At 55.6% G+C, this 60948-nt stretch overlaps 2 protein-coding genes and 3 long non-coding RNA genes across 9 annotated transcripts in view; 1 reads left to right on the top strand and 4 right to left on the bottom strand.

The window, feature by feature from the left end:
* Window positions 1-261: 261 nt before the first annotated feature.
* LOC112656992 (uncharacterized) lies at window positions 262-4814 on the bottom strand. The gene is made up of 3 exons (XR_007412522.1): window positions 4314-4814; window positions 2240-2473; window positions 262-1022 (listed from the first exon to the last, which is right to left on the bottom strand). It is a non-coding gene; the product is annotated as an uncharacterized LOC112656992 (long non-coding RNA).
* On the top strand, window positions 4341-47899 carry ASB2 (ankyrin repeat and SOCS box containing 2). 3 transcript variants are annotated; one of them, XM_035720133.2, is made up of 11 exons: window positions 4352-4699; window positions 9901-10022; window positions 16985-17278; window positions 25173-25262; window positions 28304-28470; window positions 29266-29421; window positions 31425-31670; window positions 34797-34968; window positions 43060-43624; window positions 44645-44798; window positions 47226-47899. In XM_035720133.2, the coding sequence occupies exons 3-11, from the start codon at window positions 17073-17075 to the stop codon at window positions 47360-47362; spliced, it is 1893 nt and encodes a 630-aa protein (XP_035576026.1). In that variant the 5' UTR covers window positions 4352-4699; window positions 9901-10022; window positions 16985-17072; the 3' UTR covers window positions 47363-47899. The 3 variants fall into 3 exon arrangements, with proteins under 3 accessions (XP_025298439.1, XP_025298438.1, XP_035576026.1); XM_025442654.3 differs by lacking the exon at window positions 9901-10022 and having other exon boundaries at window positions 4341-4699; window positions 44645-44794; XM_025442653.3 differs by lacking the exon at window positions 9901-10022 and having other exon boundaries at window positions 4341-4699.
* On the bottom strand, window positions 25666-26828 carry LOC112656993 (uncharacterized). Its single transcript, XR_003134780.3, has 2 exons — window positions 26411-26828; window positions 25666-25841 (listed from the first exon to the last, which is right to left on the bottom strand). It is a non-coding gene; the product is annotated as an uncharacterized LOC112656993 (long non-coding RNA).
* A 4145-nt stretch (window positions 47900-52044) lies between the features above and the next one.
* Window positions 52045-60178, bottom strand: FAM181A (family with sequence similarity 181 member A). 3 transcript variants are annotated; one of them, XM_025442655.3, is made up of 3 exons: window positions 60034-60178; window positions 58863-59016; window positions 52045-53426 (listed from the first exon to the last, which is right to left on the bottom strand). In XM_025442655.3, exons 2-3 carry the CDS (start codon window positions 58905-58907, stop codon window positions 52461-52463), a joined length of 1011 nt encoding a protein of 336 aa, XP_025298440.1. In that variant the 5' UTR covers window positions 58908-59016; window positions 60034-60178; the 3' UTR covers window positions 52045-52460. The 3 variants fall into 3 exon arrangements, with proteins under 3 accessions (XP_025298440.1, XP_025298442.1, XP_025298441.1); XM_025442657.3 differs by lacking the exons at window positions 58863-59016; window positions 60034-60178 and adding an exon at window positions 57682-58436; XM_025442656.3 differs by lacking the exons at window positions 58863-59016; window positions 60034-60178 and adding an exon at window positions 54174-55494.
* Window positions 60179-60787: 609 nt separating this feature from the next.
* The window catches only part of LOC125755608 (uncharacterized), a 3387-nt gene continuing 3226 nt past the window's right edge, over window positions 60788-60948 (bottom strand). Inside the window, exon 3 of the long non-coding RNA XR_007412521.1 lies at window positions 60788-60948. This exon is cut by the window's right edge and continues 159 nt beyond it. This is a non-coding gene — a long non-coding RNA (uncharacterized LOC125755608).

Raw genomic sequence — 60948 nt, 5'->3', positions numbered from 1 at the left:
AACTGGGATTGCATGTGGGTGGCATCTCCCAACAAGGAAGATACCATCTGCACAAGGTTGGCCAAGCAGATCCCAGCCATTTGGGACCGACCCTCTCCTACCAGGCCCGGGACACCCTCTGGGGGTCAAGACATCCACTGGAGAAAGTCAGAACCCTCACCTCGATGGTCCTGGACTCCGGGGTTTCTGCAGCCGATGGGTCTTTCCCAGGAGCTGAAAGCCAGGAGGGTGCAAGATGGCCTTACTCTGCACTTCTTTTTTTTTAAAGATTCTATTTATTTATTTATTAGACACACACACACACAGAAAGAGAGAGAGAGAGAGAGAGGCAGAGACACAGGCAGAAGGAGAAGCAGGCTCCATGCAGGGAGCCTGATATGGGACTCGATCCCGGGACTCCAGGATCACGCCCTGGGCCGAAGGCAGTGGTAAACCACTGAGCCACCCAGGGATCCCCTTACTCTGCACTTCGGAGCAGGAGTAGCTCAGCGCCGCCAGCTGGGGATGGTCGCTGGTTTGCACGAGGGGTTTAGAGCAGGGAGCGGTGAGGCTGGCTGAGCCCATGGTCCTGCCGTTTCTTTCTGTCCTGACCACTCTCGTGTGAAGGATCAGTTGTGACTCAGGTAGGCCCCAGCCGGCTTCAGGAGCACCGTGTCCCAGGCCTGGACTTGTACCACAGATCCGCTCGTTTTGATGGGAACCCTTGTAAGATCCCACGATTCCTCCCCTTACATGCATTTGGGGCATTGGAGAGAATAGGGCTGAACCAGGCAGCCGCTGACTGGTCCCTCGGGGCCCTCATCCTAGTGGGTGTCACCCCTATGTGTAGGGTGTTGATAGGGCATGAGGCTGGCCTGCCCCTTTCTCCTGAGGGGTAAGGGCTCTGTCCCGACGCCACTCTTTAGAAATGGGAAGGTGGCCTGTCTTCTCTCCCTGGAGCCCATGTACCTGGGAGGGTGAGGGGATCCGGATTGGTCCAGAGGAAAGTACAACCTGCCACACATCAGAGGACACGGTGCCCACTTTAAAGAAAGGAAGAGAAGTTGGATGTGGCTCTGCGTTCTCCTTGGTCCCTTCCTTCCCTTTCCATAGATCTGCCTTCTTCCCTCCCGGGACTTGGCCTCCGTGGGCCCCCCCACCTCACCCCCCCCCACCGCTCTCTGCCCTTTGTCCACCCCTCCCATTTAGGATGCTGTCCAGGTTGAGAACTGGACTCTTGTCTGTTCCTCATCTCTTGAAACCAAAATAAACTAATATCAAGAGGCAGCCAGGGCAGAGGTCCAGGATGCCAAGGCCACGGGGGTGTTTATTTTAGCAGGTGATATTCCATCGCTGGGTCAGAGCTGTCCCAGGACTTGGCACTGACCCACATCTCAGCTCCCTCCTCTCTACTTAGCTGACTCCTCCTCTCCCCACTCTCTCTTTCTCTCCTTCCTGGAAGAGGTGTCATTGTCATAGGGAAATGTGCTGGCATTGGCGTCCTCTCTGGGCCCTGCTAGGTGTAGGGCTCTATGAGCGGCCTCCCCATCACATGTATACGCACACGTGTGTGCATGCCCGCGAGCATACACACGTACACATACCTCTATTTATGGGAATTCAGATTAAAATAAACAAGGAGAGAAGCCTGGAAGGGATAGGCCGTGTGTGTGTGTGTGTGTTCCGTTTGCAAAATTCGACTGAGCTGTACACATAGGTACACTTTTTCTGTGTATGTAATGCTCTAATAAAAAGTTTTAAGAAATCAGTAGTGTTCAGGCCTTGACTCAGATGAATTCATAAGAATGTCTGGGGTAGAGGGGCGCCTGGGTGGCTCAGCCCGTTAAGTATCTGAGTCTTGATTTCGGTTCAGGTCACGATCTCAGGGTCGTGGGATTGAACCCCGTGCCAGGCTCTGCACTCAGAGGGAGTCTGCTTAAGATTCTCTCTCTCTCCCCTCTCCGTCCCTCCCCCCACTCTCTCTGTCTCCTCTCTAAAAAATGAAAATAATAATAATAGTAGTAAAGAATCTCCAGGGTAGACTCCAGCAGATGCAGGTTTAATAGGATTCCACTACGCAGCTCCAGGCAGGAGCTGTCGCGTCAGCCCAGGCTGTTTGTTCCGCAGAGAAGCAGCCTGTGGTGTCAACAGACAGGCCAACCTGCCTTTGGCTTGGGCTTTGTGGACTTTGACCACAGCATCAAGCCTCTCAGCTGGGATGAGTCAGGATCAGGGTAAAAGCAAATGTTCACCAACCTACCTCCGTAACGTTGTGGAGTTAGTTCCTTGTTCTGCTCCAACATGCGGATTCCCCGTTACACGGGGCAGGGTGGCCGGGGGCGGTGGGTGGCTGTGGCTAAAGGCACCGCTTTCTGTATTAGGCAGTTGCGGTTCAGACCTAAACCGTCTCTTATACATCATGAGATTACGGACAAGTTCCCCAACCCCCTGAGCCTCAGTCTCCGCATCTGTGAAATGGGGGTGATGACAGCACCTGCCAGGAAGGTTGTGTGGGTACAGAAAAATGATGCCATTTTTTTAAGAATGTATTTTTATTTAAATTTGATTAGTTAACCTCTAGTGTATCATTAGTTTCAGAGGTAGAGGTCAGTGATTCATCCATTGCTTTCAGCACCCAGTGCTCATCACATCACGTGCCCTCCTTAATGCCCGTCACCCAGTTACCCCATCCCCCCACCGAGCAGTGATGCCATTTATTCGTGGAAGCGTGCCTGGCCAGCCCCTGCCCCTGCTGGCCACACCCAATGCACTTTCTATTCCCTGTGACTCTCTACCCACAATTTAGGCTCTTGATGTTCAAAAACTGATTGAAGGCATAAGGCAACGGGATTTGGACTGTGAGTTTCTCTAGCTCTCTCGACCATAAGAGGTTTGTCTGGATTGGGAGGGAGAGGTAAGGCAAGGGGCCACCTGAGAAGGGATGCTGTGCCTGCCCACTGCCCACCCCTCCCAGGCCAAGTCTGGAGAGGGGGTCTGGATAGAGAGCAGAGGGACCTGTGCCCCACCCCCGGCGGGGAGCCCATGAAACAGCAGGACCACAGGGATGCACTCCACGGGATCCACTGGAACCTCTAGCTGCCGAGGAAAATCCCCAAATGGTAGAAAGAACTGGGTGGCCCCTCATTGCCCTTCTCTCACACCCTCACCATGGCACAGGGGTCTGGCAGGGGCTGAGCATGAGCTAACCTTGAGGGGCCACCAACCTCAGCAGCCTGGGGGGTGGGGCAGCTGGGATGATGCATAAGTTGGCAGGTGCCAGAGCAAGTAACTCTCTCCCGAGACAGCTCGGGACTGATCGTGTCCTCCAGTCCCCAGCACCAGGTCAGACGTCCAGAACCTCCACCAGAACCCAGGGTACCCTGCCTTCACTGAGATTTATTTCTAGGTGGAATATTCCAAGAGGCTGTAAAGGCATCCCGAGGCTCTCCCGAGTTGGACTTGATAAGAAATCACGCTATGGGATCATAAACCCAATACCCTCCATGGGGAATGGGCTTTTAAAATGGAAATTATTTTCCATTTGGAAGAACAGACCAGGTGGCATTCCCAGCCCCCTCCCTCACCCCAGCCTGTGGGGCTGCAAGTGTCTGGCAGCGTGCCAGGAGCATCCTGGATGCCCAGTGAGTGTGTCTGCGGGTGTTGTCTGTGCCCCATGGTGACATTTTGTGCCATTCGATCTATTCCGGAAACAGGGGCTTTCTTCCCTGGCCCTGGAGGAAGGCTTCCCTCCGCCGGTGCGGCTGCCAGGGCTTGTGCACGTGCTGGTTTGTCTGTCTGCTTATCTGTCGCCTTGCCTTTTGCAGCGCAGCCCCACCCTGGCATCCCTGGCATCCCTGAACCTCCAAGCAGGCTCTGGGGGGGGGGGGGCACACTCAGCCGGGGTCTGCCCAAGCTGCTTACCCTCAACCCAGACACGCTCCCCTCTGGCTCCTTCCCTCTCCTCCTGTCCATCCCCTGCCTCCCTGCCCCCCCCCACCTTCCCCTGGCCTCCCTCTTCTGTCTCTGCGTTCCCACGCTCCCCTTTCCATCCCGGGATAATCCCAGGGTCCCTCTCCCGTTGCTGCCCTCTTTTCCCCCATGATCTCTTCTCTCCTCTCGCATGCATGCCCGACGCCCGCCCCTCCTGCACCTCTGCCCTTCCTTCTCCCTCTCCATCACCTCTTCGCACCCTGCTTCTCCTGCGCCCCAGCATCCCCCGCTCTGTCTCCTGGGCTCCCAGCTCCGGCGGCCCACCCTCCCTCCCCCTCTCTGTGTCTCTCTCCCTCCCATCTCTCTCCTCTCTCGCTCCCTCCCGGGGAGTTCCAGAAACATACCCATATATGGCCTCCGTGTCAAGGATCACGGATGAGGACGTCACGTGAGGGCCGTGCTCCGAGATGCTCTCTGCCGCGAGGTCCCTAATTGACGCACCGTGGAGGGGCTGCGGGCGGCGGGCGGCCTCCCCCGGGCGATCTCCAAACAGGACATTCGAGATGCACAACATCTTATAGTTTGGCTTGCCATCGCGGGTCATGCGGTGGGCCCGAAATAAACTCCCTGCTTCAAAGGAAAGCATTTCAGAACTGCCTGGCAGAGGAGCCAGGAGCCTCAGGGCCAGGGCAGAAGGAAAACTCAGGGAGCATGTTCTGAGTTCAGACACCCTCAAGAAAACCCTTTTTAGTACCCCTGAACTGTGTGCCCCTGTTTCAGAGCCTAACAGGTAATGCATGCTTTCAACCTTCTTCCACGGACTTCGAGAAAGATTGTTTGGCTGGGACTTAACCACTGCACTGCTTGTCTGTGACTCCTTATCGTCAAGACTACTTGCTTGCACCTTTCTCTCTCTCTCTCTCTCTCTCTCTCTGTCTCTCCTGTCTCTTGGGTTATGAAGCATGCTGGGGGGACACTTTGGACCTGGGGGGGACAGAGAATCAGCCGGTACGCACGCACTTATGCATTCTCCTGGAGGACGCTCGCCTCAGAATATCACCCGCTGTGCACTTCTAAACATGGAAACGGGACGGGTTTAGCAGTGGAGCTCTTGTGGGTTCCGTGGGCCTTGGGCAGTATCTGAGGGGGACAGGTGAGTTTCAGGAAGGCTCTTAGGTCAGGTGAATAGGGAGCTAGGTTTATGCACGTGGGCATCAATGTGCTGCGGCGTTTCTGGAGTGCGTCTGCGTGCACAGTTTTGTGGGGCGAGAGCAGCCAGGTGCGTGGTGAGCTGTACCTGCAACTGTTTGGGGTTCAGGGGAGGAAATTAGTCTGCAGAGACTGTGACACAATGTAAAGAGTGAGAGACAATGTTATGTAACAATGCGCTTCGGGAGGGCCCGGATGGGAGACCAGCCCCTGTGCGCATGTGTGCGTGTGTGTGCATGTGCATGTGTGCATGCGTGTGTGTGTGTGTGTGTGAGAGAGACAGAGACAGAGAGACAGAGAGACAGAGAGTCCATGAGGACATATCCAGGGAGGAGATAGCTTTTGAAAAGCTGGGTGGATGTCCCCAGGCGGAGTGGCAGAGAAAGGGCCCTCCAGGTGGAAGGGCAGCTTGGACAAAAGTCAGCAAGTCAGGGTGGATCTGGGGTGACAGTGGAAAATGCACAGTGGCTATAACAAAGGGTCATGAGGCTGAGAAGTGGGGGCAAAACTGGCAGGGAGAGGAGGGAAGCCAGAGGGAGATGCAGCTCCCACCAGGCCAGGCAAGAGGATGGAACAATTTTGGATTGTTTTTGAGCAAAGGGGGTGCAGGTGGGATCTGACTTCAGGTGGCTCCTCGGAAACCAGGGGAATGGCCTGGAAGGGGGTGGGGGAAGAGAACCAGACAAAGGATGGAGACATGAGGCGTGGGGAGGCCAAGCCCCCCATCCCACCCCCACCCCCCACCCCCGCCGTGCAGGAAGGACAGCACAGCTCTCCTCACATAAGGGAAAGCTGGGGTGTGAGACAGGGGTGGAGAGAGCCCCAGGGCACAGGCAGAGGCAGCTGGGGCCAGCAGAGCAACCACACTCCCTGCCCTCTGCGGCGGAGGCCGGGGGCAGAGCACAGCCAGCAGCCAGCGGCAGATGCTCCAGTCACTTCCAAAACAGTTGGATGGGTCCCGACAGCTGGTGGCAGGCCTGTTTACAGCTCGGCCTCCCCCGGGAGCTGGCAGCGGCCCCCGCCTGGCGCTGTTCTTGTTTGCATCATCCACTCTTGCACAAACAGACCCGGCTGTGAGTCCTGGGATACTCTGCCCCCGGGGACCTTACAATTCATAACGTGGCCATCAGTCCCCGTGAGCATTCATCGGGCAGTGACTGTGAGGCAGGCACTGGCCCCGTGCTTCAGGCGGTTGCTCTCGTGGACTCTTCTCAAGGGCATCCTGAGTTAGCCGTGATCGTTACTCCCACTTTCCAGATGTGAAAACTGAGTTTCTGAGAGGTTCAGGGTCTTGCCTGGAGCCAGACAGCTAGGAGGTGTTGGGAGTTGGGGATCAGATCCTGGCCTCTTGGCCTCCAGCGTCCACACTCAAGGCCATGGCCCCCTTGGGGCCCAGCCCAGCAGTAAACAGACCTGTCCCTGGCACAGTCAGGGTATCATAAGGTCCCCGCATATTGTGGACAGGCTAGATCCATCCAAGAGAGTTTTCCCAAAGGAGGCACAAAAATATCTCTGGACCCGCCCAATGTCCTCCCACGTCTGAGCTGCAGGGGGGTCAGGCTGCCCAGAGGAGGTGGTGGTCACAGGCCTGGTTTTTCTTATTATCCTTAACCCCTTCTTTGGACTAATTAATGTCCAAATATCAGTTAATGTCCGGGAATATCAGTGAGGCCCTTACAAGTGCTGCAGCTGAGGGAAATGTTCTGGAGAAGTGGTGTTGATATAAAAGTGAACTGACTCCTAATTTGCCTGATTTTTTTAAAGAAAGGGACACAAAGGAGAGGGTTGGAAAAAGAGGGAGGAGAAAAAGATGGAAATCAAGGCAGGAGACAGGGGGAAAAAACAGAAAAGAGAAAGCTGTTGGTGTGATCCCAATTCAGAGATTTCCAGCCAGTCCTGAGGTTGGGCCCAGGTGAGAGGAGCCAGGCCGGAAGGACTCTTCTGTCCTGCTAAACCTTCCCACTTTGCAGCCTGGAGCTGGAGCTTCCAGAACCCACCTGTCCTGGTGCCCAGGGAAGGGAGTGGAGGCTCAGACCTGCACCAGACGCCCTGCCCCTCCTTACGCATCCCCCAGGCTGCCCCCACAGATGACCCCTGGCATTCAGCAAGCCCTAGGCAGAAACTGGGACCTGGAATCCGGCACCTCAACCTGTATGTGGCTGAGCCCCAAGCCCCGTTGATGGGCCTGGCTAACAGCAGGGGAAGGACAGGGAGAGAGGGTCAGGAGGGGCGTGGAGGGGCGGGCTGGGCAGGAGGTGAGAACCCTCCATTTGGGAGGCTGAGGCACCCAGACCTGGAGTTTCAATCACTTGGGGCCCAAAGCAATAAAATAGAAGTATTTGTTGATGCCTCTCGGAGCAGCTGCTCAAGGCACTGCCTCAGATCGCAGACCTTTGGGCCTGCGTGGGATTGACGTGTCTCCCTGGGAAAGAGTGTTTTTCCACATTAAAAAAAAAAAAAAACAAAAAACAGAAGAAAGATTTTTTCCCCTTGTTTTTCCTACCTCCCTCCTCCTCACCCTCTCTCCTCCTGTTTTGGGTGGCTCCTTCAGTGATGCCAACACATCAACTACCTAGAGACTCGCTGCCAGGGTCCCTGGAGCGATGCACGATTCAGAGATTCAGGTCAGCAGGGGGAACTCACCTTCACTACAGATGCAGTCCCAGGTGCCCCCAACCCATCCCATGTGCAGAGTCAGGGGGCATGGGCTGAGGGGGAGCACAGCCAGCTTTGGACAGGTTCAAATCTCCGTCCTCACCTCCCAACTAGGTGACCCTGAGCCAGTCCAGACACTTCCCTGGGGCCTCAGGTTCCCCTCCATACAATGGGGAGAGTGCCTGTATTGGGGGGTCGGGGGTGGCTGAGGACTGCTGCTTGGAGCAGTTGCCCTAACTTCCAGCAATCCTGGCCCAACCTGGGAAGCCTGAAAGTCCTGGCCTGAGGGAAGCCAAGAGCTTGTAAGCAGGCATCAAAGGGTCTGGGATTAGCAGAGCTGGGAGGGGCTTCTTCGAATCTTTAGAGCCTGAACAAAAGGGCCAGACTCCCAGCAGCTGCGGGCCTGCCAGCACTGCCCCACTGCAAAAACCTACCCTGGGGCTTTGACCTGAGCCCCCCTGGGGCCCAAGCAAGGTGGTCTGGATTCCACTCCCCATCTCCCCGAGGCTGCTCACCTCTTCTCCGGAGTAAGTGACCCCTGGCCACTGCCCTGAATATGTCCTGAATATTCATCAGAGGGTCTGATGAAAACGGGCAGAGGCCCAAGGCCCGTTCTCAACCCACCAAGCCAATTGCAACTCAGTCTTTCCATCTGCACAATGGGAAGAGTCCTACCCCAGCCCCGCCAGTACTGAGAGGGTCAAATGGTGCAGTGCAGGAAAAAGACCACAAGTGCCAGACGTTTTTATGGTTGGGATCTTAAAACAGTAAGACCCAGGAAGGGGAGAGAACATTTTAAATGGTTCACAGCCACGAGCCCTCCAGCTAGACGTGTTTCCATAGATTTTCTAAGGCCCCTCTGCAGCCTGGGGGAACGGCAGATCCGAGAGAGAAGTTTTGACAGAAACGTACTGGACTTTGCGAGGAGGAGGGTCAAGCCTTCAGTGGGACTCGGGCCCTTCCTCAGACCCACAGAACCAGCCCAGGACTCTGCTGTCGGTTACATGGTGTGAGGACGGGGATCAAGTCAGAGAGGCAGCCCCTAGTCTCCTCCTTGTCAGTTCTCCCCTGGTATGGCTCAGTTTCCTCATCTGTAGAATGAGACCAAAACCCCTACCGAAGATTTGTCTCGTGCCTCAAACTAACAACGCATGTGAGACCATAAATGCTTCACGAGGGAAGGCGGCGGTGTGTGGTGTTCGGCAAACACCCATTGGGACCTATGGTGATAGATGGGTCCGAACGGCAGTGCATCATGTAAGAGCTAAGCTGAATGGTCCACGCTCCCCTCCCACACCTGAGAGACCCACGTGGACCCTACCTGGAGTACTTCCGTGGCACCTACCGCATGCCTGGAGCTGGTAAATGAACTAAGTGTCACTGAACACCCACTACTATCATTCGTAGGCGGCCCCCCCCACGTATAATTCAAGCCCGGGACTAATCCAGACCAGGACAGTGCACGGATGGGTTGTCACTCCTTCCAAGCCCCTAGGACAGCAGGAGGCGTGAGCAGGAAGAGAGGAGGGGGAGGGAGGCCCCGGGGAGCAGAGGTGTGGCATTAGGGGGCAGAAGCCATCCTGCACCCAGGCTGCTTTGGGGAACACCTGGAGACCCCTCCCACCCTCCCCCTCCTTCACTCCCTCCTTCCCTCCCAGCGCTGACCCCATTCCTGGCCCCTGCTCAGAGGGGTCTGCGGGGTCCCAGGGCACCCCCCCAGGACAGGCTGGGGACCCCCAGCCACGGCTTCACCTCCTGAGCCCAGCCGGCAAGAGAAGGCCAGCTTGCTGTTGCTGCCTCTCTTTTCAAACGGAGGAGAACGTAGGAGAATCGGAGGAGAATGTAGGGGAATCCAAACCCGTGAGGAGGGAGCCTCCTGGGAAACCGCCGGCTGGGAGGCTGGGAGGCTGGGAGGCTGGGAGGCTGGGAGCGAGGTCCAAGGATGGTCCCAGCAGAGGTAACTCAGAGCAGAGAATCACAGTATCTTGAGAGCCGTTGCATGACATTAGCTGACTGTCATGGGCCACTGGCCACGTGCCGAGGGCTGTTCTCCACTGTGAATGTGTCACCTCATTCAGCTGGCGACAGTCCCGCGGGCTGCGTTATCTTCCCGTCCCCATTTTACAGATGCGCCAAGTGAGGCACAGCCGGTAGGGGGCAGAGCCAGGGTCAGACCCAGCCAGTGGGACACCAGAGCTACACCACCTGCCCGGCATGGTGATCTTCTCCATAACAGCTGTGCTTCCAAGGTTTGACATTCATTCATTTGCTCACTCATTCACTCATTCATTCATTCAGCATTTAATATACATCTACTGTGTAAGGGGCCTTGGGTTGTATCCTGGGCTCATGACACGGATTGTGACACAGTCCTGCAACTTAGAAGTTTCTGGATTCTGTGGGGGGGGGGATAGGCCCAGAGCAGGCCTCAGACATCAGATCAAGGAGGCTTCCTGGTGGAGGAGATGCTGGAACTGCATCTGGAAGAATGACTAGCCAGGTGACAGGCAAGAGGGATGGGAAAGCAGATGAGCAGCGCTCCGTCCACACACAGCCTGAGGACAGGAAGGGGCTCGTCCAGGCTCACTGTCTCGACCCAGGTCCCTGGCTAAGGGGGAGCCCGGTGTGCCGGAGGATGGCCGTCACTTCTCCTCCTTGCCTCCTCCATGCCCTCCCAGCCATGCCCCCACCATCAGTTTTCCCATAAGACATTCTGGGAGCCACTCGTCCCCCTACAGCCCCCAGAGAGCCCTAGAGACCCCACCCCATCCATGCACAGGAGCCTGGCCCCACTGCCGTCTTCCAGGCAGACCCTGGCTGTCAGCTGGCCAGGACTCGTGGGGAGGGAAGGAACCAGGCAATAGGGGGAGGAAGGACCACTTTTCCAGTGCTAATCCTCGGCACAGCCCTCAAAGGGCCCATGTTTCCTATGGCCATTTCACAGATGTAGAAACTGAGGCCCAGCTTAAAGGAGCATTGACTCTGGATAGACCCAGTACTGCTCTGTGTGCTTCGCCCGAGCTAACTCAAGGAACTGTCACAGTCACTGTTGTCCCATTTTACAGAGGCCCCCTGGGGGGACGATTCACTGGAGTCAATGCTTGGGACACTGCAAAGGAGGTAAGGGTGGAGCCCCCAGAGGCCCTAGGGGTGGCCCTGGTCTCCCCATTCCAAGCGGGCCTTGGACTGGCTGCCCTTGAACTCTGCTCCCTCTGCAGGCCCCCTGCTTGCCTGGGCACAGCCACCGGCCTCCTGCTTTCTCTGGGAAAGGACTATTTTTCTTTTTTATCCCATTCAGCCTCCTAAAGGGTCCCTAGGGACTGCTGGCCTCTCTCCAGGACTCTGGCCTAGAAGGTGGCCCAGCCCCAGGCAGAGGCCTCAGAAATCAAGCTGGGCAGCGTGCAGAGCGTGCAGAGGAGGGAACTGAGGCCAAAGGAAGGACAGGACATCGCCCAGGATACCGCCCCTCCCTCTGACATGACAAAGGCAACCTCACTATGTCCATTTCATAGATGGACAATCTGAGATTCTCCAGATCACAGAGTGAATAACCCGCAAAGCTGGGACTTGAACTTGGTCAAGCTGACCCCACAGGCTGCTTTAGAACTGCCCCTTGGGCTGTGACCAGACAGCCCCAGCCACCTCCACAAGAGTTGGGCCCCTGTGTCCCTGGCAGGTGTGCCCGCCTGTGAGTGTACTGGCCCAGTGATGGGGAGGCCCCTCGTATCACATACAACTGGTCAGACCTGGAGCTCACCCTGGGCACACCTGAGTCCTTGATTCTACTTACTGGTGTCTCCATTTTGCACATGTGGGAACTAAAGATTCACAACTCACCCAAGGACCCTCACCCTCAGTGGCCGAGGATCTCAGTGGGAAAAGCAAGAGATGCCTGGTCTCACAGCAGGGAGGGATAATTCGCCCTCTCCAAGGCAGAGACCCTCTCCCTCAAGGTCTCTCTAAGGTCATCTCCCTCCCTCACCTGTCTGTGTGCACCTTCCTCTGGGTAGGACTCAATGGGGACTCAGTGCACAGGTGAAGGCCAGGTGGCCGGGCTGGCTGAGGATGGCAATGGTACCCCTGCCCGCTCAGAGCCCAGGTGTGGGCCAGTTGCTTGGATTGTTTTCCTGGAATTCCCAGAAGGAGCCCTGGGGTTCCAAATCCCAGCTTTCCAGCTCTCTGTCCATGTGCAAACCTTTCCCTTCCCCTCCTCGAACCCTAACTGCCTCCTCTGTAAAATGGGAGCAATCACATAGGGGCATCAGGTCCTCTCAGAAGGAGCGGAGGTGTAGAAGAATTAATGTCAATTCAACAGAAAACAATCCTACCTTCTAGAGCTGTTGTCAGGGCCGTGCCATGAAATGACTGACAAGCAGGAAAGTCTCTGGATGCCCTCAGACCCGTGGGGCAGGGCCTGCTGAGTCTGGAATTGTAGGAGATTGACTGTTACCTAGTTCCTCCCACAGGCATCTGGTCAGGGAAGGGGCAAGGTAGCCAGTGCTGTCCTTATGCCCCTGATCAGCCCATGCCAGCCTGCAGGGCCAATGGCTTCCTGGGGGTGAGGGGCAGGAGGGGTTCCTGTCAAATGCTTGCTTTACCTCCTACCCAGCCACTGCCTCAGGGCACATATGGCTTCTGCAACCTGGTCATGTGGGTTGTCTCATTCCCATTTTTACTGATAAAGGAACTAAGGCCCAATAAGGGGAAAAGATTTAACCTAGGTCACGTAGCTAGTAAGTTGCAAATTGAAACTAGACCTTGGGCTCCTGACACCTAGATCTGAGATCCTTCTACTCCCACCTGGTTCCTTATTCTCCCATGACTAACGCTAAGTTCTCTGCATGTGGTAGACCTGTTAGGGTGGCTATAGGGCCCTCGGGAACAGAGAGTTTGAGGTTTTATAGCACAAAGATAAACCAAATGTCTCACTGAGTTACAGAAGCTAAAGAACTAGAAGAGCACTTGGAAACCCCAAATCTCTTTTTGCAATGGGACAACTGAGGCCCAGAGAGGGGTATGGACTTGACCAAGGTCACACAGCACTCTAGCATCAACGTGGACACTATAACCCAGGTCTCTGCCTCTCTCCAGTGCTCTTCCCCTTTTGCCCCCCACCCCCTGGCCTGGAACAGATGCACTCAGATGGGGGCACCATAATGCCAGGCCAGGCACTGGACACCAGCACTTCTGATAGACATGATATGCTCTCAAGATTCTTGACCAGACCTGAGAATCATGTGTTAAGATGATTTTGACCACATATGTCAGAAAACCCAACTAATACTGGCTTAAACCAGAAGGATCTTCAGTCTCTGCCTAACAAGCAGGCCAGGGTCAGTGGACCAGCTCTGGTTCAGCAGATCAACAATACCGTGAAAGACCCCGAGGACCTACCATTCACTCTGTCAGACTCATTGTACCAGCACTGTTCCCCTGCGCCAAGCATCAAGTCCTCCAAGTACAAAGCAGGGGCGTAGGCAAGGACTTATTTTCTTCACTGTTCTCTTTTATTAGGAAAAGGACAGTTGTTTCTAGGAGGCCCCAGCAGAATTTTCTTTATGTGCCTTTTGGACAAAACTAGGTTATATAACCACCCTAAACTAGTCACTGACCAAAGGGGTGAGATTGTTCCAATGGGTTTGGAACAATCATGATTCGTCCATGGGAGAGGACACAGTCTTGCCTGAACAAAGCCAGGTTCCACTGTCTTTGGCTGTTGGGTGGGGGATCCAGGGCGTGCGGTAAACTTTAACCAGGCGTTCGCCTCCCTACGCCTTAGGAAGAGGACCCAGGGTCAAGTGCACATATGAACTACTGACCACAGCCCAGAGGGAGAAGTTGTAGCAGCAGAACACTTCTTGGAAGATGTTCTGGAAGAGGATGAACTTGCTCTGGGCGTTGGGGAATGAGAAGGGATTCTGAGAGTGTCGAAAGGAAGGAGACAGGCTGGCATAGGACAAGCAAGGGCACTGAGGTGGGAGCTCCAGGTGGGTTGGGGGAAAGGTGTGTCTTCGCCTTACCTGGAAGATCAGGTGTGCGGGGGCAGAGGGTGAAGCGAGAGTGAGAACCAGATTCAAAGGGCCGGCGGGTCCAGACAATGGGCGCAGGCAGAGGAGGGGCTTGGTAAGGTCTGCGGTGTCGGGCACAGAGGGGACGGAGGTTGGATGGGGCTGGGACATCGCATGGAGGCCTCCGCTGAGGGGGGCAGGAGGAAGTTCAGGCCTGAGCCAGCCTGGGCACAGGCAGGGCACAGAATCACCAGTCCCAGACGCCCCATGCTGCTGATCCGCTGTCTTCAGACCTGCAGCCTCCTCTGGCCGTGTTTGGAAAGCCCAGATCTGCTTAATAATAACTCGGCTGGTGCCTTATGGAGCAAGAGTTGCCGCTCTTAGGGCTGTTACCAGAATTAGAAGAGTATCCACCAAGAACTTAGCCAGGTGTCAGGTCCTGCCCCTTGCCCCATCCCCACACAACAGGTGTCCCACCTCTACTCCTGCTTTATGATTGATCCTCCTCAAAGTGGTGGTTTCCAGGCACCTGCGGAGCTTTTCAAAGAGCTGTAGTAGGCTGGGCCACACTCCCAGAGACTCTGACTTCATTGGTCTGAGAGCGGGTCCAAGCACCAATGCCCTTTAGAATCTATTTTATGTAGTTTTTAATTATTATTTTTAATTTTTAAATTATTATCTCTAAGTAGGCTCCACACTGAACGTGGGGCTTGAACTCACGACCCCGAGATCAAGAGTCACTTGCTGTACTGACTGAGCCAGCCAGGCGCTCCTACTTCTTAAATAGGTGTGTTATTGCAGTATAAAGCGCTCGGGGAGGAGTGTACAAATCATACCTGACCACGTTCCTTACAAAGGGAGCCAACCAATCATGTAACCACTTAGATCAAGAAATACAGCATGACTGGCTCCCCAGAAGTCTCCCTCATGTCCCCTCCCAGTTAGCAACCACCTAAGGTCTGACTCCTACCCCCTTAGCTTCACCTGCCTGTTCTGGAACTTTATATGAATTGAATCATGTGTGTATGCTCCTTATTACCCGCCTTCTTTTGCTCACTCTGGTGTGTGAGATGCATCCTGTGAGCAGTGCTGGTTTGTCTGTTTCCCTGGTGCATACTATCTGTCATGTGACTATACCACAATGTAGGAATCCATTCAAATGTTGATAGACATGTGGGTAGTTTCCACGTGGTTTTATTATGAATAGCACTGCTATGAAATATTTTTGAACTCATCTTATGGTGAATACATGTACATGGTTCTCTTGGCCACGGGGTTGAGTGGAACTTTAGGGTCACGGGATGTGTTTGTTCAGCTCTAGCAAATGCCATCGATTTTCCAAGGTGGTTGTACCATTTGACATTCCTACCAGTGGTAGTGAGTCTTCCAGTTGTTTCACATCCTCCCCAACACTTGCTATTCCTTGTCTTTTCCACTTGAGCCATTCTTTTTTTTTTTTTTTTTCTTTTTTTCCCCCCCGAGAGCAAGTACAAATGGAGGCAGGGTCAGAAGGAGAGGGTGAGAGAGAATCTCAAGCAGGCTCTACGCCCAGCCAGGAGCCAGACTTGGGGCTCGATCTCAGGATCCCGAGACCATGACCTGAGCCGAAATCGGAGTCAGACGCTCAGCTGGCTGAGCCACGCAGGTGCCCCTCCACTTGAACCAATCTGTTGAGTGGACACACAGTGGTGTCATATTGGGATCTTAATTGGAGTGTCCTCCTAAACGGTTAAAAAGTCAAGCATCCTCACATTTGGTTGTCGGCCATTTGGGTATCCTCTGTGAAGTGCCTGGCCTAGCGTTTTGGGCACAGGTTAACTAGAGCCACAAGGGTACTGTGTAGCAAAGCACCCCCAAATAAGCATTTATTGTCATGATTTGGGTCTGCGGGTCACTGTGGGGGTGCTGACGTAGGCTTCAGCTTGCACGGTCTGCCAGGTGGGGCTCCTCTGTGCAGGTTGGGCTCAGGCTGCCCCAGGTCGGTTCACTCTGAGGCCCAGTGGTTCCAGTGGGGAGCTCTTCTCCTGGCGATGCAGAAGAGCAAGCCTCACTGCACAAGCACATATCAGGGGGCTGCTTTATCGTGCCCCCCAACCTTCACTGGCCAGAGAAAGTCACATGGCTAAGCCCAATCTCAACGGGAAAGGGAGTGGAGGATACCCTGCCTCCAAGGAATGGGGAGTGAAAATTTGCCAAACAAACCAAATTATAGCACTGGTATTTTGGGTATTTTTTTAATGGCCTCATGTGGTTCTAATGTCCTGCTAGGGCTAAGAACCATTGACCTACAGTCACAGTGCGTGTCAGCCAGTCAAAACAAAAACGAGGCTTAGTTGAGTTTACCTCATTTCCTAAAATCAGCGGATTCAACCAAAGTTCATTTCTCCCTGAGGCAAATTTTTTTTAAAGAAGGGAGTCTTTGGCATTATTAACATGGCAAATTACTTTAACAATTGATTTTAAGTAGATCGTGCAAACTGAAGCGGCTGGCTCGTGTCTGATTTATCTCTAACATTCTTAGCCCTAGCACAGCACAGAGATGAGGAGAAACGCTAGAATAGGACGTTGCTGGATAACTGGAGAAAGGAATGTAAGCATTGTTGTGTAAGCGCCACGAAGACATGGGATTTTTGTCCTTTGGCATCATTATTGTATCACCAGTGTTTAGAGGAGTGCCTGACACATAGTAGGTGTTCAGTAGGTAATCTCTCAGTTAATGAAGCGTGAACACATGTGTAGACAAGCTATCTGGAATGGCAAAAGGAATGGTGGATGAGCAGATGGTTAGTTGGGTGGTTAGAGGTATGAGTGGATGGATGGGAGGGTGGATGGATAAATGGACAGGTAAATGGGCAGATAGATCAGGGGTTGGATGGATGGATGATCAGGTCATTGGATAAATGGACAAATGTGGATGGGTGATTGAGTGGATGGGTAGACAGATGGACACAAGGGAGAATGATTAAACGGACAGATGGGTGAATAACTGGATGGAGGGTGAGAGAGATGAGTATGGATTGATGAGTAGATGAGTGGATGGATAGATGTGTAGATAAATAGGTATTTGGATGGATCAAATGACAAAAATGAATGGATAAAAATTGATTGTGAGCTTGCCAGAGGAAAGCACAGCCTTCCCTGATGGTAAACCTAACTCCCTTACAAAACTGTCAGTGACCAAGATGGTTTTGGTCTCCTCGCAGGGCCTTCTGATTTGCCGCTTCCTCGCCCCCCACCCTCCCACCCCCACAGAGTGCCTCTTCTGGTGGCCGAGGTGGGAGGCAGAAGAGGATGACCACAGAGATCAGTGCTCGGGGCAGGCAGCGTGCCATTGGGCATGAGGAATACAGCCTGTATAGCAGCCTGAGCGAGGATGAGCTGGTCCAGATGGCCATTGAGCAGAGCCTGGCTGACAAGACTTGGGGCCCGACCACAGCTGAGGCCACTGCGTCCACATGTGTCAACCGCCAACCTGCCCATTTCTACCCATGGACCAGGTGAGCAAGGAGAGGCCAACTAGGACACCTGTGAGATGTAGATCCTGAACACTGCTCATCCAAGACCAGAGTCTCCTGGTCTGTAAGGGTGCATGTTTACACCTTAATGACTTACATTTCTTATCCAAACCATCTGAGCTTTGGTGGGCCAAACACCGCGGTAGGTGCTCTACTCGCTTCATCTTGTTTAACCCTCTCGAAGACCTTCCAGGAACCTCTATGCTATATTCCCATTTTGTAGACAAGGAAACAAAAGCTCAGGGCTAGGAGCTAGTCCCAAATCGCACAGCTAGTAGATGGTGTTGCAGAGATGGAAACAATCGGGTTGCATCGCCCACGGCTTTGCTTTGTACCACTGGCTTTATGTTCGAATGCGGTGGAGCTAATGTTCTGAGTCCAAGCAGAGCTCTCAATCCTATCTAGCAGCCTCCCTGGGAAAACATGTCTGAGAAGCAGGTGACATCTGCCCAGGCAAGCCACCCTACCTCCTTGCTCTGGCTCCCCTGTCTCAGCATGACCTCATCCTCCCAGTGGCAGGACCACCTAGGGCAGCCCTGTGTTGCGCCCCTAAAGATAGGATGCGAGCCATACCTGGAGTTCCATATGTGCAAGTTTGAATATCCTAACAGCCACACTAAAAAGTAAAGACCAACAGGTGAAAGTAATTTAGGTCTCAACTATTCTCATTTTCCGCGTGTCATCAATATAAAAATTATGAATGAAGATTTTATGTTCTTTTTGTCAAATCAAGTCTTTGGAAGCCAGTGTGTATCTTGCACTCGCAGAACATCTCAATTCAGACTAGGTGCATCCCAACGGCTCTCTAGCCACACGTGGCCAGTGGCTACCACACTAGACAGCACAGATCCAGAGGGTACCTCCTTTGTAGGAGGTGGAAGCCAGAGAGGCCATTATGCATTGGATCTTAACGTGCTCTTAGAAAGGAAATATATAAATTTAAAAATGCTTTTGTTCAGCGCTAAGTCCAAGTCAGGTATGTATGTGGGGGTGGGTGGGCTAAGGGGTGGGCATTGCTGAAATGATGGTGTTGTGTGGCCATGGAACATGCCTCAAATCTCATTGTCTCCAGGGGTACCTGGCTGACTCAGCCAGCGGAGTGTGAGGTTCTTGGGGTTGTGAGTTCCAGCTCTTGGTTGGGCACTGGGGGCTGCTTAAAAAAAAAAAAAAAAAATCTCATTGTCTCCAGCAGCCAGCTGATTGCTTTGAGGCCTTGGGCAAGTCTCTTAAGCTTTCCTGGCAACAAGAGATAGACCATCTCCAATGTCCAGTCCCAGCTGGCAGGGATGAAGTGGGTGGTGGTGCATCCCAGCCCTGTCCCCTGATGATAACCACCAGGCGCTCCCCAAGTGACTTTGGCTGTCACTAAGGCTCGACCTCCTCTGCCAGGCAGATGAGGCAAATATCTGGAATGCCCCACACTGAGGAGCCCCTTCCTTTTATTTTTTTTTTTAAGATTTTATTTATTTATTCATGAGACACACACAGAGAGAGGCAGAGACACAGGCAGAGGGAGAAGCAGGCTCCCCATGGGGAGCCCGATACAGGACTCGATCCCAGGGCCCCAGGATCATAACATGAGTCGAAGGCAGATGCTCAACCACTGAGCCACCGAGGCATCCCTGAGGAGCCCCTTCTAAAGGGGAAGGCAGGCGGCCCTCGGGCGGCTGGAGGAAGTAGGAAGAATCCAGATTATGGAGTTGGCCCCAAGGGGGTCCCATTCTGGAACCCAGCCTGAGAAACAGAAGCGAGGACTCAGAGCAAGGACTCTTCGTGGCCGGTGCTCTGGGAGGCCCTGGTTCCTGTTCCGGCTGGTTCAGCCCACGCCAGACCACAAGTTCCTCTTTCTCAGGAGGGGATCAGATAGAAAGAAGGGCATCCCCCCACCCCCGGGGCATCTGCAGCCTTCTCCTTAGTGTGGGAGCTTTCTGCGGAGTTCTGGGGACACTCAAAAACGTTAGCACTGAGTTGGCTCATGGGGTCCGGGTCCTGATCTCCTCCTTCCTCCGGTGGGTAAGGAAGCAGAGACCCACCATGGGACACAAACGCTGATCCAGCCTCCTGAGAAAAAGGCTCACAGAGAAGGGAAATGACTTACCCAGGGTCATGCAATCCTCACCTAAATTCCAAGCACAAGTAATGTAGGGGACAGGGTTCAGCCTGCATCCGCTCACAGTGGATGGGAGCTAAAACCTCCCAGATTCAGTCCTTCCCTTCTGTCTCTGGAAGAAGGGCTTGGGTCCTGCTGGGGAAGCCAATCCTTCCTCCCCCAGATGCACCCTGAGTGTTTCCCATGTGGCCAGCACACAGCCATTCAGTTAATCCTTACAGAAGCCACGAAACGAGGACATTTTTGTTTTTTAGCTTTTGTTTATTTATTCATGAGAGACACAGAGAGAGAGACAGAGACACCGGCAGAGGGAGAAGCAGGCTCCTTGTGGGGAGCCCGATGCAGGACTCGATCCCAGGACCCCGGGATCATGCCCTGAGCTAAAGGCAGATGCTCAACCACTGAGCCACCCAGGCGTCCCACGAGGACATTCTGTACCCGTCTTACACACCCGCTAACTCAGCAGGGCCAGGAACAGAGCCAGGTTCAGGCACGTACCCAGCTCTGCCCATACTGCAAATGCCTCTTCTCCATCCTCCTCCACTTTGAAGTGGGGTTTGGGTCTCATTGCAGCCTCCTCGTACCCACAGACCTTCAGGGTCCCCGGGGACAAGAGACACTCCAGCTCGTGCTCACATTCCCAGTCACGGCCTTTCAGAAAGTACAGGACCCAGTAGGATCCTTTGTTTCCATCCAGAGACCCAGAGCAAGGTTTAGGAACACGACATCACACATGTCCCCAGCACTGTCGCGGATTGAAAACCACCTCCTCAGCAAATCCCGCCTGAGCACCCTCCCAGGTCACGCAGGTCGCCCCCTTCCTTGCTCTCGACGTTTCCTTCATCACCCTGACTGCTACTTGAAGTTTCTATGTATTTGTTCTAACCATGAGGACAGGGCCTCACCCATCTTCCTTCCTGTGAAGCCTCCTGTCTAGCACACAGCACTCGCCCCCCACAGACATCATCAAATCGCTGTCTGTGAGCGAATAATGAGTGAATAAAGTGAATGAAGAGGCAGCAGAGTAGAGTGGAAAGAGAAGTGGGCTTGGAGGTTCGAATCCTTCCACTGTCACCTACTGGCTGTGTGACCTCGGCAAGTTACTGAGCCTTGCTGAGCACCGCAGGCTTATCTCCACGATGAAACCTTGCCTAGCCCAGCTTGCAGTGTTGTTCTGCAAAGCAAGTAAAATGTTGGCGCCTTCCTCACCTCCCACGGCTTGAATCGGCCTCCCCCCACCTCCTCCCTGAGCCCCCGGAATGCCCACCTCATGACCGCCTGTTTCGTGGGCAAGCCTTCATGCCACTCTAAGGGAGGCATTATCTGGCCTCCTGAGACTGTCCCCAACTATACTATATGACCTCTTCGGGGACAGAGAGCACATGTTGCTCACTTTTGCAACCTCAGTGCTTGGCAAAGAGCCTGGATCATTGTAGGTGCCCGAGAAATGTTTTTAGGCAAAGAGATGCATTTTTGAAACCAATAAAATGCTCTACAAATACAACTTATTGTTATCATCTCGTGACCAAAATGGCAGCTGTGGACATAAAGGTCAACCAAGCCTTGGGGATCCTAGAAATGAAAGCCCCATCAGCGACCCGGAGAAAACAGAATGTGCCCTTTTAAAGCCATTTCTTCCAATTTGCTTCTCTCCTACCACAATGTAAGGGATGAAACAAGGCTTGGCCTCACACTGAGGGCTCCCTGAAAGGCAGACCCAGCTTCCCATCCCAAGGAGAAGTAGGGTTTTTGCAGTCATGAAACAGGGAGCCCAAGGGTACGTTGATGGACCAGCCAGAGTGGGCCCAGGAAGCTGGGTCTTCCCAGTCTTTAAACTTCTGAATTTTTTTAAAGTTATATAACTAAGAAGACAAAGGAAGAAAGCACAAAGTAGGAACTTGTTTGGGTTGGTGAGTGCACAGCTGCAAATAATTCACATTAAGCCACCCATACCTAGCGTGCTCTTCCGATGTGCCCGCTGCCTTCTCATAACCTGGATGTGAACCAGGCCTCACCCCTCCCCTCCCCAAATTTGCAGTCTAACGGGGTCCCAGATGTACATAATGACCCAGCAGGAAGGGCGCAGCAGGGAGGCCTGCCTTCAGTTTCAGAGGGACACAGAGAGGATCGACTCGCTTAGTGGAGCAGGTGGGCTTTGCAGGATGAACAGGAGTTCGCTACGCGAGCTAGAGGAAGCAAACCTCTGAGCCTCAGTTTTCTCTTCTGCAAAAGGGAGCCGGATTAACTCTCCTTCACTAAGTGGACTCACAGAGGAGGAAATGAGATGCTTTGTGCCATGTGCCCGTGTCACAAGGCTGGACACAGAGCAAGCACTCAACAAATCTCGGCAATGGGTGGGAAGCAGAAGTTGCTGCAGTTTGGAATTCACGTTCTCCTCTACATGGGACTCCTCTCTGGCTGCCCCAGAAAGAATGGATTGGCCCGTGGGTAGGAGGCTGATTTCAGAGACCGGTGGGAATGGGGGTGGAGGTGGCTAGACCATGTGAGCTCTCCCTCTCTTTACCCAGGAGGGCTGGGGGCTGCTTCTCCTGGAATTTGACGTCCTGCCACGGCACCCCACAACACCAAGATTACCAGCTGGGATGTTACCCTTTCGAAGGCTTTTGTTTGTTCTGTTTCATTTATTTGAATGTATCCAGCGCCTGCTGTGTGGCGGGCACTGTCCTCTGTCACCCGTATTGACGTAGGCTTAGTGTGAGGACCGGAGGAGAGGACAAATAGAGGGTGGCGAGCGTGAGGTAGACTCGTGTCCCTTAGCTCTCATCCCCCATTAAGAGGCTTGCTTGGGACGCCTGGGGGGCTCAGTGGTGGAGCGTCTGCCTTGGGCTCAGGGCATGATCCCGGGGTCCTGGGATCGAGTCCTGCATTGAGCTCCCAACAGGGAGCCTGCTTCTCCCTCTGTGTCTCTCATAAATAAATAAATAAAATATTTAAAAAAGAAAAAGAGAGAGAGAGAGACCCGCTTGCCTCCCATCTTCGGCCAGGTCCAGCCCCATGTAATGTCTGTCCTTCCAGGGGCCAGCAGCTCACTGAGAAATGAGGGGACTCCCCATGTTCACCGAGCCTGACCCACATCTGAAGTAGGGGCCAGCGGGACTCCAGGACAGGGCTGTGGGGAGCTGGGTGACGGTGATGCACCCCTGACCCCCTCGATCTGCCCGCCCACATGAAGGACAAGGGCCCTACCTGGGCCTCTTCCAGGGCATGACCTGTGCCCACATCCTGCCAGGTTCTTCTCACCTCTGATGACTCAGCCGTGGTGGTTTTCTCTGCTGGGAATCCCCTGCTCGGGCTGGGGGGATGAGGGGAAGTGGGGTCTGCAGCCTGGACCGGACTAGCTCCCCCTCCAGGCCCAGGCTCGGCACTAGGGCTGCTCTGGGCACCCGCCCTGGCTGCCCCTAATGCCAAGTTCGCCACCAACTGCAGGGCTCTCAGGGGAGCTCCTGTTCTCTTCCCCCCTTCCCTGGTGGCCCTATGGCTGGCTGTTGGCCTCAGACATCTTGGGGATCAACCAAAGTGTCCTACTGATTTGCATCTCAGGCGCTAGCATAGGGCAATTCGGTGTCTGCTTCCACCTCTGGGAAGCCGGAACAATACAACCCCTGCCTCCATCCAGCTGCTGGGCAGCATGCAAGTGAGGCGATGCCCTGCACAGTCGGGAGGGACATCCCCGCACCTTGGCTGCCACCCCTACCAGCCTCACTGGCCTGGTCTTGCTGTTGTTATTTTACCCTCAGAGATAGTCCTGGTTTTAGGGTAGTGGGGTGGGCTTTTATCGGTGTTTATCACCTTGCTAGTAATATCCTAAAAAGAGTAAGTGACAGGAGGCCACACACATGGGCCATGGTGTGGGCGGCCGGGACCCCAGGGTCCTGTGAGGACTGAGACCCAGAGCTTTGTCGAGACCACGGGGTGGGGACTGCGAGCTGAGCCTGGCCCCAGGCTGCCTTCCACCACCCTGAGCATGCTCCCCTTTCTGGGTGGAGGAGTGGGGCCTCACTGGGGCCAGGCTTTGCACCCCCTTCCCAGGATGTGGTCTCTTAAATCTGTTTGACACGCAAAGTTCTCGCGTGAGCTCATTTCAACAAAGGCTCCACGGTGACAGCAGCAGTGATGAAACCCTCCCCCCCCCCCGTCCTATCTCCTCGCCCTGCAAAGGGAGAAACTGAGGCACAAAGCAGGGCAGGGGCCTGTTCACAGGTGCAGGGCCTGCCGGAGAGGAGGCCTTCGATAAGCCAGAAAGAGGACCAGGAGGCAGGAGGACCCCAGGCCCGTGGAGGAGGGGACAGCATCAGGAGCTCTGCAGACCGACAAGAGTGTGCTCTGCTCTGCTCCCTTCCCAGCTGCAGCTCCATGTGAGCCCAGCGTGGCCACCCACCTCGTGGGGCCTCAGTGTCCCCAATCTATAGAGGGCAGGGACACTGGCACCCACTCCAGAGGACTAATAAATGAGCCCATGCAGGGCATGTTCAGGCTCATGGTGCTCAGGAGGCGGTGGCTAGCGGCAGGGGACGGAGAGGGGGACAGAGGAAGGCAAGGACACGATGCCAAGGATGGTGACCTGGCGGTCCCCCTGCCCCCAGGTGGCTGAAGCAAAGCAGTCGGTGTTCTTTCCTGCTCTCTGCCCACTCAGCCCTTCCCCACGACTCGGCCTCGCTGAGCATAGCCACAAAACCTGCAGGTTCTGGCCCCTCCAAGCAGCGCCAGGGCGCTGGTCCCCAGTAGCAATGTCCTCCTCCATTCCACAGGGCAGGAGGGGCACAGGACACCAGGACAGCAGGCCCGCAGGGGTGTCCAAGGCACCAGGGCCCGAGCTGCCAGAAGTGTGGTCCCATCTGCACGGCCACCCTCATCAGTCTGATACGTGGAGTGACCACCACACCTCTTTTCACCCCCTCCCGTCCTTACCACAGCCCAAGGGGGTGGGAAACAGGGTCACAGAAGCAAAACAACGATCCAGTCAATGGTGGACACGCGCTGCGCACCCCTGTGCCCAGACCCCAGCTAAGCTCACTGGCTCCAGCCTCTTCAGTCTTCCTACCCTGGGCCATGCAGGGAACTAAAGCCCAGAAAAGTTCAACCTGTCTGATGTCACGTGGCCAGAAAGTGCCAGAGTTCAGATTTGAACCCGTGTCATCCTGATTCCTCGTTCTGGCCGTGACGGCCTTGTGCTCTAACTTCTGAACTGTTACAGTTCCTGCCTCTGGGACTGCAGGCCCCTCTGACGAGGACCCAGCCAGGTGGAGGTGGGAGTACAGACCTGGTTTGGCTTCCCAGCTATGCTCCCCTGTCCCCCCACAACCTCCAAGAACCTCTTGTCCATCCCCGTTGGGACCCAGCCTGGCCGGCCGGACGCTAAACCCCTTTAAACCCCTTTCATCCAGGGACCTGCTGCTGACCCCTTCTCACATCCTCCCGGGTGAAGAATGTCACCTTGCTTCGTATCTGCCTCCCGCGTGGTTGGCTGGGGAGGGGGCCTGGGGGTGGGGATGAGGTTAACCTCATTGTTGTCTTATATGGTCATTTAAATCTCCCAGGGCTTCCTCCAAGGGCCAAAAATAATCCGGAGACACAGCAGCTGTGTCCAGCACACAGAGAGGACCCGGCCATCTGCTTTGGTTCTGAGCCCTGTGTCTGTCTGGTCTCCCTTCCTAGCCCTCCATCCCCGATCCTGCCTCCGGCCATGACCCGCTTCTCATATGCAGAGTATTTTTCCCTCTTTCACTCCTGCCCTGCACCCTCCAGGTCGACGGTGCCTCCCGAGAACCCACCCGCCTCGGGCCCCAAGGGGCTGTTCCAAGGGGTCATGCAGAAATACAAGAACTCCCAGCTGGCGTAAGTGACCCCCCGGCCCGGCCCCCCGAGACCTTCCAAGTTCACCCTTCCAACTAGGGTTTGTGGGGGGCGGGGAGTGGGACGCAGGCACGCAGGGCCCAGGAAGGGGGGCGTTCTGGAGGGACCTCCCAGGTGTGTCCCCTTGAGCCCCAGCTGCTCCTGCTGAGCTGGGCTCAGCGCTCACAGACTCAGTTCCTCAAGGTCTGTGATTAACCCCTCCATGCCCTGGAGTGGGTCCCAGGTGACGGAGCAGCCCCCCGGGGAGACGGCCCCGGGATCGCAGAGGCCCAGAGGGGCTTGGGGCTGAAGCTGATGAGTCAGCCATGCCTTCCCTGTATCTCAGTTTCCCCCCGTGCGTCACCTCGGGGATACGGGGCATATCCACAACGCTCACACCCATGGGTTTTGTTTTGCCTCATTGCTTTTATTTGCTCCACGCCAGGTGGTAAAATCCAGAATTAATCCAAGCTGCAGGAGGGGTTCTGTTTGCCTCGCCCGAGGGTGCTGGGCTAGGTGCATCCTTGGAAAAGAGATCTGTGCTTGCCCTTCCCGGCTCCCCCATATGGACTCCAAAAGCAGCTAAAAGCAAAAAGAGGGGCCCCCTCTTCAGGAACCCCCATCTCCTTGCTCCAGTTATGTTAGAGAGAGAAGGAGGCAACTGGCCAGTGCTTTGCGTCTCTTCCCAGCTCTTTTCAAACCTTGTCACCCCCACTTCCTTGGTGCTGGGGGTAAAATTCTGAGGGTCTGAAAAGGGGGACCCCAGGCTCTGGTCTCTGCGCCGCTGCCCCCTCCTGTGTGGCTGCCTGTGAATCGCTGTCCGTCTCTAAATCTCCCCTGTCCGTGAAACAGGGTCGCAGGGGACAGAGTGGCCTCCCGGGTCCCGTCCGGCTGCTTGGTCTCCAAGGGTCTGACACCCCCGGCAGCCTCCCCAGCCCTCGGGGCGGGGCTTTGGCTGAACTCAGGGAGCAGCGGCCCCGGGTGCGCCCGAGAGCTTCAGGGTCATTGTGCCACAGCTGGACCAGACCCAGGCTGGGCGGCAGGTCCTGGGAGTGTTCTTGTGACCCCGCGCACCCCTCAGTCCAGCCCTCCTCTCTTCCACTTCAGCGGGGGTCCCACAGGAGACCTTCTGGGGGAGACGGGATACCTACCCCACTGGGGCTTTTCCTGACACCAGCGGGGGCTGCTCTGGCCGCTCGGGAGAAGAGCTCATCAAGGTGGTAGTGAGGGCGTTGATGGGGACTTCAGGGCTTATCTGGTAGTTACCCATGGTGCTCGCGGGTCTGTAACTTAACCAGCCTCTGTGCTCTGAAGCTATTAATAACCAGAGAGGCTGAGAGTCAGGCGGAAGTGCCGCTCACAACGGAGGAAGCAGCTGGGAGGGTAAAGGGGCTGGCCTGACAAACCCTCCGAGCCTATCCTGGCCCCTGACGTGGGTGAGAGCCCCGGGAGCGACACCTGCTCCAGCCTCACCTTCTCCATCTGGGAAATGGGACCACTCATGCAGCACATTCGCCAGGAGTAGATCTGGGAACGACAGCAGTCCTGGTCCTCACTGATTCAAGGATGGGGGGTGGGGGGGAGGCAGCTCAGTGCATGAATGAACAAAGTAGCAAAGAAGCTATCATTCACATGAGCCCCGAAATCTTTTCAATATTCAGAAGTTTTTTATTATTTATTTATTTATTTATTTATTTATTTATTTATTTATTTATTTATTTATTTATTTTTGATATTCAGAAGTTTTAAACTGAATTCAATTTTTATTAATCCTTCAAGTATGTAAGTCCTTCAGCAGCTAAAGCATCTAGGGGTGAAGATGAAAGCCGCAGGGACCGAGGGGTTCCCTAATTCTCTTTTGGCCACCGAGGAGCTCTATCTAAAAGAGACCCTCAGTTTCCATCTGTGGAAGTGAGTGAGCTTGCCGTGTTTCACCCCATTTCTTGCAGTCTTTCCCTGCAGAGTGCCCGCTTGGAGCTAAAGGCATGAAAGTACCCCTGGTCCATGGGAGTTCACAGGGGCACTGAACACTGGCAAGGCTGGATCAGGGCCCGCACGGTGGCTTTTAAAGGCCAGTGTGTCCTCCAAATGCTCAAAGGAGGCTATTGCAAAGAAGGTTTTGAGCAAGATATTTTTCAAAACTCCCAAAGAAACAAGCAAAATGCTAATAGGAGAGAGGCCATCTTTTTAGAAATAGAAGGAATGAAGGAGTGGAAATAATTGCTGGGGATCCTAGGTTCTGAATTTTTCCCTCTCGCCCATGATTTCTTTTCTTTTCTTTTCTTTTCTTTCTTTCTTTCTTTCTTTCTTTCTTTCTTTCTTTCTTTCTTTCTTTCTTTCTTTCTTTCTTTCTTTCCTTTCTCTTCTTTCTTTCTTTCTTTTCTTATTTCTTTCTTTCTTTTCTTTCTTCTTTCTTTCTTTCTTCTTTCTTTCTTTCTTTTCTTTCTTCTTTCTTCTCTCTCTCTCTGTCTCTCTCTCTTTCAACAAATATTTATTGAGCACCTATTATGGACCAGACACTGAGCTGGGCCCTAAGAGTGAAATCATGAGAGATGAAAGAAAATAAAGAAATAAAGACACTGTTCCCGTCTTCTTGGAACTCACAGTCCAGTGGGGAGACAGCAGTCAAGTAGCCATTCAAGGACATGTACAGGCCAGAGGTTACAGGAGGCCTTATGATCAGAGGCAGCTAGAGGCTGACCTGGGCCTGCAGGCTGAGGCTGACAGGCCTGAGGAAGCAGTGATGGATAGCTGATGGACGGATAAGCTGGAGGGGCCAAGGTCAAGGCCAAGGTTGGGGCTGAATTCCAGGGTACACCCACATGGGTTAGGAAGGATTATTTTCCTTATTGAGGAGGACACTGGCCGCGGGGGGCTGTGCACCTGTTCCAGACCAGCAGGGACAAGCAGGACCACGTGGTCCCACAGCTAGCATCGCCCCCGGGGCCACCTGTAGCCCTGCTTCCCCTCTGGGAGAGAGGCTGGCCCGCCCCACCTCTGCCCTGCTTCGGTCCTGAGGAGTGACCTGCCACTTGCTGTCACAGGCCTGTGGACCCTGTGCTGAAGGCCATCAAGGAAGGTGATGAAGAGGCCTTGAAGGCCATGATCAAGTCGGGGAAGAATCTTGCAGAGCCCAACAAGGAAGGCTGGCTGCCGCTGCACGAGGCGGCCTACTACGGCCAGCTGAGCTGCCTGAAGACCCTGCAGCAAGGTGAGGCGGCAGGCAGGAGCAGTGAGGGGCAGGACAGGACTCAGAGGGCAGCAACTCCTTCCTTCTGGAGCTTTGTGTTCTTTGCCCCTCAAATTCTTAGAGGGCGGGGTACAAGGCAAGATTATATCACCCCAAGCTGGGAGAAGGAAGTGACTTGTCCCCACCCACCCTGCTGTCACCTCTCTAGGCCTCTTGGGACAGGAGAGCCTAATTCCTAGAAAAGGAATGAGGGAGGGCTCACTCTTTTGGGAGACCCACTGCCAGCTTGTTCCAGAATGTTCCGGGGGCTGATCTGGTGTGGAAAACACCACAGCTGTGCCTATGCCCCGCCAAGGCCATCCCCACCCCGCCCCAGCTGTGGGAACCTGGGCAAATCATGCCTCCTCTCTGAGCTTTGGCTTCCCCCAAGCCAGATGTGGAAGGGTAGCACCTGCGGACAGGAGCTACCTCTGCTCTGTCCTGAAGCAGCATGAACCACAGATAGCCCACCACACGCTAGGGCAGGCACAGATGTATGAGAGAGACCTTCTGGCCATGGCTGCTGGGGGTGTGAGGGAAGGACAGGGTCATTCACAGAGGGAGGGGCCTCCACCAGGGAAGGCTTCCCGGAGGAGGCGGCATCTGAGCTGAGTTAATACGACTGGGAAGCTGAAACAATCCTGTGAAAGCGACTGAATCCAGGGCCAAGAGGATGGATGGTAAATTTAGGTGGATGCTACACAGGTCTGTCATTGGAATTGGACAGGAGGAGGGGGTATCTTCCCCCTTTGTGAACTTCCCATCTGTTCTCCCCAGCATACCCGGCAGTCATTGACCAGCGCACTTTGCAGGAGGAAACAGCCCTTTACCTGGCGACGTGCAGGGGACACCTGGACTGCCTCCAATCTCTGCTCCAGGCTGGGGCTGAGCCTGACATCTCCAACAAGTCCCGAGAGACACCGCTCTACAAAGGTGAGCCCGCCAGGGTGGGCTTCCCTGGGGAAGGGCCCAGAGAGTAGGGAGCACTTGCTCCCCCCATCCCAACCAGGGGTCTCCTCTGAAGGGGCAGTCTTGTTCAGGCATGTAACTTGTATAATTGAGTCGTTCCTTCATGCACCTGTTCTGGCCATACTTCCCAAGTCCTCCCATGAGCCAGGCCCACTGAGGAGCACCGAGGGCCCAGAAACAAAAAGATATGATTGGTGCCCATGCGCTCTCCCAGTCCAGTGCACACAGACACATAGACAACATAACAGCCAGCTAATGGCAGCAAAGAGCTTGGCATGACGCACCTGGGAGCATGGGGGAGGGCTCTAACACTAGGGGTGAGCCCCCACAAAAGGGGATGCCTGAGCTGAGCTGGAACAGGAGGCAGTTATCAGCTGGACGAGCAGAGGGAACAGCAGAGGCAGAAGCAAAGAGGTATGAAAGAAAATGTGTACCTCTGGGATGTTTAAAAAAACCTAGAAACCCCTTGCTCATTCAATATATCATGCAAGGACATTGGCATCTCTAGCAAGTGCCCAGAGTCAAAATCTGAATAATCGTAATAGCCGGCATTTACGGAGTTTTTATTATGTGCCAAGCACTGTTCTTTAACTTAACTCTAATATCCAACTACATATGAGACAGGCACTACATAGGAAGTATCCCCATTTTACAGAGACACGAAACGGGGCACCCAGGATTTCACATATTCCAGCAAGGGGCAGACCCAGGATTTAAGCTCAGGGAGCGAGTTGCCAACAGCACATTCTGAACTATGACATTATAAAGCATTCGGATCACGCCTACATGCTTAAGCAATCGGCCTTGGGGCTTACAAAGATGATAGGACCTTTACACTTTGAAAACCGACAGAAAGCCCCCATTTCCCAGGTGCCTAGTATCCAGGACCTGGAATATTCCATGGGAAGCAGGAACCCGGTAGCCGGGTCTGCTGCACACCCGTGGTGGAAGTGTCTCTTGAAGCCACATCTGCCTGGGCACCAGAGCCATCGCCTGGAGACGCAGGTGTCCCAGAGAGAGCTCCCAGAACACTGGGCAATGCTCAGCCACAGCTTTGGCCCTGGTGTTGCACGCACTCCTCCCATGTGCCAAGCACCATGCTAGAGCGTCCCACGCACCCGGTGCTCCCACAGGGTCCTCTCAGGAAGGTCTCGTGATCTCTGGCTCGCAGACAAGGAAACCACGACTTCGAGGGGGGTAGGGAGCTTTGCTGGGGTCCCTTCTCGCAGTCACCCCTGATCAACCCAAAGAAGTGGTTCATCTGGACAAGAGCCCAGCCTCCCTGGTGATAACCCTGGACCAGAGCAGGTTCTCGAAAGCGATGAGCTTAACAGGGAGGTCTGAGCAGGTTGAGAAGACTTGATGAGCTGTCCTCAGAAGACATACCTGACTTCAGTTTAAGTGAGGGGGCTTTGGGGAAGGGTTTTGAGCAGGAGTATGACCACACTCCTCCTCTTCTGATGCTGGCAACGTGAAGAACTAAAGCAGGAAGCGCTGCAGAGGGAAACGAGTTAGGGATGCCCTGGAATCTCCCAAGGGACAAGGACTCTGGGCCCGAGTGCCTGAGCTTCAATTCCTGTTCTGACACTAGCTGTGTGACCTTGGGCGAGTCACTTAACTTCTCTCTGCCTCATTTTCCTCCTCTGCGAAAAGGGATAATAACACTACATCCTTTAAGGGTGATTGGGAGAATTCTGTTAGTTGGTCACGTAAGGTGCTTGGAACAGAGTGCCTGGCCCACAATCAGTGCTATATACCTCGGCAATTACTGCTATTAGGATTACTATTATTTTAGGTGTATATCCCAGGTAAAATGCAGGGACTGGACCTCAGTCTGGACCCAGTGGGGATTTGTTGAATGAGTGGCTGGTGGATGAATGGGGGAACGGCCAAATAAAGGAACGAAGTCTCGGCCGCCCAGGTCCTGCCAGGGCCCCGCTGACCATCTGGCTTCTCCCCGGGCACAGCCTGTGAGCGCAAGAACGTGGAGGCAGTGAGGATCCTGGTGCAGTACAACGCGGACACCAACCACCGCTGCAACCGAGGCTGGACAGCTCTGCACGAGTCTGTTTCTCGCAACGACCTGGAGGTCATGGAGATCCTGGTGAGCAGAGGCGCCAAAGTAGAATCCAAGAATGCCTACGGCATCACCCCCTTGTTCGTGGCTGCCCAGAGTGGGCAGCTGGACGCCCTACGCTTCCTGGCCAAGTACGGTGAGTGCTAAGGGTCCCTGGGTCGTGTAGCAGAGTGGAAGGGGCACAGAGGTCTCAGGGGAGGCAAGTTTAGGTGTCGCCTTGCGGACATACTCTGATCGAGTGATAGTATCTCCTGGGAGCGCTGGGGTGAGGATTCAGAGGCTGCGTCTAGGCTCAGTGGGAGACGTGCTGAGATCCACCAGCGACGCCTGCAATTAGGCACAAACCTGGGGTGGAGGGGGGAGTGGCACACGTGCCATATGTTTTTGCCTCCTCTAATCTAGCCCAACATCCTCATTTTACAAATGAGGAATCTGAGGCCTAGAAAGGGGAAGTGACTTATTTACAGTCACGTAGCAAATTAGTGGTGGAACAAGCCAGACTCTTAGGCTCCTGACACTTCTCCTTCCACCATGTCACACTTTAAGGCCAGAAGGAACCTCAGGCAACGTTTAGGTCACCCTCCTCATTTTACAGGTGACGAAACCAGGGACCGGGGATGGGAAAGTGATTTGTCCAAGGTCACACAGTGAAGTAGCGGAAGAGTTGGGATCTGAACCCGGATCTTGGCACTCTTTGCCTGGGGAAAACATCTTAGTCACTTAATGGGAGAAAATAAAATACTACTGCCTGCATTGCAGAGACCCCGTGACAATGGCAGACATTCTTCTGGCTAAAGAGCATCATTATTCTGTTCTTCCCCAAGAACACCTTGGATTTCTTCTTTCTCTATCCATGGGGAGTGAGCCTCCCTCTCTAGCCACAGAGAGGCCAGGGGTAAACCAGACCGTCCGGCTGAGTTTAAGGGATTTGTTGAGGACCTACTGTGTGCCAGACACTGTGTTGAGCATGAACATGGACTAAGCCAATGGGATTTTCTCCATAGCTGTATGAGGTTGGGGGGGGGGGTGTCCTCATCCCATTCGGGAGATGAGGAGACTGAGGCTCAGAAAGGTTAAACGATCGGTCACAGTCAGAGCCTAGACTGCGACCACAGCATCCGACTCGAGGCTGCATGCTTCTTGTGTCCACCGCAGGCCTCGAGAACCACCACCGGGGGACTCCGCTTGAATAAACATCCATTTACTCAGCACGTGCCTTAACAGATGGGAAAACAAACCCAGGGCACTTCCTAGCAGCCGGGGACACATCTGGACTGACCAGCTTGAGAACAAAGGGGCAGAGGCAGGGTCCTGGGAGCCCAGGCAAGGAGGGTTGGCAGAGGGCAGGATGCTCAGCCAGCAAGGGGCACGGGCCAGCTCCGAACATCTGTCCGGCTCTCCTGCCGACAGTCTGAGTCAAGGTCTGCTCCCTCTGTGGGCTGAGTCCCTTTTCAAACCCAAATATTTTTCTTGGGAGAGCGGGTGGCTTTGCTGGTGGGGTCCAGGCTTCCAGGGAGCCTGACCTCAAGAGCTTGGACCTGGTGGCTGACTTTCCCTCAGGGTGGAGAGCAGAGCCAGCCTCTGCGCCCCGCTCCCCCCATCCTGGAGAACTGGCATTTGCTGAGCACCTTCTCTATGCCAGGCACCGTGCAGGAGATGGTCTTGGTCTGTTCGTGCTGCTGTCACAGAGCACCGCGCACTGGGCAGCTTAGAGACCGCACATGGTTATTCCTTACAGTTCCAGAGGCTGGGAAGTCCAAGATCAAGGTGCCAGCAGATTTGTTGCCTGGTGAGAGCCCATCTCTGGTTCATAGACAGCCACCTTCTCGCTGGGTCTTCACATGGTGAAAGGGGGCTAAGCAGCCCTTGGGGGTCTCTTTCATAAGGGCATTAATCCCATTCAGATGGCACCTCCACCCTCATAACCTTCGCACCCACCTCCTTACACCATTGCACTGGGGATTCGCTTTCAACATATGGATTTTCAGGGGACACAAGCATCCAGCCCACAGCAGATATTTGCATATTTTATCTTATTTACTCCTCGAAGTAAGGTACTATTTTTTCCAGGTCAACAGATGGGAAAACTGCGGCCCCTGAGGGCCACCCGAGGACCACAGGGCTTGTAAGCCCTGAAACAGAAACTTCAACTAGTTCTTGTTTCTTGCAAAAGCCTGTGTGCACTTTCCACTAGACCAGAAGCCAGTTACCAAAATTGAAAGCTACCAGATAAGCAGAAAGCCCAGGCGGAGCGGAGCTGTGGTTAAAGATGCTTTGTGATCTCAGCTCTTACTGACGCTTCGGTACTGTCTCAGCTCTATCTCCTTCCAGAAGAAGGAGGGACTGGTGAAGAGACCGTACCTCTTTTTGCAGAGAAACCCATGGGTCTCTCCCTTACCAGCAGGAGATGGAGAAGATGTAGGAGACGAGGCTGATGGAGGGTGTCCCCGGTCGATTCCTTACCTCCCAGCATGCTCTCATGCTCTCCTCTGCGGAGGAGACCCGAAGCAATCCCTCTCTTACTCCTTGCCATGGAAGGCAGAGAAGAACAAATCCCTATTAATAAAGTTTTGGGGGCCTTTCCTTCCTTATTAGGGGGCTCTGTGTGCTCCTAGAGCCCAGGGGCTTCCTCAGGACAGGCCCCGGATCACTTTGACGTGGAGAGCAAGGGTGAAGAGCATCATAGCCTCTGCCATCAGACCATCTGCAGGGGCCTCTGCTGTCAGGCCATCTAGGTTCAAGTTTTGGCCCTGCACTTATGAGCTGGGTGGTCTGGGGCAAGTTGTGCAGGTCGCCTGTACTTCTGTGTCCTTGTCCGCCACACGCAGACAAGAGTTGTGACCAATGCATGAACTCTGTTTTTGTTTTGTTTTTTTAAAAGATTTTATTTATTTATTCATGAGAGACACAGAGAGACACAGGCAGAGGGAGAAGCAGGCTCCCTGCAAGGAGCCCAATGTAGGACCCACTCCCAGGACCCCAGGATCATGCCCTGGGCCCAAGGCAGGTGTCAAACCACTGAGCCACCCAGGGATCCCTGCATGAACTCTCCTGTGGACTCAAAGAGAGAGCACCACGTAAAGCATGGTGCTGGCTTGGCACATAGTAAGTGCTCAGTGAATGGCAGCATTTACTGAGACCCCCTGGGTCTCCCTGTTGCAGACAGGAGTGGTTCTTAAGCGATCCGATGTATCACCGTGGTTGGCACAGTGCTGGATGGGGACCGCCGCACTCACTCCTTGATCTGCCTCTCCTTGGCCAGGTGCTGACATCAACACGCAAGCCAGTGACAGTGCGTCGGCCCTCTACGAGGCTTGCAAGAATGAACACGAGGACGTGGTGGAGTTTCTACTCTCGCAAGGGGCCGACGCCAACAAGGCCAACAAAGACGGCTTGCTCCCGCTGCACATCGCCTCCAAGAAGGGCAACTACAGGTCAGCCCGGGCGCCGCCACCTGTGCTCCGTGGCTCCCCGCCACACCTACACTGCTGGTGCGGCCGGGGTGGGGGGGTTGCTGCAAGCGTCCCTCCCACAGGGAGGCCCAGGAGTGGTGAGGGGCACCTTCCAGGTAGAAAGGAGGAGACTCTCCAGCAGGTGGCAAGCTAGAGCACGTTACATTCTTAACTTCCTTCGCCCTCTTGACCACTCTACTGTTAACAAGCCTTTTAACAAGTCTTTGGAGGTAGATACTATTCTCTTCATCCCTTCAAATGAGAAAGCTAAGACACGGAGAGGTGAGTGACTTGCCCAAGGTCCCACATCTTGCAGACGGCAAGAGCTCACCTGCTACAAATGTCACATCTACAGGAACTGCACTCAGGGGGGCCAGAAAGGAGACTGGACTAGCGGCTATTTCTTTGGGGGGATGCAAAGATAACCACTCAGGCAATTAGCTAGCATGCAGGGGATACATAGAATAATAGGAATAGTACCAACCATACAATAACACAAATAGTGCCAATGATAATAGCTAGATAGCCTTTACTGAGCACTTACTATGTGCTGGGCACTTTGAGCAAAACAAAAGAAGCTTAAATCTCGGGGGGCGATCTGGTGGCAGGGAGGGAGACAGAGACACAGGCACATGAACTCATGACATGAAAGAGCGTGAAGAGCTGAGCTCTGTGGCAGTCCTAGAGGAGAGAGACTAGTGGGGCCTGGCAGCAGAGGTGTGCTGGAGCTGGCTCGTCCCAGCTCACGGGAGCCGACTGTTCACCAGGGCAGCCTGATGCTGGCCATAGCGAGAGTATTCACGCCACGGAAATTGGTGAGTGCAACATATCAGGGTCCCCTTTGCTCCCGAAGAGCTGGTTGTTAAGCATACCCCAGCATCGCCACTAGCTGGTGGGCTCAGAGAGGACTCCCTGAAGGACGCAGAACCCCAGCTGCTCTTGAAGGATGACAGGGCTCTGTAACAGCCACTCCACCAGTGCTTTCCAGACTTTGACCACTCACAGACCTCATTCCTGATTTTAGGCACCTATACGTTCACCGCTGGGTGTTTTCTTTTGAAGATATGTTTACATAAAATGAATTTGGTTTCAAAAGGAAATATTCATCACACGGTTAAATCGCCACAATTGCCAATTTATGATTAATAAGGAAAGCTTTTCACATAAAACTCCATCCAGTGCACCCCAGATGACACAGTCTGGGCAACACCTGCCCATCTACCTGCCATCAGGTAGAGAGAAGAGGGAAGAACACAGATTGTACACGTTAGGGGGTGTTGGCTGTGTTTGCTAATAAGGCAGATGGAAATAGGGGTGAGAGTGGCATCCCGCAGAGAGGAATGGAGACAAAGAGAAAGACCCCCCGGAACCTCAGGCCCCGCTCTGCAGGCTGTCTGCACGTATGGCCAACCCAAGATGCCCTGCCCACAAGCCCTCCCCGAGGTTACATGCACAGAGGAGACCCCGCCTTCCCTGAACCCTAGAGCAGGAGGCTGCAAGGCACACGGACCTGGGTTTGAATTTCCCCTGGTTTGAAGCCATTGGTCACATTGCTTAAACCCTTCTGAGCCTCAGTTTCTCCTTCTGCAAAATGGGGGACAGTTACACCTGCCTCATGGGGTTGTTGTTAGGACTGTTAGCGAAGTGGATATATACGGCTAAGGAATGGAAGTAAAGCACCCCGCAGACTGCCCGGCACACAGCAGGTACCCCGCAGGTCGGTGCGCTCACGCTCTCCTAGGTAGGAAGAGCACGTTCCCTCATTTTTCCATTCAGCCAATAGAGGGAAGAAAGCACCACGTCAGGCAGTGGTGCTGGGCAAGATGGATTCTTTCTCTTCAGCCCCAGAAAGATCCAGCATCAGTCAGTAGACGTGGTTTATCTCAGGCATGACCCAGAGGGAGAGATCCAAAGAATGAAGGAGAGGGAAGGGGCTGGCCCTTGAAGTCTCCAGGGTCCCTGGAACCCCACACTTGCCTGTACAGCACCATCTTTCTGGGCTATTTGTTAAATGACGCATCCCAGAACCACTAAACCAGAATCTCCAGGAGGGAGGGGGCCTAAGCCTCTACCTGTGAAGAGCTCCCTGAGCCACGCAGATACAGCCATCCACACCTTCGGGGGAATCACTGACGTAATACAGGCCCTGATTTTGCAGAGGAGAGAAATGGGAAGTGGCTTGCCACAGAGTGGCAGAGCTGGCACTGTCCCTTGGCATCCTTCGGTCACACCCAGATGCCTCACATGGCCCCTGAACTTAGCAGTCTGGCCCCAGCGGGAGGGTACGCTGAAGGAGCACTGGGTGTGCCTAAGCTTGGCCAGGGAGCTAGGCTGGTTCTCTCTGGACAGTTTGTGTTCCTCCAAATCTTCTTTGGATTCATGACTCTCAACATGATTTCCCTGGTCGTTCACCTTCCATTCCCAGGCCCCACTTCCCTTTGCTCCCCAAGACTGAGAGGGTGAGAGGGGCCAGGCCTGCACACTTTTGAGGGCTGCCCAACAAAGGATTAAAGCCGGGTTCGCATCAGCTCCTGCCACCTGGCAAGGCCCACGGCCAGGCAAGCCCTGGGCACTTCACTCCTCGGGCATGTGGCACTAATGGCCCTGTCCACGCTGACCTCCCATAGGCTGCTCGGGGATTTGATGTGACATTCCATAGGCATTCCACACTCCGCCACCTGCCAAAACACCCTGCCTGTCTAGGGCGTGGAAAGCAGCGCCCAGCAGTTGGTCTCAGGGTTCACCAGATGGTGCCATCGCTACAGCACATTTAACCAGAGGGTGTGACATTCGGGCATGGCTGAGAAGGGAGCCTAGAGGACACCCAAGTCACCTCCAAGGCACACCTTACCTTGTACTTCATTTCCAGTTTAGCAAAGGCACAGTATGAGATTAAAACCCAACATCAAGCATAGATTTGTTAAGAAACTGTGTTGGACAAGACCAGATGCCCCATGACTCCTTTCAACTAAATTTAGAATAGCACCAAGACCAGGGATTCTTAGCCTTGGCTACACCCTGGAAGCCCCACCACCACTGCCAGAGGCTCTAAAACTCTTAATGTTTGGCCCTTACTCATCTTCAGAGATTCTGATGTAAGCAGTCTGGGCTGGGGCTGGGGTTTTGGGGTTTCAGGGTCTCTGAAAAAAAGCTGCCCAGATGATTTCACCAGGCAGCCCCATAGAGAACCAGGATCTTAGAGTCTGTTTTGTGCCTGGCATGTAACAGAGACTGACTGGCCTTTTGGGCCTCATTTCTGACGTCCTAGTTTTCCACTATAGTTTTTCTTTTACTTCTAATTTATATCACCTTTGCAAGCCACTTTAACACTTGTTTTGGAGAAAGGGAGAAGAAAGAACAGTAAACACAGTAAGTTAAAACGCAGTTTACAAAGCACATTCACGAGCTAGTTAGTCTCCCCATTGGCTGAAAGGGAACCTGAGGCTCAAAGCTTGAGGCCTCCAAGAGAATCAGAGGGGGAATTGTGGGCACAGGACCCTTTACCCATGCCCATCCTGCAAAGGAAACTGGTTTACTGCCTGTATCTTCTGGAGGAAAATGATGAAGGTCTGCATCCAAGTTTCCCAAGGGGGGCACACGGGTCACCTGCAACACCTCCTGGGCCCCCTCCCCAGACCTGCTGAATCAGGCTCCGGTTGGCAGAGCCCAGGAGTCCGCACTGTGGGGCCTCCCTGAGCCGTCCTGAGCTGTGACGAAGCTGGCGGTTTGCAGCCTTGGCGAGGTTCCAGTCTCTGAAGGCCCAGAGAGCCCTCGGCGCACCTGTTCATGCAGCAGGGCACCCAGTTCTGCTGTTTGGGCTCTTCCTCCTTCACGGAGAAGCTCCTCCCTTGCTCCAGCTCCTAGGACCTCTGGGAAAAGCTGCACACTTCCCCTTAGAAGGATCCCTCATGGGCAAGAGTCCCACTATAGCCCTGGGAAGGCCCTCAGGCAGATTCTCCACGGTAGAGCCTTTTCTGGCTCCAGCAGGAGCATCACCCAGGCTCAGAGAAGAGGTAGTCTCTCTCTCTCTCTCTCTCTCTCTCTCACATACACACACACATGCACACACATGCACACACACATGTGCATGGCAGGCCAAACACAGTGATTTTGGCAACCGAGCCATCTGTGGGTGACTGGTTCCCTTGTGAAGGTCTAGTCTGCAATGGAATTTCCACCCAGTGCTGACAAAAGTCACGCCACCATGACCTTGTGACCCAGAACGCCTGCATGTCTGGTGTAGCAGGGGAAGCGCGCTGCAGTCACAGTGGTGGTCAAGACACCGACAGCCACCGCGTATTGGGTGCCTACCATGTGCCCAACAGCGTGACCTCATTTTATCCTCAAAAGCAGCCTCGGCGAAAGGTATCATTAAATTGTATTTTGTAACCTGGGCCAGGCCGCCCCACGCTGCTGGGCTATTAGGAAGAGTGAATGAGATAAAATACTTAGCTCACAGGGTCCTTTCCAGGATAAATGAGGTAAACGTGTAAAGCACTTTGGTGCCTGGCACAGAGTAAACGCTCAGCAATATTATTCAGGAGCGGGGAGTACTCGCAGCAATTCACAGGGACTCCCTAAAGGGTGGCCACCACCACCACCACCATCATCATCACTCTTGTGATAACGACCCCTCTGTTACAGATGTGGTTCAGAGAGGTCGAGTGACATGCCTCAGATGGCTCAGCACTGAGAGACCGTGCTGGTGGTGTACCCAGGTCCGCGGCCCCATGCAGGGCCCCACACTGCTCAGGACAGCAGTGTCCTTTGACTCAAAGCGCTCTGCTCTAGTCCTTCTCACTGGGCTGAGTGCAGGCAGGACACTGGAGCCAGGGCTACAGGCTTGAGGAAATCAGGATCCTGGGTAGGGACCTGGGGCCTAGAGAAAAGAGAGTGAGGCTGCCTGGGACAGGGAAAGTTGGCTTCAGTTACCGGTGTGTCCCAAACACAAGGCAGGGGCCAGGGTCACCTGCCCAGCTGCTGCTTGAGGCCTCCCTGGAAGAGCCCTGCGCTGGGCCTGCTCTGGTCTGGGGGTAGGTGTGGCCCTTGTGCTGGGGAAGGGGGGGGGAGCAGGGAGCCTGGCAGGCACCAACGGTCCCCCTGGGCAGTGGGCACCTTCGTTTCTCTTCATGAGGGACACTTTGAGTGCTGTGGGCCTAGGACCTGCCGGTGGGAGGAGTAAGGGAGGCTCCAGCCCTTCTCAAGGGGTCACCCTCTCCTCCTCCAACCTTCCATCCCACATCAAGGGCTGGGGAAAAAAGTGATGATTTGTGGCAGGGCGGCCAACATGGTCCCTCCCTGGGGCCAGGGTAGTGGAACATCACAGAAAGGCCCGGCCCTGCACGTAGGTTCTGAACACCTACACCCTGCCCTCGCTTTGCCAACCACCTCCAATCCAACCTCACTCTCTTCCCCACCCCATGCTGGGCCTCAGTTTCACCCCCCTAGAAAATGCGAGGGCTGCACGGACTGATCTCTAGATCCTGTCCCGCAGGGCACATTTATTTCCAGGTCGGGAAAATCCTACAGACGTGCACAATGGGATGATTTTCCTGCGTTAGTAGGATGATGCTTCTGGGACCTGTAGGCAGCATCCAGTCATGTTCCCACATTCGTGCCACTTTGCCCTGGTTGGGCAAGGGATCTCTGGAGGCCGGTTGTGACCTGCCAGGGATACCAGGCCCCTCTGGCCAGCAGCCCCAGGGCAGTCTCTCTTTCGCTGTTCTTTCCAGAGCTCGGGCATGCCACGGCTGTTAGGGAGCATTTGTTGGCGATGGCTGTGGTCCAGGGTGAGGCCCCAGCCCTGCCTTTGACCAGCACCTCTACAGAGCGGGGTCAGGCCTCCTGTGTCTGCACAAATAGAAATTAGGAGGCAATTAGCCCCCCTGGGTGTGTGAATTTCCTTTTGAGGTTTTAGAGGCAGATTTTAGGCAAACATAGCGTCACTAACAATAATAAGACTTTCCACTGAGATCCTAGCAGGAGGTCACTGGCATAAGATTTCCAGGAAGCCGCGAAGCCAGCATGCCAGGAGGCAGAGAGGCGTGGGAACAGGCCCCAGTGGCACCTGCTTGCCCCACCATGGCCACCTCCTTTGAGCCTGCATGGGGCCACAAGGTCACCTGTCAGCAAGGATTGGATGGATTAGGGTTTGGAGTCACGTCAGTGGCAGGGGTCTAAGGCAAGAGAGCAAAGACAAGGTGTCAAGAGCCCCTGGAACTGGCCCCCTAAAATTGCTTACTACCTCTGATGAGTTGCTTCCTCTCTCTGAGTCAACGTCTGTTAAAAGGAAGGCCACAGAGCTGCTCCGGCCACCCCACAGGGCTGCAGGGAAGGTTAAAAGGGGCAGGCAAGTCAACGCGTTACAATGCAAAACCCTGTGACATTTCAGCTGTCATCCTAACTGTCACGTAGGACAGTGGTTGAGAGTGTGGCTTGGGGAATCGGGCTGCCGAGGTTCAAACCCTCGCTCCATCACTTACCGGTCCTCCTACAAGTCACATACCGTCTCTGGGCCCCATGTTTTCTCATCTGTAAACGAGGACAGCGCAATACTACCTCATAGGGCTACTGGGAGGACATGACAGATTAATGTGGATCAAGTGCTGAGAGCAGGAGCGCAGAGCCAGGGCCTGCAGGCATCTCCAGCCTCAGGAGTGGCTGCTCAAGCCTCCCCGGGCCATAGGCAAGGCAGAGAGCCTGGGGGAGGCTCGAATCGGCCTTCAGGCAAAGAGGCGTCAAGACTCACAGGAGAAGGGAGGGCACTTCGTGGTCACCTAGGGCTGCCTGGGGCCTAGAGCAGGAGTGGTTGGGGTCGGATACATCGGCGCCCTCCTATCTCCCCGGACTGGGCAGCTCCACAGAGATGAGGGACAGCACAGCCCTGGAGTAGGAGGAGGGCACATTTCTTGGTTTGCCTCTCTCGATACGTGGCCTGGACAAGTCCCTCGACTTCTCTGAGCCTTGAGCTTCTCATCTGCACAATGGGAATGATGAGACATACTTCCTGGTTGTTGAAAAGATTCAGCTTAAATGTGTTTGTAAATCCTTTACATGTCTCCTGGCACATAGCCAGCTCCCCCCACCCTGGAGGTGTCTCCTGGCACATGGGGAGCTTCCTCCACCCTGGAGGTGTCTCCTGGCACATAACAAGCTCCCCCCACCCTGGAGGTATCTCCTGGCACATGGGGAACTTCCTCCACCCTGGAGGTGTCTCCTGGCACATGGGGAGCTTCCTCCACCCTGGAGGTGTCTCCTGGCACATGGGGAGCTTCCTCCACCCTGGAGGTGTCTCCTGGCACATAGCAAGCTCCCCCCACCCCTGGAGGTGTCTACTGGCACATGGGGAGCTCCCCCCACCCTGGAGGTATCTCCTGGCACATGGCCAGCTCCCCCCACCCTGGAGGTGTCTCCTGGCACATGGCCAGCTCCCCCCACCCTGGAGGTGTCTCCTGGCACATGGCGAGCTCCTCCCACCCTGGAGGTGTCTCCTGGCACATGGGGAGCTCCCTCCACGCTGGAGGTGTCTCCTGGCACATGGGGAGCTTCCTCCACCCTGGAGGTGTCTCCTGGCACATGGGGAGCTCCCTCCACCCTGGAGGTGTCTCCTGGCACATGGGGAGCTTCCTCCACTCTGGAGGTGTCTCCTGGCACATGGCCAGCTCCCTCCACCCTGGAGGTGTCTCCTGGCACATGGCCAGCTCCCCCACCCCTACTCCGCTTAGGCAGGGCAGGTGCCAAACTTCTACCTGCAAACATCACCACGGCCCCGCTGCCTCCTGCACTGGGTGTGTGGGCCTTCCAGTCAATTCCTCCATATCACTGAGCTGGGAACAGGCAACACTCCTTAGCCTGAAGTTAGGTGGCCCCGAAATTCTCGCACCCACAGTCCAGTCCCGCCGAAGTACCGCAGAACTAGGACCCCGGAGGCCACGGAGGCCACGGAGGAGGCTCGGAGGCTCGCGAGGAGGGTTGGGCCCAGCTGCAGCCACTGCGGGCGGGCGGCGTGACTTGGGGAAGGCGGCTGGAGCTCCCGGGGCCTCAGTTTCCCTGATCTGATCGCCCCGCCCGCAGGATCGTGCAGATGCTGCTCCCGGTGACCAGCCGCACGCGCGTGCGCAGGAGCGGGGTCAGCCCGCTGCACCTGGCGGCCGAGCGCAACCACGACGCGGTGCTGCAGGCCCTGCTGGGCGCGCGCTTCGACGTGAACGCGCCGCTGGCCCCCGAGCGCGCGCGCCTGTACGAGGACCGCCGCAGCTCGGCGCTCTACTTCGCCGTGGTCAACAACAACGTGCCCGCCACCGAGCTGCTGCTGCGGGCCGGCGCCGACCCCAACCGCGACCTCATCAGCCCGCTGCTCGTGGCCATCCGCCTGGGCTGCCTGCGCACCGTGCGGCTGCTGCTGGACCACGGCGCCGACCTCGACGCCCGCATCGCCGCGCACCCCACCGCCTTCCCCGCCACCATCATGTTCGCCATGAAGTACCTGTCGCTGCTCAAGTTCCTCATGGACCTCGGCTGCGACGGCGAGCCCTGCTTCTCCTGCCGCTTCGGCTCCGGCCCGCACCCGCCCGCGCCGCCGCGCTCCAGCCGCTTCAGCGACGCGCCCGCCGCCGACAAGGAGCCCGCCGAGGTCCAGGTGCGCGGGGCGGGGCCGGGCGGGGCGGGGCAGGGGGACGGGGAGGGGATGGGGGGATGGGGGATGGAGGGATGGGGGATGGAGGGGGATGGGGGATGGAGGGATGAAAGGGGATGGAGAGGGATGGAGGGGGATGGGGGAGGGGATGGGGATGGAGGGGGATGGGGGATGGAGAGGGATGGGGAGAGGGGGACGGGGATGGAAGGGGAGGGGGATGGAGGGCGATGGGGATGCGGGGCTCATGCCCACCACCACCACCCCCCCACCCCGCCCCGGCCCAGCGCCCTCGGAGCGGGCGCACCTGCAGGCCGCCGAACCGCATGGCTAGCGTGCCTTAGAGGCAGCAGAACTTAGCGGCTCGAGGACCCATTGCGTCCTTTTTGGGGCCGCCCCGTGGTGGGGAATGTCAGGAACTGACAGTGAGGCAGAGGAGTAACGGGGAACGTATAAGGTGTAAGACGCGGGGGTGCGTCACCCGCGGCAAACCTGCACCTGGAATATGCCGCTGAAAGATGACCGGGATAGGGATGGAGGTGAGGGCAGATTGGCTAAGGTCCCATGAGGTGCAGGGCCACCCAGAGGCCGGACCTGCCCGTGCTGAGGACTTTACAGGTCGGATCTGTAATAGCTAATGGGAATCATTTAGGGGCCATTTGTTGCGTGCAAAGGGGTTTATATGTTCATATATTACCTTAATTCTCATTTGAAGAAAAAAAAAAGAGAGAGAGAGAACCACCCTCCAGATGTCATATTCCCATTTTCTAGAACAGGAAGTTGAGGCTTGGAGAGATGATGGTCAAGCTGCCCACCTCCCACTTTCGGCAGCAGAGGCTATGTGGATGGGGGGGGCGGGTAGTGCGTCTGTAGAACTGGATCCTGCCATGAGTGTGCCCAGTCCTCGGTCCTCGGATCCCTCCCCTCCCCTCCCGGGCCTCAGGTTCCCGGACAGACGAGCCCCCCCCCCCCAAGGCATTGCCTTTGGTCCGGGGAGCCCCAGCACCAATGCGTGATCTCTTCCAGTTCTGCGAGATCCTGTCCACCCCGGAAGTGAGCCGCTGGGCAGGGCCCATCATCGACATCCTCCTGGACTATGTGGGCAACGTGCAGCTGTGCTCGCGGCTGAAGGAACACATCGAGAGCTTCGAGGACTGGGCCGTCATCAAGGAGAAGGCAGGTAGGGGCAGTTGCTGTTGCTCCTGGAAGGTCCCCCTGCCTGATTCAGGCCCAGGACTCACAGTACGTGCCACCTACTAGCATTTGATGAACACCTACTGCGTGCCAAGCTCTGTGCCACGTGTCGCATACGGTGTCTCCATGACACTGCTGTAAATGAGAAGCCTGACCCTCCAAGAGATGATGTCATGGGAGACAAGGTCTCACTGCTATTTAGTGGCAGAGCTGGGATTTGAACCTAGGTTTGACCAACCCCGGAGTCTCGCTGCCAAATCTTTCCAGGTGTTTTAAATGGCTCCAGCTCGCTGAGGGGTGTTGGGACTTTTGGAGTAAGTTGCCTATGTCTGTGGGTCACTGAGAGGTAGTGAGACCGGGTAGAGGAGAGATGGTGGTCTTAGGCATTTCAAACTGGAAAGTGCATACAGAGCACCTGGGCATTTTGTTAAAAATGCAGACTCTGATATAGCAGGCCTGGGGCAGGGCCTGAGAGTCTGCATTTCAGCACGCTCCCAGGTGGTGTCCGAGCTGCTGCTCCCCAGACCACACACCGGGAGCAGCACTAGGCCGAGAGGCAGACCTCTGGAGCCAGGGGCTTGCTGGATGACCATCCACAGTGGTGTCGATGGGGCAGCCTGGCCGAGTCAGGCCGAGAACCCCTCTTGGGCATTACGGAGCTCACCTGGGCAGGTAAAGTGTCGGAAGTAATCAAACTGGGTGCTGCCACTGGTACTGAGAAATAAGCATCTGCCCAGAGGAGATCCATTTACCCGAAGGGTTTCTCACACTCTGAGGGGCAGAGGCCCATCTCTGACCAAGTGTTTGTCAATCATGGAGCCAAGAGACTGACCCACAGCAAGTTTCTATTATGTCACCACTGCTGCTGTCCCAAGATGGGTCTGTGCCACCCTGTTGCCTGTCCCCTGACTATCCAGGTGCCCATGCCCCAGTGCCCCAACTCTGACTTGCCACCTTTCTCCTTGATCCCTGTGCCCCATAGAACCCAAACCTACTATAGGATTTCTCATTTGCACAAATGCCTGGGAAGCATTTGAGTTAGACCTTTGATAAAGTTATTGAGGCAGCGATGGGGGAGGGTGGTGGGGACTTGCCCACTCACCCGGGGCATAGCCCGAGAGGCTTGGTGAACATTCACCACATTCATGAGTAACTGGTTGCTCTCTCCATGACCCTTTGCTCCGCAGTGGCCTTTGGCCTTCCTCCTCTCCAGCTTAGTCTTCACTTGGGCTGAGAAAGGGACTGAGCTTCCCAAATGGGAGGTCTGTCCTAAGCAAGACCAAGCAGTGAGAAATGCAGCTGGGTGGCACTGCAGCCACCTGCCATTGCTTCCACATTCCCTCCGCATCCCAATCTTCCAGATTAGCCAAGGGCTCGTTGGCGTGGCATAGCCACTTGCCCTGCTCAGAATGCCCCTGCCTCCCTTCTTCACCTGGCAAACACCTGCCCACCTGTCAAGACCCTGTTCAGGTGGCACCATCTGGTGTAAAAGCCTTCCCCAAAGTTCTGGGTAGGCATCTCTGTATCTCTGGCCTAACACGGGGCCAGGCAGTGAAAGGATCAACATGTGTGTGTGTTGAGTGAATGAATGGTGTTGATTCAACAAACACCCCCCCGTGCTAGACCCTGAGCCCAAGGCTGAAATAAATTACCCTATTACTAGACACATCAATCCCTGTTCCTACCACACCTCCTCCCCCTGAGATGAGAAAACTCTACTGTATGAGGTATCCCAGGAGGGCTTCTGGGGGGAGGCAGCCCAGTGGGATCTTGGGATGTGTGGGGAGGTGTTCCCCATCCCTGCCCACACCCTGGCCTCTCTGCACCACCAGAGCTCAGGGCTTAATTCCATTTATGGGGGCACTTAACAGGTGGAACTGTCTGACCCCTTTGCTAAGGCTGTGTTGGCCGTCCGGGCTGTGTATATAGAGGAAGGAGCACAAGAAGAGGGGCATGGCAGCTCCGGTTCCGGGTGTGGGCTTCACTAGGTCCTCACCTGTGAAATGGGTTTGTACCTGCCCCATCTACTTCCTTGGGCTGTGCAGATCAATGAGGGGCTACAAGGAGGAAGCCGCTTTGCCAGATCTTTTCAGTTGGCAGAGGCTGGGATTACAGAGCCCGGGGAGGGGGACGTCCAAGCACCCCTCCCTCTCTTTTTTAAAATAGGCTGCATGCCCAGCGTGGAGCCCAATGCAGGGCTTGAACTCATGACCCTGAGATCAAGACCTGACCTGAGATCAAGATTTGGATGCTTAACTGCCTGAGCCACCCAGGTGCTGCCCACCACCGCCCCTCCACAAGCAGCCTCGTCTTAGGTCACATTGACTGGGTGTCTCCTGCCTGCCAGCGGGCACAGGTGCAAACTCTTTGCTGGTTGCAAATAACACATCAGGATTTCTCTTTCTCTCCCCAGAACTTCCCAGACCTCTGGCTCACCTGTGCCGGCTGCAAGTGAGAAAGGCTGTCGGGAAGCACCGCATAAAACTCCTAGACCTATTGCCGCTCCCGGGCAGGCTGATTAGGTACCTGAAGTACGAGAACACTCAGTAGCCAAGGCTTTGTGGAGGAGCGGCTCCTCAGACTGTTTCACTAAAGCCTCAGGACGGCAGTGTCCCCAAATCCAGGGGGACCTGGGGACAGACCGAGCCTGTAGGCTGCCTCCCTGTCCAGCTGGGGCAGCTGCCGTGACCTCGCCGGGTCTCTGGGCCAGAGCTTTGCCCGGACCAGAGAACAGAATGTGTCCAGTAGGAGAAAAACCGTGTTTGTTTTCAAACTGCTGAGTGGATCCCAGACCTTCTCTGCCATTGGGAACAGCAGAGCCTCCATTCCTGGGGCTGGGAGAGGGGGCAGGGCAGACCTTGGGGTGGCCTGGGGAGGGTGGGAGCCAGCAGGGAAGCCCCGACCCCAACGCTTTCAGGGATGAGTTTGCCTTTCCAGTTCAACCCGGCTGCCGGGCTGTCCCAGTCCCCTCCGCCTGTGCTCCATAAAACTCTCCACGTGACTTCTGAGCTTTCTTCCCGGGGATGTGGTCTGATGGGGATAGGTGGGAGGTTCACCATAGGTACAATAAATGTTACACGGATGACACCTTGCCCAGCAAAGTCCCTCTCATCAGACCCCCCACCCCAGCCCAGGGCCTGGAGTCCTCGGCCTCGCTCCTGGTGGCAGCGGGCATGGGGCCGGTTCTGGGATAGGGTGCACAGATCCCTAGACGTATCCCCTTTGGGCTTCTGAAAGCCAGAACAGAGCTTGCAGCTCAAGGAGAGGGGCAGCTTCCTGCCCCGGGAGCCTGGCCGCTGGGGTTGCTTTCTCGCTCCTGCTTCAATCACCATGGAAACCGGAGCTCCATCCCAAACAGGGCCTGGTGTCTACAAGTCTCCTGACACCTGGGGTTGCCTCGCACACACATGCTTCCTGGCACTCTGTCTTCAGGTCCTGCCCACCCTTGTTTTGCTACAGAAGTTGAGATATGAGGAAGGAAAAAAAATCTAAATGCTGACCACCGTGAGCCACGGCACTGGAGCAGAGGCCGCCGTCAACTCCTGCAAAGGCATCAAACCGGGGACATGGGGTCCTGTCCCCTCTTTTGCCTCTGTGGGTCCTCGTGTGGCTCTGTGGGACGCACCAGGCATTTTCTGGAGCTGCCAGCCCATGGTTCAAACGGGCATGGTCGTAGCACCTTCTTGGGCTCTGTGGCCTGGCACTGAGGCCGCTGAACCGTTTCCATGAAGCTGCAGTGACTCATCAGCATTCCCTCCGAAAGAAGCGTGATGAAAGCCATGGGAGTCCAGGCCAGTCTGCGGTGACACGGGAGAGGTGACCTTGCCTAGAGCCTGCACCTGCCCCGCCCCAGATTCTGGAAGAGTCTTAGGTGCGATCAATGTCCGTTTCTGGGTTTGGCAAAGTAAGCAGCTGCCTGGTGGGGGAGCACAGCTTGGAGGCCCGGCTCTGCCCTTGGCATGCTTCTCTGGGGCCTCAGCTTCCCCATCGTGCGGTCCCCAGCAGCCTTGCCAACCCCTACACACTGGCTTTCCATGGAACCAATAAGATCTAGTGTCTTCATGAAGAGGAAAAGTCTGCCAAGCAGCACTTCCAGCCACAGATCAGAGGAACCCAGTGCATCTTGCCCACTCCTTCATGGTCCTGATGGGAAAATAGGCCCAAAGAAGGGAGAGGACTTGCCTGGACACACATCGCAAATCCCTGGGGTTTAACCCGACAGTGCTGGGCCAGGGTCCCATGTGGCCTTGCTGCAAGAGATCCTCAAGAATTCCCCACAGAAACCTCCACCCTGGAGATGTTCTACCAAGGGGCCCCGGGGACGTGGCCAGAGAGGGCTCAGTGCAGTCAGTGGAAAACCCTGTCAGAAAATTGTCCTTGCTCATCTGGCAGCTGGAGGGAGAGCCTTTATTCTCAGGTGGTGGGGAAGCGGTCGGCCGTCCACGATGAACCAGAGAAGAAAGATGCGTGGGTGCACTGGGGCTGGGTATGGGGCACTATAGCATTCCTCAGGTCACCTGTACCAGTATTAACTGGCTGTGGCCACTGGGGGCAGGAGGTGGGGGGGAGGACGAATCCAGTCTGAGGAAGGTGCCCCCCTGGAGGAGAGGAGGTTGAGAAGGTAGGTGGGAGGGGTGGGGCAGGAAGGCTCAGTCTCTGCATTCATTAGCACCACTGAATGTAGGATGTGGGGTACCCAGGGCTGGGATGCACCAGCATCGCGCTGGGTTCTCAGAATACTGATGCTGGTCCACACTGTAGGTCACAGGCACTGGTCAAGGCCCCTCCTCCTCAAGCGTCTTTCCCACCCTTGGCCTTCTCAGGTCCAGGGCCCCCCCCCCTCCCCACAACCCAGAAGCTGAAGGGTTAATGCCTGGCCTGGAAGGGAGGGGGCGAGCTGCTCTCCAGGGTCAGTTCTGATTGGTCGGTGCTCAGGCTGTGCTGGTGGTTGCATTTGTGGACCACCACCGCTCCCCACAGGGCAGTCTTGACCCTCTGCAGAAACCCCTTCCCCCAACCCCCAAACTTTGGCCTCAGGGTAGTCTCAACAGCATCACCAAACACTCAAAATCCTGGAAGTGGTTCCATTTCACGGGCAAGAGCACAGTGCTGGAGATCTCAGGCTAGGAGATGGGTTACTTTGTCTCTCTGTTTCCCTTTGAGCCTGCCTAACTCATTTTTGGGTCAGAGTCATCTGCGGCTACTACTGCAGCTGCTTTTTTCTTTTTAACCACAGCTTTTTTTTTTTTTTTAAGATTTTATTCATGAGAGACACAGAGAGTGAGGCAGAGACATAGGCAGAGGGAGAAATAGGCTCCCTGCAGGGAGCCCGATGTGGGACTCGATCCTGGAACCAGGATCACGCCCTGAGCCAAAGGCAGACGCTCAACCGCTGAGCCACCCAGGTGCCCCAAATCACAGCTTTCCTAGATGTGTTTTTCCCCAACTTGCTTCTTCCTGGGGAGTCATGCTGTCCAGCTGCTTCTTAGTAAAGATTTCCGCTTCCGGATGAAGCTTCCCTGTGTTTGAATTCATGCATCACTAGGTGTCCCCTGGGAAAGGAGCCCAGGAGGGGGTGAAGGGACCCAGGCATGGTGCACTTGGGCAGCCCTCTGAGAAAACATGCCTCCCAGAGCTCGGGTCCTCCAGGGAGTACAGTTAGGTGGCCAGATAACTAGGAGAGGTGACTTTTGGTCGGTGCGGCTCTGTCAGGTGTGTAGCCCTCAGAGTGCCAGGTGCACACATCATCCCCACAACCACCTGTGAAGGTCCATTTTCGACCACATTTTTCTGATGGGAAAATTTTGGCACAGAGAGGTTTAAAGTAACTTGCCCAAGGTCACACAGCTGGTAGGTGGCAACGCCTTGCTTGGAGCTTTTAACACCCTCCTGTACAGGGTGGAGGGGCTGGGCCTCAGTGGAATGGATCTGGAGGGGCCTTTGTGATATGCAGGGGGAGAGGAGGTAGCAGACCAGAGCAGCCTGATGGGGAGGGTCCTGTGTGCTAGATAATTACTCTGAACAACACTGCCCATGCCACCTGGCTTCCATGGCTCTCAAGTCCTCCAAGACCATCAGACAGAAACTGCCAGAAATCCACTGGCTTCCCAGTGAGCAACCTGCCCTCGCATGAAGATGCTCCAATCTGCAGGAATCCTAGAGTAAAAACAGGTGGGGGGCAGGGGGAGGACCCTTAAACAATCACCAGCCATGGAACCTTGTGTTAGGAAGGATTCTGAGGCCATGTCTGGCCCCGGAAGGAGACAGCCTGCAATTAGTTGAAGGTATTTGACTTGGGTGCAGAACTGGTAGGCGCATCTGTTTGCAGTTGCTCACCTAGTCCTCCACTGTACCGACGGGGACACCAAGGCACAGAGGGAGATTAACTTTCCAACATTATGCTGCTAAGTTGGGCCCTGTAGTCCCCAGCCAGGGGAGAACCGGGCTTGGATGACACAAGCAGCTTGGCACCCCTGGCAAGTCTGTGTGCTCCCATCCATGGAGCCACATCTGCACAAAGCAGAACAAATCCCAGGCCGGTGTGGAGGCTCACACCTCTCCAACGGCTGTGCCTGTTGGGCAGCATCTGGGCAAACCCCAGGGTGACTCCCTGCCACCTGCAGCCCCTCTGTACATTGTCTCAGACAGAGGCCCTCATCACTCATTGATGGAACACCGGTGTGAGCCAGGCACTGCACCAGGCCCAAGAAGAGAGCTATCAGCAGGTTAGCCAGAAATCTGACTTAGCTAGAGATTTTTTTTCTGGTTTGTCCACAAGGGGCCAAGCTCCAATTTGTCTTGATTTTCCCTCTGCCCAAGGTTGGGCATGACTGCCTAGGCCTAGCCTCTTCTCTGAGGCCATAATCAGAGTGGAAGGCACAGAGAGGGGGACCACTCTCGTCCCGCCCCTCATGCTGCAGGTGGGACAAGGAGGCCCCAAGAGGAAGGGTCTGTACCACATCCCGTTGAGACTACAGCTCCGCCTCCCCTGGTACCAGCCTCCCTAGTCTCGAGAACACTTGGGACCTTCGGGACGTTCAGGCCTCTGCCACCCTCTGCTCTCGGACACGGGCAAGCCGAGCATCCTCCCCTGGCCCACAGTGCCCATTCTCTGAGGTCTCAGGGCCATCCCTGGCCTCCCCCACAGCCAGCTGCCTCCCTCAGCTGCCCTCTGCCTGGGCCCAGCCAGCATTTCTTAGCCTGGGGACTATCCAACTTCATGACATCCAAGATGTGGAAACTGCAAAAGAAATGTCTTTATTCTTTTAACTTTCTTAATATTTACCAAAAAACCCAGAAAGAACAGAACTGAGATAGTGGCTTACACAGTGGGTGGCAGATGAACAGATGTGTACCTCTGGCTTCTGGAGTGGCTGGCAGACCAGGGCAAAGCCCCACTGCCCAAGACCCGCACAAGGACAATGGGACTCTGGTCTGGTCGGGTAGAGAGGCCAGCAGAGCCCAGCCCCACAGCTCCCAAGGCTGCAGAGGCTGCCCCAGCCGCGTCCTCCCCCTCCCACCCACACACAAAGGAAGGGTCCCGAGAGACCACACCACTGCTCAGCTGGCTCTGCACATGGAGCGCTCCCGGGGGGCTCCCCAACACCCCCGCGGGCCAGAGGTGGGAGCCGAGGCCCTGCCAGCCAGGCTAGAGGTAGCCGAAGACATTGAAGATGGGCGGGGGCACAGCGGGCTTGGTCGGGATGGGCTTCAGAACCACGGGTCTGTACACTTTCTGCCCTGGCCCATCCACGTGCTTGCAGAAGTGGGCCAGCTCCCCGGGGGAAGCGGGGCTTTTCCTCCACAGGCCCAGGCCGGGGACCGGGCTCTGAGGCAAGGCCCCTGGAGGACCTGCGTAGACGGGCTGTCCATGGTACTGGAAGGGGCAGCAGCTCCAGGCATTGACTCGGCCCACCAGGGAGACCCCAGACATCTTGAGTGGCTCCTTTTCAGCCGGTGCCCTTGGGGATGTGGGCACCGGGGCCGTCTCAGGATCCAAGGGCTCCAAGCCTTTGCAGTGTTTCTTACTCTCATAGGGAGGTCCCTCCCTGGGGCCCAGCCCCCCCTCCAGCCCCAGGGGGTAGCTGTGGGTGGGCCGAGGCTCTTCCCAGAAGGAAGCAGGCAGCTGTCTTTTCCTCATGGGCACCTGGCCAGGCCTGGCAGCTTCTGGGTTCTGCCTCTGTAGGGTCTGCTCCTTAGAGAGACATTCCTCCCTGTAGGGGTTCCCCAGAGCTTTCTCCTTGCAGCCCCCACCCTCACCGGTACTGGAATCGTGGCCAGAACCGAGGGGCAGCCTCCCGGGCCGGTCCTCAGCTCCCCTTTTCAGGTGAGGCTCGGCCCCTCTGCCGGGGAGGCCCCGAGGAAGCCGGGAGTACTTCTGGGAGAAGCGTTTAAGCTGCTTCTGTAGGTACTTGCGGTGATCCACTGAGCGGCGGCAGGGCGCAGACTTGTCCAGGGCTGCCTTGATGTCGCTGGACGCCAGGTTCACAAAGTTCAGCAGCATCTTCACGTCACTGTCGGATGCCATCACCAGGGGACCACTGCATGGGGCTTTCCATGAAGAGGGCGGGCTCTGCTGGTGGCTGGCAGCTCCGGGGAAGGGCACAGAGCTGACCTGGGGGCGGGGACACGCAGGTCGTTGGCGGTCCCTGCGAGCACCCGCACCCAGCCCTCCCCACGGGCTGAGGGGCTGCAAACAGTGGCTCCGGCCCCGGGAGCCCTTGACCCCGAAACGGAGTCCTGGGTGGCAGGCCACCGGTTCAGGCCGCTGAGGGTTTCCTCAGCATCTGCGAGGGCACAGGCAAGCAGCAGTCGGCCTGAGTCCGTTGCCCTTTACTTGCAGCCCATGCTCAGAGAGGCTGGGCGACTTGCCCAAAGCGGCCCAGCTACAAGTGGCATTGCTGGGGCCCGAGCGCAAGGCTCCGCGGGCCCAGCCCACCGTGGCTCCCACACACCACGCTGCCAACGTGCACCACTTGCCAGCAAGGTTTTTATTTTCTGAGCCGGGGCGACCACTCCACTTTCAAGCAAGGCCAAGCCCCCTCTCTCCCTGGCGGTGCCCTCCTCCTCCCACCCCCGCCCCCAGCCCTGCTATCACCCCCCCCCCCCCCCCCCCCGCCAGTCCCCACGCTCCACCCCCAGCGCTCACGCAGGACAGGCAGGACCCCTGTCTGGCACTCAAGCCTCGGCCTGCCTGGCGGGCTGATCTCAGACTGCGGGCAGCGGGACTCCCCCGTAGAAGCATCTGCAGCGATTTCATGCCTCCTGGGCCACCACCCGAGGCACCTCGCCCCTCCCCCAGGCCCCAGCCCGCCCCACGCCCCCACCCAGCTGGCTGGAGCCGCCCGACCTCCACACTGACCGGGGGTGCAGGCCGGCCCCGGGCCCCGCCGCCGACGTGGCCTGGCAGGTTCCCCGCCGCAGACCTGGGCCAGGCCCGGCGTGGCCGGCGAGCTCCGTGCGTCCGGCTGGAAGCGGTCGTGCAGCCCTCGAGTGGGCTGGATGGAGGACGAGTCCCCGGAGCTGGGGGGCCCCTCAGGCCAATCAGGAGCGCCTCTCCAGATACAAAGCATCCCAATCAGGCGGCAGCGCCCCGTTCCCACATTCTTTGCCGTCACAAATTGTCACCATGGGGACCGTCACAAAAAAGACAGCTCCCAAATGCAATCATTTCCCGGTAAATTTCTACCCTTCAGCCCCTCCTCCCCTTGACCTCGGTTCCCTGGTTTCTTGAGGGGGCAGTGTGTGTGTGTGTGTGTGTGTGTGCGTGTGCGCGCGCGCGCGTGTGTGTATGTGTGTGTGTGTATGTGTGTGTGTGTGTGTTTAAAAAGTCCAGGAGTGAGGAGGGGCTGAGCCCAGAAGAGTGGGGTTTGCATACCTCCCCTAAAGACTCCAGGCCTACAGCTGCCATGCTCCAGTGCAGACAGACAATCGGACGGGGTAAGCCGGGGCGGGCTGCCTTCCCCTCTGTCCTTGAGTGTTGAATGTCTCTCCCTCTCTCTCCCCCTCTCTGTCCCGGTCTCAGTCTGTCCCTCTCTCCCTGTCCCCGGCCCCCACCCGAGGCACCGGGCACTGGCCAGCCTGGGAGGGCAGGCAGCAAGCACGCTGGTGTCCGGGCAAGGTAGCCGGGGAGGGACTCTAACGAGGTGCTGGGATATCCATGGGAAGGGAGCCGGAGCTCTCAGGAATCTTGTCTTTATGTTTGCTTCCTCAATTGAGCTGCACAAAGCCTGAATTGCCCATTCAGCGCGGCCGGACAAAAGGCTGGCGTTGCACGGTCCCCTTGCATTTGTAGTCAAACAGTTAGGGACTTAAATCGAGTCGTCATGATGGAGAAAGAGGTGGACAAAGCCCATAGAATTGCCATCAGCAAACATTTTCCTGTGTCATATTAGCCAGTCTCCATGGCTCCCCCTGGCCTGGGGACAATGGCACAAGTTTGCACACTTGGCTACTGTCACCGTGCCAACGCCGGCGGGGCCGCAAGCGGGCCGCTCTGAGTGAGCAAGGGAGCCCCGAGCCGGCCGCTGGCCCTGCCCACTGACTGGCCGGAGGGAAGGTGAGGCCGCTGGCGGAGGGCGGAGGGGGGCTGCCTGGGGAATGCTGATGGGCGCGGCCTCCGTGCCAGCCGCTGGTGGCCCGCACGTCCTGCCTTCCTCCTGATGCTCGGCCTCCTCTTCCCTGTCCTTCCCTTCCTCGGCCATTCCCTTCCCTCCCACCCTCCTCTGCCACCGTCTTCTCCTGTCCGCTGGTCAGCTGAACAGTTGGTGGCCTGTACCCCAACCACACCTCCATGCCACCATCTAAAATCCCAAGGACTCCCCTCTGAGGTCATGGGAGCAGGAGCTGGGCAGGCCCAGGGGACTCACCCAGGAGGATGGTCCCAGCTCCTCCTGCTGGCTAATAGGCAGCTGCTGCCAGCACACAGTGGCCTGGTCTCAAGCCACCTCCCTCTGTGGCCTGAGGGTCCCTACAGCAGAACGAAGGCTTTGGAGGAGAGGGCCCTGCACCCATGAGCTGTAACTCAGTCTAAGCATTTAGGATCCACTGCGGTATTCCTCGTTGGGGGTGCTGGGGAAGCACAGGCTGACACGGAGGTGTCCTTGGGCTGGAGCATCCCGGACCATCGGCCATCACAGGCCCCTGGACAGCGACTCCTCTCTGCAGCAGTGTGACAGCTAAATTGCTGTGGCTTTCAGCCCCTGAGGTTTGGGGGTTATCTCCGCAGCAGAACCTAGCCCAGCCTGACTGGTAGGGGCAGGAAACATCCTTTTTGCTCCAAACCAGCCCTTACACAGGGCTGCGCAAGGTCACCAGGTTGGGCTCCCTGCTGCCCGCTGCTTGGGGGCCAGGGTGCACAGCTCGGCCAGTGTTCCGATTCCTCCATAACCCAGCGCTGGCCCACTTAACCACGTTCTGTGTCATCCTCTGCCGGGGCACTGGCCCCATCCCAGCCCGTTCCCACCGCGGCCTCCTGCATTCTCTGTGTCAGCTCGTGTGCTGCAGCCTACCTGGCCTTTCCTGCTGGTGACGTCATCCCCTCGCTGCTCACACAATAGCCAACCCCCAAGGTCGGGGAGCTCTGTGGGGTCCAAGTCCATAGCTTAAAAAAAATCATTCCATAGCTCTCAGTATGGGCTGTTCTACCCATGTGTTCTTCCCACTTGCTGAGGAAGGAGGGAGGGACGGAGGGAGAGAGGAGGGAAGGATGGAAGGGACGAAGAGTTGGAAGGAAGCGGATACTTGGGGGGCATCTCATAAGTGCCAAGAGCTGCAATCAATGGTTACACGTGGACGATCCCGCCTGACTCCATGACAGCTCAATGCGTCATTTACCGTTGCCATTTACTCAGCAGGAATGGGAGGCGGAGCTGCTTTCCCAAGGCCTCGCAGCCAGCAAGTGGCAGAACTGAACTTGAAGCTGCGTGCACAGCCCGTGTCAGTCCCACCGCGCACTGCTTCCCTGAGCGCCTACCGGGGACCAGGCACTGATTAAGTCCTGGGCTGTCGGGTTTGACGGCATCGAAAACCAGATTTTATATGAAAGTCCTGGGTTCGTCTCTTCTGTCCTCTGTCAGACTGTGACTCTTGACACCTGCTTTAGGAGTACGGAAGCTGCAGCTCTTTGACATCAGTCGAGGGGAAAGAAGGCAGCCGTGAAGAACTGCGGCCTGAGGTCCAGATCCGTGGCCCTACCGTGACCTGGCCACACCTGGGCCTCCGGAGGCCTGCGACCCAGGCTGGGGAAGCTCCTCTGGGTTTCTCTGGTAGGTCATACGGACAGATGGAAGACATCCATAATACTGACTCTGCCTTGTTCTAGGGAGACTTCCTTTCACAGCACTTCTCTCATGTGGCCCTGCATCTGGACGGGGTGGGACTCTTTTCCCTGTGTACATTTGGTAACACGCCCAAAGACAAGCCACCCAGCTCAGCACTACTTAGCCAGCACTGTCCTCTTGGCATTCTTCAAGGTCCAGCTCAAACATCCCCTCCTCCAAGAAGCCTTCCACCAACTTCCAGCATTGCCAAAGACACCCTCTCCCATCCCTGTGTATATAGATTCAAAATGAAGTCGATCCTCCTTGGCTTAACACAGAAAGCCTCTGGTAATCTGACCCCCAAATGGGCCCTGCACAGAATAGTTTCTCACTAAATGTTTCATGAATTAAATATTTTGCCCATTCCACTGAATAGAATTTATCCTGCCGACTGGAAACAACTGCTTCCTGCATTTGTTTGTTTGTTTGTTTACCATTTGCCCCACCCACCTCCACCCGGGTGAGCTCCATGAGAACAGGGCACAACCGCTCTCATTCATCGCTGTATCTCCATGGACTAGAATGGCCTTGGCACAGAGCAGGACTTACTCAAGGACCCTTGTGATCGCTGTGGCTGCACTTGACAACAAATCCTCTGTGCTCCTTTGGGACTCTAAGGCATCTCCCTGCCCCAGAGAGGGACACCCAAGTATCTGTTAAAGGCAAGTGAGTGGTGCTGGCTTGCCCTTGAGAGTCCTTCCTGGTCCTCTGCTGTCATGAGTGCCTGTCTCAAACCACTGAGAGGAACACCCTAACTTTCCTGGGTTTCCCACACAAACTACCAGGGGCCACCCATCCGGAATCTCTGGTTGTCATCTGATGTAACCCACTTCTAGAATTTAGCCAACACAGCTGCTGATTGTGCCCAAAAGTGAGAGGGGACAGTCGACAATGACATGCACCGACCCAGCCAGAAGGGACGCGGTATGTCATCTGGGGCAGTGGGCTTTCAAACTGCGTTTACGCAGAGAAGCCCGTTAAACAGCCTCGTATGGGTGCCCAATACATAAAACAGTGACAGCGACAGGCTAGGAGGTCGGATCTATTTTACGCAGGCAAATGCATGCTTCCCGCTGATTTTGCAGACAGCAGATTCAGATGAGGAAGATGCTGAAGATGACCTACAACTTTGAAATCAGGGGCTGCGGATTACGGTCTGCCACCAGCCATTTTTTTGCTTTGGTTCCAGAACCTATAGAAATCTCAAGTTAGGGATCCCTGGGTGGCTCAGCAGTTTAGCGCCACCTTTGGCCCAGGGCATGATCCTGGAGACCCGGGATCGAATCCCACGTCGGGTTCCCTGCATGGAGCCTGCTTCTCCCTCTGCCTGTGTCTCTGCCTCTCTCTCTCTCTCTCTGTCTCTCATGAATAAATAAAATCAGAAAGAAAGAAAGAAAGAAAGAAAGAAGAAAGAAAGAAAGAAAGAAAGAAAGAAAGAAAGAAAGAAAGAAAGAAAGAAATCTCGACTTGAAAGACATAAACAGCTAAAATGATCACTTTTTAAATCTACCATACAAGCTCAGATCATCATCCAGTCAAAACCATCCACCCAAGAAGCTTCATTATCTAGTCCCCTGAGGTGTTAACCAGTAACTGCCCAGCTTACCACACCAGTCGCCAGCCTAGTGTGTTGGCTTGCGAGCTCTGACTCATTTGAGTGTGTTTATTAGTGCGGTTTTTAGAACGCAACATTTGCAATCACCAAAAATAACTTTGAAAGGAAACTTTACCTTTCCACACCTCTGTAGAGAGTTCTGTTCCAAAAGATGGGCCATCTTCTCACTTTAGACGTGAAGTAAACGAGGCCCAGACTGGGGAGCCGATTCACCCAAGAGCCAGGTGGAAGCAGGACTACGATGGCAGCTCTGTCCTGCAGCTGGCCACCTGGTCACAATAGCAGAGAGCTCAGAGCTCAGCCCTGGCCTGCACTCACCACTCGATCAACGTATGTAATATGTACTAAGCCACTTGTTCAATGGATGAGAAAATTGGCCCAAGGTCCTCCGGTCAGTAAATGGCAGTGCCAGGAATGGGATGTGGGCAGCCAGGCCCAGACGCTTGGTGGTGACCATCGTATGATACCGCTCCCTAAAGACCCTTTTAACCAACGGGCTGGCCCTAACTCCCTCCTGGGGGCATTGGTAACCCAGAGACCCAGATGTGCCCCTCCCGGCCCTGGAGAGTTAAGTCTGACCACCTCAACGCAGGAAACACACGAATGCCACCGCAGAGGCACAGAGGCTGGGCCAGCACTTTGTGGACGCATGACATCACAAGATGACTTATGTAACCCCCTTACGTAATGAGAGTGTTTCTATCAAAGACCTGCCGAGGCAAGCTGTCAGCTGTAATCAGGACAGAAGGCTTTCCACTCTCTTGGAATGGGAGGCGTTGGGGTGAAATAAATTCCTTTGGCTGCCAGGCCGGGGGCTTCCTCTGCCCTGGTGACCTCCCCTCACAACCAAGGCTGAGCACCGGCATGGCTGGAGACCTCATGATGCCCCGAGGAAGTCACAGCTCAGCTGGCCTGTCCCTGCACCACTACCCGCACCCCCGCCACAGCCCAGCTGCAGTGACAGAGACAAGCATCAGTGTGACCATCTTTAAGGCGGAGCTAATCGTAGCTCGCCGGCGGGGTGGACAATGAGGATTAAGAGAAATCATCTGTGACAAAGACTAGCACAATGCCTGGCTTGGAGTCAGTGACCTTGCCCCAGCTCTTCCCCTCTGCGCTGTGTCCACAGCTGCCCAGGGCGCCCCAGCCTGGGCACGTCTCACCCATAAAGAGGGGCTGATGTGGCCAGAATGACACAGCAGTCGTGCCTTCGTGCCCCTCTCGGGCCACCCCCATGAACCACCGCCTCCCCCGTGGTCCCGGCTACCAGGCCGCAGGTCCATCACCTGGACTCTCTCTTCAGGAGCCTTTCTGGTCTATCTCTTCACCTCACCCAGGGCTCAGCCAGGAATGAAAAGTCCGTTTAATCTCAACTGCCAACTCAGGTTTGATTGGTGATGGCTGGCAGGTGCCCTGTGGAAAGATTCCGAGGCTCCAGGGACTCAGCAGTTAGAATGGCCTGATCAGCTAGTCATGTCTTCCGTGGGCGTGGATGGAGATGGGCTGGCTGGTGCCAGGGGTCCCTGTGTCCAGCTCCCCGCTCACAGGCTGCAAAGCCAGGGGTGCAAAGCTTGGCCTTCTGATAACCCCTGGGATTTCAATCAAGGGAACAGAGTCCTAGAGAATGAAAAGTGACTCCTCCAAGTCCTCAAGTGCTCCTCCCACTTCCCAGACCAGAGCTCACTGATTCAGTTCAGCAAACCAAGACCAGAGAATGGAGAATTTTGGAGAATGGAGGCAGTGAGAAGTTTAGGATGCTGGAGAGGAGAGGGCACCACAGGGAAGGGCCAGATGAAGTCAGGAAGAAGGGCTGAATCCTCCGTGTATTTTTGCAGGCAGGAGGCACATAATAAATGCTTGTCGAACAAACCAGCACATGGAGCAAAATGACCGATTGGTTTCTAAGCTATCTTGGGGGCTCCGGTTGCCAATCACACAGAGAAGGCAGGGCTTCTGATTTGTCCCCTCTGGCCTCACGGCCCGGCCTCCACCCACTCCCTGGATCACCTGTCCCAGTTTGGTAAGATACAGGGAGCAACCTTTTGTCATCTAATTTTTATTTCCTGATCTCCGATCGCAATTCTCTCTGTAGCCCAAATCCAGTCCAAAACACACATTTAAAAAATTATCTGAATAAAGTCTTGCCAAGAGAGGGACATTTGCACAATCAGCGATTCCCGGGCTCCCCCACATGGTGCTGG

Source organism: Canis lupus, chromosome 8, assembly GCF_003254725.2.
Source record: "Canis lupus dingo isolate Sandy chromosome 8, ASM325472v2, whole genome shotgun sequence".
NCBI classification, from domain to species: domain Eukaryota; kingdom Metazoa; phylum Chordata; class Mammalia; order Carnivora; family Canidae; genus Canis; species Canis lupus.
This window is presented reverse-complemented; position numbering and strand designations above follow the sequence as displayed.

Bases quoted from the DNA above. Each gene is read 5' to 3' on its own strand.
- ASB2 (XM_025442653.3), top strand. From the start codon at position 17,073: ATGACCACAGAGATCAGTGCTCGGGGCAGGCAGCGTGCCATTGGGCAT. The intron at 17,279-25,172 runs GTGAGCAAGGAG...TGCACCCTCCAG, and splicing joins CATTTCTACCCATGGACCAG to GTCGACGGTGCCTCCCGAGA. The intron at 34,969-43,059 runs GTCAGCCCGGGC...CCCCGCCCGCAG, and splicing joins TCCAAGAAGGGCAACTACAG to GATCGTGCAGATGCTGCTCC.
- FAM181A (XM_025442655.3), bottom strand. From the start codon at position 58,907: ATGGCCCATCTTTTGGAACAGAACTCTCTACAGAGGTGTGGAAAG. The intron at 53,427-58,862 runs GTAAAGTTTCCT...CCCCGCCCCCAG, and splicing joins CTCTACAGAGGTGTGGAAAG to GTCAGCTCTGTGCCCTTCCC.